At 40.6% G+C, this 58,493-nt stretch overlaps 2 protein-coding genes, 1 long non-coding RNA gene and 1 pseudogene across 4 annotated transcripts; 1 reads left to right on the forward strand and 3 right to left on the reverse strand.

The window, feature by feature from the left end:
- Positions 1 to 2,360: 2,360 nt before the first annotated feature.
- On the forward strand, positions 2,361 to 8,729 carry LOC139435784 (uncharacterized; annotated as a pseudogene).
- LOC117464040 (uncharacterized) lies at positions 8,473 to 41,269 on the reverse strand. Its single transcript, XM_071206642.1, has 32 exons — positions 41,053 to 41,269; positions 40,669 to 40,735; positions 40,518 to 40,550; positions 40,088 to 40,348; positions 39,028 to 39,246; positions 38,418 to 38,672; positions 38,042 to 38,302; positions 37,105 to 37,407; positions 36,500 to 36,763; positions 30,797 to 31,048; positions 30,541 to 30,660; positions 30,434 to 30,449; positions 30,243 to 30,331; positions 30,042 to 30,092; positions 29,903 to 29,959; positions 29,643 to 29,721; positions 23,592 to 23,770; positions 23,444 to 23,476; positions 23,013 to 23,273; positions 22,155 to 22,457; positions 21,612 to 21,875; positions 21,202 to 21,507; positions 20,300 to 20,563; positions 10,387 to 10,641; positions 10,108 to 10,218; positions 9,975 to 9,990; positions 9,787 to 9,875; positions 9,579 to 9,641; positions 9,439 to 9,495; positions 9,259 to 9,318; positions 8,820 to 8,891; positions 8,473 to 8,690 (listed from the first exon to the last, which is right to left on the reverse strand). The coding sequence occupies exons 1-31, from the start codon at positions 41,062 to 41,064 to the stop codon at positions 8,866 to 8,868; spliced, it is 4,626 nt and encodes a 1,541-aa protein (XP_071062743.1). The 5' UTR covers positions 41,065 to 41,269; the 3' UTR covers positions 8,473 to 8,690; positions 8,820 to 8,865.
- Positions 34,065 to 36,488, reverse strand: LOC117463827 (uncharacterized). Of its 2 annotated transcripts, XR_004553973.2 has the most exons (4): positions 35,613 to 36,488; positions 35,447 to 35,511; positions 34,978 to 35,045; positions 34,065 to 34,873 (listed from the first exon to the last, which is right to left on the reverse strand). It is a non-coding gene; the product is annotated as an uncharacterized lncRNA (long non-coding RNA). The 2 variants fall into 2 exon arrangements; XR_004553972.2 differs by having other exon boundaries at positions 35,447 to 36,488.
- A 735-nt stretch (positions 41,270 to 42,004) lies between the features above and the next one.
- LOC117463803 (uncharacterized) lies at positions 42,005 to 57,932 on the reverse strand. Its single transcript, XM_034106266.2, has 7 exons — positions 57,916 to 57,932; positions 57,145 to 57,216; positions 49,062 to 49,094; positions 45,637 to 45,927; positions 43,769 to 44,026; positions 43,459 to 43,604; positions 42,005 to 43,063 (listed from the first exon to the last, which is right to left on the reverse strand). Exons 4-7 carry the CDS (start codon positions 45,899 to 45,901, stop codon positions 42,710 to 42,712), a joined length of 1,023 nt encoding a protein of 340 aa, XP_033962157.1. The 5' UTR covers positions 45,902 to 45,927; positions 49,062 to 49,094; positions 57,145 to 57,216; positions 57,916 to 57,932; the 3' UTR covers positions 42,005 to 42,709.
- Between the last annotated feature and the right edge of the window lie 561 nt (positions 57,933 to 58,493).

Genomic DNA, 58,493 nt, shown 5'->3' on the forward strand with positions numbered 1-58,493 from the left:
TTAGACTCAACAAATTCTAATTAAAAATGCTTATTTAATGCGTCATACCAACTTAATGGGAAGAAACTCAGCTATCAGACATTATTAACAATTTTTAGCAAAATGAAACATAAGGGTAATAACAAACGCTCTGAATTAGCCCTGAGCGAAAAAATGCTAACACACTTAGCACAGAACTCGTTAAAATACCCTTATTACTTATCGTATCTGCACAAACAAGATATCGATTAGCAAGCTGAGATTCCACAAATTCTACAGGTATTAGTATAATTACTGACCGATCCAAACTTGCGACATGAGAAGCTAACACAGACATCACACCATGTAGCATTAGGTAGCCAACACAGCAATATGTCTTACCTTTGTTGTTTTCTGATCAAAAGTTGTCTTCAATGGCATTAAAATGATAAAAACGCTGCTGAAGGTTAATCCATAGGTTAATCCAATGTGTCTGTGTCACTTTGAAATGATTTCTGATAATCCATCAGCAATAAACCTAGTTTTCAGTTTTCAGATTTCAGAGCGTAAGATTTGGGCAAACTGCGTGCGCAAAGCTCTCACTTCTCAATGGTAACGTGTGTGTGTGTATGTGGAAATTTCCCTTCGATTCTATTGGCTCTAACGGTTCAAAAGAGATGTCAATCATCAAAATCGACCAATGGGTTCCAGAGAAACGGAAAATACCCATTTCCACCCAAATGACCGCAGAGGTGATTTTTTTGGTGCTAAACCTCTCTAAAAAGGTCAAATGTCACTTGTTTTGCATCAATCTTGATACAGGGTACTTATTATATGTTATAGTTTGGATTCCTAAAGCTGTTAGTCTACTATCCCATCATTCAATGGTTGCTTTCACAATAAGTAATGGTTTATTTTTGGACGGACACTATAATTTACATTTTTTAACTATGTTCAATCTGAATTTACTTTAGAATAAAAAAACTCTATATTGATTCTGTCTTTTCTACATCCAACTCACAGGTTTATAATTACTTTGAGAAAAAAGATTATAAATGTACCCCTTTTAGAAGAGAAGTTATTGTCATTTGTTCTGGGAATGTCATTTTCGAGACTGAGACCTGAAAAACAGGCTTGGGGCTTAACAGGTTAAGACATATTCCCAACGGAAGAGAATAAAGAGATAAAAGCATTCAACAGTTAAAGGTGGGGTAGGTGATTTTGGAGAAACCAGCTCGAGTGCGCTAGAATTTGAAAATACACAGCCGGAAAAAATCTGCCACTTCCTTACAGAGCCCCTCCTCCAACACACACGAACGCGCACATGACCAATGAGGGCACGAGATAAGTTTGTGCACAGATGGAAGGCTGACAGGCAGGTAGGCCATCCAGTTACTTTAGCCGGGCCGGCTAAAATGATTGGTCGTGCTTTTTACAGTACTACGGCTTCCACAGATGACATTTTGTAATGGATTTTTTGTCAAAGCACTTCAGATATTCATTGCTATCGGGATGTTAAGAGCATTCCATGGAATATAACAAAAAGTGTATCTCGAGCCGGTTTCTCAAACTTACCTACCCCACCTTTAAGGTAAGGTCGAATAATGGAAAGGTCAAAACAAACTTAATTCAAACTCTGTTCAATTTAAATGGCTATGATATTTGGTCAAAAATAAATAAATAGAGAAATAATCAAAGGAACCACATACTGACCTCCAGACCAGACAAACGCAGGTTTGCTGTACGAACTGTAAAACACTCAATCTTCTCTTGCAGCTCACACATCCTGCTGTGTGTGTTTGTCCATCAATGATGAAGAGATGCTGTTCAGTCCCATTCTCGCTGCCAGCTAGAAGCTCAAAGCGGTAGGAGTCGTCTGACTTTTGGGGAACAGCCTTATACCAGTAGAAGCTCCAGCCAGCAAAAGGATGATCAACCCTGCAGTTCAGAGTTACCGAGGCTCCAGGACTCGGCCATGATGGAGACACAGTGACGACAGGCAGAGGTGTGTCTGTTGGAAAGTGATTTAATGATAAAGTTATGATGTATAATTGGTGGGTTACATGCACTCCTCACAGGTTATAAAGTAACAAACAAGTTTTGTTGGTAAAGTATTATCTTTATGTAAATGCTTTGATGTAAGAAGTTGATCCCTGTCTGTCTTTAGGTCCTTATTTTGAATACTCTTGATTTTGTGATAACCTAAAAGCACAGGATTGTACAGCATACATCACCTGCCTTTACAGCATCAGTGGAGCTGTTCAAACGTTAACAAATTAATATAATTTACTGATTATATACAGTGGTGGAAATAAGTATTTGATCCCTTGCCGATTTGGTAAGTGTACCCACTTAAAAATAAATGAACAGTCTATAATTGTAATGGTAGGTTTATTTTAACAATGAGAGTAAGAATATCAACAAGAAAATCCAGAAATTGACATTATATAAAAGATAAAAATGTATTTGCATTTAACTGTGGGAAATAAGTATTTGATCCCCTTGCAGCCAACAAGAATTCTGGCTCTCACAGACCGGTTACATCAGTCTTCTTACTTTAAAAAAGTACTCCTAATATCAACTTGTTATCTGTATAAAAGACACCTGTCCACAGAATCAATCAATCAGATTCTAACCTCTCCACCGTGGGCAAGACCAAAGAGCTGTCTAAGGACCTCAAGGTGTTAGGATTTGTCTGTGTTAGTATTTTTCGTGTCCTTTTCTATCTTTGGGTTTCCTATTTTATTTTGTAAAGTGTTCACCCCCGTTTCCTGCCTGTTTGCTTTCTGTCGGTTTCCCTCTCTGATTACCCAATTGTGTTCACCTGGTACCTATGTGTTTTCTCCTCCCTCCTCACCTGTCTCGTGTTTATGTGATTAGTTCTGGGTGTATTTAAGTTGTGTGTTTTCTGTCTCTCTTTGTCGGGTTGTCTTGTGTATTGGCTTGTCCTCGGTGAGTGTTCTGTTCTGTATTTGTCAGCATAGCCTTGAAATAAAGGAATTATTTGTACGTTAATCTGCATTTGGGTCCTACCTGCTTCACACACCGTAACATTACAACCCGACCTTAAATATGGGCCCAGCAGATCCTTTTGAGCAGGAATTATTGGATTTTACGTTTTCTTTGGCTACCTGCTCTCATCAATGGATAGGAGCGGTCAGGGTTCAGCAGCGAGATGCTGCTCTGGCAGAAGCAGTCCACCTTACACTGAGGAATCAAAGTTTGGTGAAATTCTTACCTGCCAGGCTTTTGGATTACCTCACAATTTGTTTTCCTGATCCTGACAGACCCAGGTCTCCCAACTCCTGTTTTGATACCACACGCATTGGTGTGGTCCGTCTGGCGTCAGCCCCTGCTTCTCACCCAGTGTTTGCTACTGTCCAGGAGCCATTCGCTGGTACTCATCTGGCCTTTGGAGGTCCACGGAGCCTCCAAACGGCTCCTAAAGGAAGGGGTCGCAAGGCCAGGTTGGCAGCACGAGCCCAAAGAGCCAGGGTTCCAGAACCAGTTCAGCCCCCAGCAGCCATGGTTACGGACCCAGTTCTGGCCCCAGCAGCCATGGTTCCGTGCCCCAGTACCATCCCACATAGCCATGGTACCGTGCTCCAGTACCACCCCACACAGCCATGGATCCGTGTTCCGGTTCCCTGCCCTGCAGCTATGGTTCCGGCTCCAGTGCCGGTCCCAGCAGCCACGGTCCCTGCTCCGGAACCGGACTTTACAGCCATGTTTCCGGCTCCAGAACCGGACCTTTCAGCCAGGATTCTGGCTTCAATTCCGGCCCCAGTCCCGGTCCCAGCAGCCTTGGTGCCAGACCCAGATGTTGCCCCAGCTGCCACAGTCCCATCTCCAGTTCCCCCTCAAGTTCCCTCTCGAGTTCCCTCCTTTAGTCCCTCCTCTGGTCCCTCCTTTAGTCCCTCCTCTGGTCCCTCCTTTAGTCCCTCCTCGAGTCCCCTCTCTAGTTCGCCTCTCGAGTCCCTTCTCTAGTCCCTCCTCTAGTCCCCTCTGGAGTCCCCTCTCCAGTTCCCTCCTTTAGTCCCTCCACTGGTCCCTCCTCTAGTCCCCTCACTAGTTCGCCTCTCGAGTCCCCTCTCAAGTTCCCTTCTCTCGTCCCTCCTCTAGTCCCCTCTGGAGTCCCCTCTCCAGTTCCCTCCTTTAGTCCCTCCTCGAGTCCCCTCTCTAGTTCGCCTCTCGAGTCCCCTCTCAAGATCCCTTCTCTAGTCCCCTCTGGAGTCCCCTCTCCAGGTCCCTCCTCTAGTCCCTTCTCTAGTCCCTCCTCAAGTCCCCTCTCTATTTCCCCTCTCGAGTCTCCTCTCGAGTTTCGTTCTCTAGTTCCTCCTCTGGTCCCTTCTCTAGTCCCCTCTGTAGTCCCTTCTCTAGTCACTTTCCTAGTCCCTCCTCAGGTCACTTTCCTAGTCCCTTCTCTAGTCCCATCTAAAGTCCCTACTGAAGTGCTGTTGGAGGTCCCGCAGACTACTCTTCTGCCGGGGGTCCTGCCAACCCCAGGTCCTGTGCTGTTGGAGGTCCCGCAGACTACTCTTCTGCCGGGGGTCCTGCCAACCCCATGTCCTGTGCCGTTGGAGGTCCCGCCGACTGCTCTCCTGCCGGGGGTCCTGCCAACCCTGTGTCCTGTCCCGTTGGAGGTCCCGCCGCCTACTCTCCTGCCGGGGGTCCTGCCAACTCTTAGTCCTGTGCCGTTGGGGGTCCTGCCAACCCTTTGTCCTGTCCCGTTGGGGGTCCTGCCGTCTACTCTCCTGCCGGGGGTCCTGCCAGCTCCTTGTCCTGTCTCGTTGGAGGTCCCGCCGACTACTCTCCTGCCGGGGGTCCTGCCAACCCTTTGTCCTGTGCCGTTGGAGGCCCCGCCGACTGCTCTCCTGCCGGGGGTCCTGCCGGCCCTTTGTCCTGTCCCGTTGGGGGTCCCGCCGTCTGCTCTCCTGCCGGGGGTCCTGCCAACCCTTTGTCCTGTCCCGTTGGGGGTCCCGCCAACTACTCTCCTGCCGGGGGTCCTGCCAACCCTTTGTCCTGTCCCGTTGGGGGTCCCGCCGTCTACTCTCCTGCCGGGGGTCCTGCCAGCTCCTTGTCCTGTCTCGTTGGAGGTCCCGCCGACTACTCTCCTGCCGGGGGTCCTGCCAACCCTTTGTCCTGTGCCGTTGGAGGCCCCACCGACTCCTCTCCTGCCGGGGGTCCTGCCAACTCTTAGTCCTGTGCCGTTGGAGGCCCCGCCGACTACTCTCCTGCCGGGGGTCCTGCCAACCCTTTGTCCTGTCCCGTTGGGGGTCCCACCGTCTGCTCTCCTGCCGGGGGTCCTGCCAACCCTTTGTCCTGTGCTGTTGGAAGCCCCGCCGACTGCTCTCCTGCCGGGGGTCCTGCCAATCCCGTGTCCTGGTCCTCTTCCGTGGGGGATCCTGCCGAGGCCTGTCCCACCAGCTCTGACACCGGGTCCTGCCCGGCCTCCGGCACTGTCCCGTCAGCGCCTTCCTGCCCGGCCTGCGGAGCTGTCTGGTCTTCGCCCTCGAGCCCGGCCCCCTGAGTGCAGCGGTCCTCGCCCTCGGGCCCGGCCCCCTGACTCTTCCTGCCGCTGCCTTCGCCCCTCCATGGTCCCCACCTTGGACTCTGTCTTGCCCCCGGGCCGTCCGCCCGAGTCCCCCTTTTTGGACTCCGCCTTACCCCCGGGCCGTCCGCCCGAGTCCCCCTTTTTGGACTCCGCCTTACCCCCGGGCCGTCCGCCCGAGACCCCTTCCTGGTCCTCTGCCTTGCCCCCGGGCCGTCCGCCCGAATCCCCCTTTTTGGACTCTGCCTTACCCCCGGGCCGTCCGTCCGAGACCCCTTCCTGGTCCTCTGCCTTGCCCCCGGGCCGTCCGCCCGAGACCCCTTCCTGGTCCTCTGCCTTGCCCCTGGGCGGTCAGTTCAGTCCCGTCCTCCTGACCCCCTCCTCCCACCCTGGTGGCTTAGTGATGCGTCCCTCCTTCGGACCCCCTCCACCCACCCTGCTTGAGATTTTTGTTTTTTGTTTTGGGACGTCTGGGATCCGTCCCTTGAGGGGGGGGGTACTGTTAGGATTTGTCTGTGTTAGTATTTTTCGTGTCCTTTTCTATCTTTGGGTTTCCTATTTTATTTTGTAAAGTGTTCACCCCCGTTTCCTGCCTGTTTGCTTTCTGTCGGTTTCCCTCTCTGATTACCCAATTGTGTTCACCTGGTACCTATGTGTTTTCTCCTCCCTCCTCACCTGTCTCGTGTTTATGTGATTAGTTCTGGGTGTATTTAAGTTGTGTGTTTTCTGTCTCTCTTTGTCGGGTTGTCTTGTGTATTGGCTTGTCCTCGGTGAGTGTTCTGTATTTGTCAGCATAGCCTTGAAATAAAGGAATTATTTGTACGTTAATCTGCATTTGGGTCCTACCTGCTTCACACACCGTAACACAGGGACATGATTGTAGACCTGCACAAGGCTGGGATTGGCTACAAGACCATCAGAAAGCAGCTTGGTGAGGAGACAACTGTTGGTGCGATTATTCGGAAATAGAAGAAAAAGAAAATGGGCATCAATCGCCATCGGTCTGGAGCTCCACACAAGATCTCACCCTGTGGGGTATTGATGATCATGAGAAAGGTGAGGGATCAGCCAAGAACTACACGGGAGGAACTTGTCAATGATCTCAAGGCAGCTGGGACCACAGTCACCAAGAAAACTATTGGTAACACACTACACCATAATGGATCAAATCCTGCAGCGCCTGTGAGGTCCCCTGCTCAAGCAGAACATGAAAGGCCCGTCTGAAGTTCGACAATGAACATCTGAATCATTAAAAAAAGGCTTGGGAGAAGATGATGTGGTCAGATGAGACCAAAATTGCAATATTTTGCATCAACTCGACACGCCGTGTTTGGAGGAAGAGAGATACTGACTATACCCCCCCCCCCTGTCAAGTATGGAGGTGGAAATATGCTTTGGCGGTGTTTTCTCTGCTAAGGGGACAGGACGACTTCCCTGCATCGAGGACAGGATGTACGGGGCCATGTACCGTGAAATATTGGCTGATAGCCTCCTTCCCTCAGCCAGGACACTGAAAATGGGTGGGTCTTCCAGGTCTTCCAGCACGAGAGTACACCTTAACATACGGCCAAAAAGCACACTTACTGTAGGTGATGGAGGGGCCTAGCCAGTCTCCGGACCATAATCCCATAGAAAATCGGTGGAGGGAGCTGAAGCTTCGAGACGCCAAGCATCAGCCTCAAAACCTTAAGGATTTGGAGAGGATCTTCAGAGAGGAGTGGACCAGAATCCTTCCGGAGATGTTCACAAACCTGGAGACCAACTACAAGAAGCGTCTGACCTCTGTGTGTCCAACAAGGTTTCTCCATCAAGTACTAAGACATGTTTTGCAAGGGGATCAAATACTTATTTCCCACAGTTAAATACAAATCAATGTTTATCTTTTATAAAATGTCAATTTCTGGATTTTCTTTTTGATATTCTTACTCAAATTGTTCAAATAAACCTACCATCAAAATGATAGACTGTTCATTTATTTATAAGTGGGCAAACTTACAAAATCTGCAAAGGATCAAATACTTATTTCCTCCACTGTATATAAAGTAAAATGTGCTTTCTTTTTGTCAAAAAATGTATTATACATTGACCAAACCGATGTTTGTAGGTTATTTGTCTTGAGTAAGTATACAAAAAGAAAGACAATTGTATAATTACCTTGAGCTTGTCCACGGTAAAGTAAATTGAGCACTGAAATACATTTAAAACTACATCAGACATTATCAAACGGACAAATATATCATAACCTCAGGCATTTAAAAAGTTGTATCAATGGTAATTAAAACTGGAAAAGTACTGACAGAATAACCCCAGCGCGCAGAGCAAAGTGTGTCCCATCTTCACATCGAACACTGACTCTGTCTCTTACACATACGTCCACTTTAACACTTGAAGAAAATTGAGGAAGACTAACAGAGCACTGTGGGAGAAAATCAGATCTGATGTCAACATCAGCTCATTGGTATTTTACACATTTCCTAAGAATAACTAGTCTCTCTTTCCTTCCTGTTTTACGTTAGCACGACTACTTCATGCTCATGCCATGCAAATACATTTTAACTTCACTCTCAATATACCACTTTAAAAAGGCAGAGTAAATAATCATTTTTGCTCAACTCATATCTCAGTAAAAATGCATGGCAGTATTATACTCGTGTTTCAAAGGCAGATTTAACGCCAACAGTTAGATGGTTCATCGAGACAACTGCAGAACGATTTAACCTCTTCGTCATTCTTCACCTGACCTTTATTGAAATTGTAATTCTGATCATTTATCATGCATTAGTCTAGAAACACAAGACAAATGTCAGGATGTTTTTGGTCACATCTCAACTCTTGCACCTCTAAATTCCTTCGGTCTCCTCAAAGCATGACTGTACTGGATCCCCAAAATAATAAGGAGGATGATGAAACAAATTAAACACCTTGTGTAAAGAATAATCATGTAGAAACAATTAAGTAAATAAAGTTTATTGATGCAAAACAAAGCTTACTTTTTTTTTTAAATACACCTATATTAAAGCCATATGATGCATTTCCTTTCAATGATTTGCTATTACATTAACTGTACAAAATACTGTCTGATAAATGGAGAGCAAAGCTGCAAATAAAGTTTAATAAACAAAGGTTTAGTTTTGGTATGTTGCTTCCATTCGTCTTGTCCTTACAGAAGACATTGTTTGATCTAGAAGAAACCAAAGACGAAAGAGATTACACTTTTTAAAGAATTAGGGTGTTTCATGACAGATTAATCCCATTTACAACATATTTAACAAAATATGAAATATATAAAGAGATTGATCTGAATACTTACATGATGTCACGCTGCATTTTTACCAAGAGCTGTTCCTGGTTTGAGTTCAGAATGGTGCAGGACTTGACTTCCCTATGAATTAAGAGATTATTATTATTTATTTCCTTACAGTATGCCCCCAGTTAAAAATGAAAATGTACTGGTGTACATTTTCCTCACAAGAGGGTAAAGTGATAGTTTGATAGAAGGAATTGCTCATGAGGATTCAAAACAGTTAAACATGTATGGATACAGATGAATGAAATGTCACATGCCCTGATGTTTATTTCATGAATGCATAGAATTGTCAGAAAATAAACTTAACAACATTGACAAAGTTATGTGTAGGATTTGAACAATGCTGACTTTGGAAACACCTTGTGGTCATTTTTTGAATGACACCATAGCACGCAGCATGTAACCATATTAAAAGCTTAAAGCAGGTAGTATTTCATCAGACCTGCAGCGGATGCCATCTGCACATGTGAGGAAACACAATCCTCTGGTTCATTTGTCATCCCTGTTAGACGGATCAGGAGAAAGCGTGAAAAGAAAATACTTTACTTAATTTAGGCACTGCTGGCCTACAAAAGCACCTTAATTATTTTATGTTATGACGACATATAAATCAAATACTCACCCTTCTTAGAAATGTTTTTGAGCTCGATCACAGAATATGTTGCATCCGTGGATTCATCTGAAATATACAATTTATTTTATATTTAAAAAGAGTGAACCTTGAATTGTCGTATTCCAGTATTTATATTGACTATACTGTACCATTTGCAGGTTCTTCTGAGTCTCTGATTGTTTCATAGAGACAGGCATTATCTGAAGAGAAATCTAAATCAAACCAAATTCAAATTCATATTAAAATCCCTCTATATGAACTCCTACATTTTTTTGGAATAACCAATGAGAAATGGAAATGCTACTCGGTTTATAACGTTAACAATAAATTCAAAACGTATTAAGGATTCAGGCTGACCCTGGACAACAGAAGCATATTCTCTTTGGTTAGTTTCGTCCTGGTTGATCATGTGGTCTGTAGCAGCGCACTGATTGGTCCTCTGAGATCTGGTGGGCAAAACACATGTAGTAAATTAAGTGGATTTATTAAGGAACATATGACTGCTGTCCTGTTCATAATAAAATAAAATAGAGTGTTGTACCAACCTGCTATAGCATGAATCTGTAAAAAAGAAGAAAGTACTACTTTATTATTTTGCATTGTGAAAGTGTCCTACTGTCAAAACAGTACATGTTATTACAACATAGTCAGTCTTATATCAGAAGAAAATTATCTCACCTTTTGACTTTCTGTATAAATACAGGAACAGCAGCAGGAGAATAATCAGTGAAACTCCACAAAGCAGCCCAATGATCAGCAGGACGGGAAATGTTCCTGGCCCGTACTCTGCTATTATAAGTAATTTTAATTAATATTATATCTCTTTCCTGTAATAAATTAGCTTTATAAAACATTTATATTAAACAAACACAGTTTAATTCAGAAGAAACTAAGCTTCCTTTATCTCAGGCTGTAACACAGCTTACAAAAAAGGAAGGGTTTTTAAATCATACTTACATTTGACTGAGAACCAACTCTCTGGTGACGTCAAACCATCTGCTGAATCTCTCTGTTTACATTTATAAAAGCCTTCGTCTGACTTTGACACTGCAGAGATGGTCAGCTCACTTCTGGTATCATTCTGGATGAGTTTGTCATTTTTATAGAAATCCACATTATAAAGAACAGTTTCTGTCTTGAACTTGCAGCTAAGAGTGACAGCATGTCCCTCAGCCACAGGACGGACAGGACTCACCAGGATAATTTCACCATCTGAAAACAAATCAAAGAATATAAAGGCTTTGACAGAGACACCAGCTTTTGCAGATTTAACAAGTTCAAGGTCTAGTCTGGCAGAAGCTGAAATGTCAGGTAGATGTTTGAGAACAATAAAACACATAGAATATTATCGTCGATCTTTGAGAGAAGTAACCTGGAAATGACTTCACAAATTGGACTTTTTTTATAAAGTGTTACTAATTTGAAGAGACATTTCAAAAGAACATAATACATTTTAAATAATTAAAACTCACCATCTTTAGTGATGTTGACTGCATTACTGAACTGTCCTATTTCAGACTCACACCAGAACACTCCACTGACCCAGCTTCTGGTTATTGTGCATGTGGATCCAGTCATTGTCCCCCAGGAAGAACAACGATAAAGGTTGTCAGATTTCGAAAACCTCCTTACTCTCCACTCAGTGGAGTTTCCCTCACAGCTCAGTGACACAGGCGTTTTGGGGAAATGCTGCACACTGTCTGGACTCGCTGTGAGAGACGTTGCTGAATTCAAATCTGAAACACACAAAGAGGGGACTTAAAAACAGGCAAACGACCATGCATGCAAAAAGAGATTAAACAAGCCTAAAAAAGGAACGTTTAATCCATGCATATATTGCATTTGTTGAAAGTAAAACAATTATTGTTGGTTAATTGGTGTTTTATGTTATATGTAAAAAAACAGTGATTCCGATTGACACAATATCAAAATAAAGTTGTCCATTTAAAAGTTGGGAGGGGGCAAATCTACTAAAGTAGGAGGAAAGACAACTGTCAGAAAATTATTTTATCTTAAAATGCAGTCCAGTCCAGGAGCTGAATCAGTCATTATTCTGTTTTAGAGAAAAAGATTGAAAACTTAACTATGACCTGATGCTGGTGTAAAAGAAAGTTCCCAAAATAAGTGACTTTATTCCATTTTGCAATAATGGAAAAGTAAAAACAACAGGCCTCCAGACCAGACAAACTTTGATAAAGAAATGTTTTGGCCTAATAGTGATGCAAACTACAGAAAGGAAGAAAAAGGAAGAACATACTGACCTCCAGACCAGACAAACTTAGGTTTGCTATGCCAACAGTAAAACACTGGATCTCCTCTTCCTGCTCTGCACACATATCCTGCTGTGTGTGTTCGTCCATCAATGATGAAGAGATGCTGTTCAGTCCCATTCTCGCTGCCAGCTAGAAGCTCAAAGCTGTAGGAGTAGTCTGACTTTTGGGGAACAGCCTTATACCAGTAGAAGCTCCAGCCAGCAAAAGGATGATCAACCCTGCAGTTCAGAGTTACTGAGGCTCCAGGACTCGGCCATGATGGAGACAGAGTGAGGACAGCCTGAGGTCTTTCAGCTGGAAAGTGATTTAATTATAAGGTTATGATGTATAATTGGTGCATTACATGCACTCATTGGATCCTCCATATTTCTTGAAAACAGTATTAAAAAAAATGTAAGTGTGAACTGTACTTAAAGGTGGGGTAGGTCAGTTTGAGAAACCGGCTCGAGATACACTTTTTGTTATATTCCATGGAATGCTCTTAACATCCCGATAGCAATGAATATCTTAAGTGCTTTGACAATACATCCATAAAAAATGTCATCTGTGGAAGCCGTAATACTGTAAAAAGCACGACCAATCATTTTAGCCGGCCCGGCTAAAATAACTGGACGGCCTACCTGCCTGTCAGCCTTCCATCTGGGCACAAACTTATCTCGTGCCCTCATTGGTCATGTGCGCGTTCGTGTGTGTTGGAGGAGGGGCTCTGTGAGGAAGTGGCAGTTTTTTTCCGGTTGTGTATTTTCAAATTCTAGTGCACTCGAGCTGGTTTCTCCAAAATCACCAACCCACCTTTAAATATAACAACCAAAATGGTAGTTATATTTATATAATACTAGATATAATTGTTTTGTTTATATACAGTAAAAAAAGTCAACTGATGATAAATGACTTACTGTCAATGTGAAAACGATCCATGTGTCACAGGTAATAAAGTATAACAAGGTTTGTTGGTGAAGTATTATCTTCATGTAAACGATTTGATATAAGAAGCTGATCCGTCAGTCTTTCTGTTCTTATTTTAATAATGATGACACAAAGCACAGGATGGTATACATCACCTGCCTATACAGCATCAGTGGAGCTGTTCTCATAAATAAATAAAAAATGCTTTTATTGAACTTGGTCATGGTGGTATTACTTTGATCACTTACCTGATACATTTAGATAGATTGCATTGCTTATTTTTGTTGATCCTCCGTGCAGAAAAAAACATTGGTATTCACCACTGTAGCCTGAAGCTAGAGAGGGTAATTTAAAGCTCTCATGTGTCTGGTAAGAGATGAATTCTCGACCATCCCTTTGGATTGAGTAAAACCAGTCGCTGTCTTTGCCTCCTGTAATGTCACACTTGAAGGTAACAGACTCTTCAGTAAAAAAAACAGCCCAGTTTGGCTCAATGGTCAGCACAGCATCTAGAAACCATCACAAGATACATAAAGTAAAATGTGTTTTCTTTTTCTCAAAACATTTATAATAAATTGACAAAACAAAAAAGAGGATGTTGTTTGGAGTGTTATATAGGTAGATTTTCACTTTACTTTACATTAGTAAACAACAAGAAAGAAAATGTTATAATTACCTTGAGCTTGTCCACGGTAAAGTAAATTCAGCACTGAAACAAGTTTGAAACTAAATCAGACATTATTAAACTGACAGAAATCAAACGTATCATAACATCAGGCATTTAAAAAGATGAATTAATGGAAATTAAAACATTAAAAGTACTCACAGAGAAACCCCAGTAGAGAGAGCCAAGTGTGTCCCATCTTCACATCCAACACTGATAATCTGCTCTTCTGTTTATGAGGAAATCTTTAACTTTGTGTAAATAGAAAGATCGAAACTGCAGCATGAAGAGAAATCAGGAACTACAGAGAAACAAATGTAATGTAATATTGGACAATTAAGTTGTTTTCTAACTTCTTTACACGGTCTGGACTTCCTTCCCGTTTACACAAAGCTCACACTGAACAGATTTTAACACAGCACATTTTAGTGCACCTTGGTTTAGGTATCCTGTAATAATGAACAGAGATAAGGTATTCAATTATCCTTCCTAACATAGATCATCCTGTGGGCTCGTGCTTCTGCACAAATGGTCAGTAATTATTGATGCTTCTCTAAAGACTGCTGTATAAAGTATTTCTAGAAAAAATAGTACATACAGTTTTAAGAAGGAGATACAATTGCATGCGTCATACTCACTTTATAATCCATGGGCCTACTCACCAATATTTCATATGAAAATGTGTGTAACAGCTTTACCCAAATAGTTGAAATGCAGAGCTGGAGGTTTCTGGAGGAATTCAACTTTAAGTTTAGAAACAACCTCACCCACAGGAAGTCTCTCATAGTCTCTTTACCAGAAGTGAATCTGAAGAGAGACAAAGTCCTGCCCCCTCCTCGAGATAGACTCGATCTACTTTAAGAGGGCATAATTCCATATCATTAGTAATACAGCAATCATTTGAATACAGAAAATATGTTATGGCTTGGCGCAACATTGTATCACAACAGTTGTACATAGATGACTTCATTCAATAATGATCGATTGTTGCACTGTTGTAGCTTCAGTGGTTCTCAGGTTACAGTTACATAGTAGTGAATATAAACAGACTGATTAATGTGAATATTACTGTAAACTAACCTGTGTAAAAGTAAAAGAAGCATGTATGATTTTTTTACGCTGCCCCTCAAATAATCGGAATTGAGAACCGTTAAGAACCGGAATGGAAAAGTAGAATCGGAATCGGAATCAGAATCGTGGAAATTCAAACGATAGCCAACCCTAATTATAACTGCTCATTGACTGGAGAAAAAGTAAAATAAATATCCTCAGTAAAATATACTTACATAAATTGGAAACATTTATGATGGCTGTAGTTCGTCAGTAGATTCCCTTCTTCTATCTCTTTACATAGAGAATACTGTATGTTTATCCATGGACAATGTAGGAACACAGTACCATATATTCACAGTTTGAAATCATACAAGATTAAAAAGTGTAAGTACTAGCAGTAAACATATTATATATTAAGTGCAAAAAGGGTTTTGGTTACCATTTTTTTATTTTAATGCCAATAATATGTTTGAAAATTATAAAATGTTCTGCCTTGTTTTCCTCCTGGACAGGCTTTACTGCTTTGATTGAATTGAAAGCATGAAATAAAGATAATACTTGTGGGTTGTTGTTTTTCTATTAGTGAGAAATTCCATCATGTTTTAATTATATTGGATAATCTGCATCATATAATACAGAATGTTTGTATTATTAAAGATCAGACCAAATAATCCAAGTTATTTTTATTAATACAAAACAAAAACGTGCCCCAACAATCTGAAAGGAAACAAATACAGTGTACAAAAGGTGTGGGTTTCAGTTCCTTTGAACCTGAACATCTTGTTTGACCTATTGGTGGCGCTGTGACTGCAGATGTTTTGGCTTTTGCAAGAGACTACTTCTGCAGGTAAATTAAAGGCATTAGATCATGTGTTGGCACCCTGTGGTAGCATCTAGTAAGAATCATTCACTGAACAGTACATGCAGGTATAATTGCATTTGGGTTTTATTAATAATATATATGTGTGTGTCCACTGCGTGCATCTACAGTGCTAAAGCATGTGTCCATACTGCATATATTAGTATCTCGCTCTAATATCACTAAATGTACAACAAGGTTAGAGCCACGTGATGTGAATCAGACATGTAACAAATAAGGTTGTAGTACAATGTTTTACACTAAATATAAGTACACATAAAGTAAGTATACAGTTGAATTGCAAAGCATTCAGCATGTTCCTAGAAAGGCCGTTATTAAAAAAGGAACTGCGCTATTTACACAAAAGCAGCAAATACACTCAATTGCTGAAACAAGGATGTTGCTTTTCATGTTTTTATCTGCTCCATTGGTTCTGTCCATGAGGATGTCTTTATTGACCTGGAAGAAAACCAAAATGAGTTATTATCATTACTTTCTGCTCATGGTACTGTTTTTGAATAAAACAATGTATGTTAATGCCAATTATAACTAATTTGTGTGTAAACATATTTAAATTTGCCATTTATTAGTTACAATGTTTTAAGTAATGTTCCATTAAACCAAAACATGTCTGGAAAACAACATGCTGTATTTAAGAAAGACATGAAAATGTACAAAAAGTATAATACTGACAAGCAGCACAGCACATAATAAAAGCTTTTAGTACATTTATATGTATTAAAGTGTTTTGTACTTGACTTTACCTTCAGCCACGTTTAAGTAAAGGCTCTCTTCTGGTTCATTACTGGCACCTGTTAGAAGGATTAAAATAATGTATTAAAGGACAATTCCTGTACTTTATTTAGACACTGCTGGCCTACAAAAGCATCTCAACCATTGCATGTAGTCATTTCATTTCATTTCAAACCTTTATTTAACCAGATTGGTCCCATTGAGATCATAGATCTCTTTTTCAAGGGAGACCTGCATTGTATTTGTATTACTCCATGTTAAACACAAATGAAATACTTTACAATTTCCAGCTTCTTCAGGCCCTCCGATTGTTTCATAGAGACAATGATCACCTACAGAGAAGTGAAAATCAACCATGGTTACACCAATCATTTTAATCACAATTAAGGCTAAGAGTTCAAATAAATCATATTATTAAACCGGAGAAGGGCTGACCATGGAGGAGAGTAGAATATTCTGGCATGTTTTGAATTTCATCCTGGTTGATCATGTGGTCTGTAGCAGGGCCCTGATTGGTGCTCTGAGATCTTGTGGGCCATACACATGAAGATAATGAAGACGATTGACTTTAACATATAACAGCTGTAAAGTTCAAAATGAGATACAAGAGGGTTGTACCGACCTGATGAAGACTAAATCTGTTGAATACAAGAAAAATTCAGTTACATTGTTTTTGAATTGCAAATATTTACGGTACATGTAATGTATGATTTTGAGTAATTGTAGTTTAATTCATTTGATATCAGATGAAAAGGTTCTTACCTTTTGATTTTCTGTAGCGATACAGGAACAGCAGCGGGAGAATTATCAGTAAAACTCCACAAAGCAGCCCAACAGTCAACAGGACTGGGAAATTGAGAGGCTTTTCCAGGCCGAGACGCTGCTAATATAAATAACCTTAATTATTATTTTTGTATACAACACTTTCCTCAAAGCACTTCACAGGAACAGAGCTTCAAGGTCCGACCAAGCCTCAGAAATCTCTAAGATTAATAAACAATGACAATCAAAACATGTTTTAAAAACAAAACCTATATTCACTGGTATAAATCAAATCAGGTTTTATTTATATAGCACATTTTAAAAACGATTTTTGGTCAAGTCAAATGCTCGAACATGCAAATAACACATTACTACAATCGCAAACAGAAGACAATAAATTACAACAGCAAATATAAAAATCAAACACAGGGAAATATCATGAGTCGTGCTCCGCTCTGACTAGAAGGCCAGGGAGAAGAAGTGAGTTTTTAGTGTTGGTTTAAAAAACCCTAGGGTCTGGGCCGACCTCACATGAAGGGGCAGAGTGTTCCAGAGCCTGGGGCCAGCTGCTGCGAAGGCTCGGTACCCTCGGGTTTTGAGTCTGGTCTTGGGCACTATCAGCAGCAGCTGGTCAGCCGACCTTAATGCTCTGGCTGGGGTGTAGCGCTGGAGGAGTTCGGCTACACAGGCCGGAGCCCGCCCATTTAGGGTTTTGAAAACAACTAAAAGGATTTTAAAATCAATACGGAACCTAATTGGAAGCCAGTGCAATGAGGCCAGAATTGGGGTGACGTGCAGCTGCGTTCTGCACTAGCTGCAGGTGTCTAATTGACGCCTGGTCCATACTCACGTATAGAGCTTTGCAATAATCCAACCTTGTTGTTACAAAGGCGTTAATAACCCTTTCCAGGTCTTTAAAAGATAAAAAAACGACTTGGTCTTGGCCAATAGTCATATTTAAAAAAAAAAGCAGGTCTTGACTACAGTGCTGACCTGCTTATCAAATTTAAAAGCGCTATTGAAGGTCACTCCAAGGTTCATGACAGAGGGGAGGATGTTTTTATTGAGGGAGCCCAGAATATCAACCGGAGAGGCTGGAGGTTGGGGTCCAAAAAATATGACCTTGGTCTTGTTCTCGTTGAGGTTGAGGAAATGTTTGCTCAGCCAGGATTTGATCTCTGTCAAGCAGTCCATCAATAGCTGTAACGAGTAGACATTAGAATTGAAAGGCAGATCTGTACATCATCGGCGTAACAATGGAAGGGGATGTTGTGTTTTGTGAGAATTGAACTTAGGGGCAGTATGTACAGTAGAAAAAGGATGGGGCCCAGAATCGAGCCTTGGGGAACCCCACAGGTAAGAGGCTTTTCACGAATGCCATGCATGGTTAAAAAAGACTGCAGCTGGGCGTAAACTACTCTATAGTGTATATATATACACACTATAAACCCCTGTTCACATATCTTATATTTTCAATGCTGCTCATGTAATCATGGTCATATGAATGTTTTAAGAATGAATACAGAACTGGAAAAATATATTTCTCTTACAAAAACTAAATTGTATAATTCAGAGGAAACTAAGACAACTTTGAATTCAGTAATAACTGTCTTTTTTAGCTCTGACTCAGCAACACATCTCAAAAAGAGGAAACTGTTTTTATCATACTCACATTTGACTGAGAACCAACTCTCTGATGAGGTCCTACCATGTGCTGAATCTCTCTGTTTACATTTATAAAAGCCTTCGTCTGACTTTGACACTGCAGAGATGGTCAGCTCCCTTCTGTTATAATTCTGGATGAGTTTGTCATTTTTATAGAAATCCACATCATAAAGAGCAGTTCCCGTCTTTAACTTGCAGCTAAGAGTGACGGGAAGTCCCTCAGCCACAGGACGGACAGGGCTCACCAGGATAATATCATCATCTGAAAAAAAATCAAAGAATATGAAGGCTTTATCAGAGATATCAGCTTTTGCAGATTTAAAGGTCACCTATCATGCTATTTTTAGGCAATAGCATAGGTCTCAGATATATAAAAATATATTAAAAACATGTCTATGAAGTGTTTTGCACAAAATACCACAGATCACCCATTCTAGCCATGCCTCATATCCCTCTATTTCACTTCCTGTTTCAAAAGTGCTGATTTTATGCATAAAGCTTAAAAAAAAAAGAATTGATAAAAAAAGGAGGGGCCTGAGTTCATGCAGGACCCGGCAGCTACTGTCTAAACTAAATACTGCCGTGATGAAACGCCATGGATTATCAAGGATTATCTCTGAAACAGTATGGAGTTCAAAGGCTTTCTCTCTTGCCGGTTATACCACAAGGTGAGTTCCTTTTTATTTCCTGCTTCTTCACACACATGCTCTGTGCAGTAGGCTACAGGTTAGCTCTGAGTGTTTACGATGCTAATGTAAACATGCACCAACTATATTACGTCCAAAGCAGTCGGGCATTGTTTCCGATAGGGCAGTGGGTGTAAAGCCAGCCTACATTTCCGCTATTACGTCATATCGGACACAAATCTGGATCAGCTCCGTTGTAGCCCCGTTTTTATAGATTTGAGTACGGAGGAAAAGAGAGAGGGCTTTATTTTCTGATGCTGCGTGAGCTCCCAGACACACTGGGGACACATATTTATGTATAAAAGACATCAAAAAGTGCATTTTGCATGATAGGTCACCTTTAACCTGTTAAGCACTGAGCCTGTTTTTCAGGTCTCAGGCTCGAAAATGACATTCCCAGAACAAATGACCATATCTTCCCTTCTAAAAGGGTTAATTAATATTCTTTTATCTCAAAGTAATGATAAACCTGTGAGTTGGATGTAGAAAAGTCAGAATCAATATAGATGTTTTTTTATTTTAAAGAAAATTCAGATTGCACTAGTAAAAAACTATAAATTATAGTGTCCGTCCAAAAATTATTTTTTACTTAGTGAAAACTACCCTTGGATGATGGTAAGGTAGACTGAAAGCTTTAGGACTCAAAAGTACAACATATAGAGTTCAGATCGCTCAGTGATGATTCTTATATTTCTATAATCTGTGGACTCTCAGGATATTATCTAAGCTTGTGCACATCCAATAAGTATATCGATCAGTGTAGCTAGAGTTCTATGCTAACGGCCTTAAGATTGTTTCGCTCGTAGCTAATTCAGAGGCTCGGCGCTAGCTTTGTGGGTTTTAAAGAAAGAAAAAATGTATCAGTTAGCTGAGTTTCTTCCCGTTACATGGATATAAAACATTCATAGTTTATTGAATATTAAGATGCCCTCAGACGCTGTTTCCTGCAGATGACGCGTTTTTCCCCCCGGTATCGGGGGTGCGGTGTAGAAGAGGTTAATACATTCATACACGACTGGTCTACTCTGGCAGAAGCTGAAATGTCAGGTAGATGTATGAGAACAATAAAACACATAGAATATTATCTTTGATCATTGAGAGAAGTAACCTGGAAATCACTTTCCAGCAAATTAGCCTTTTTTATAAAGTGTACTCACTTTGAAGAGACATTTGGCTAATGCTTGTCACCTTCACATTTCCAAACAATGTAATAATTCAGAAACAAATATTTTAAATAAATAAAACTCACACTTCATTGTGATGTTGACTGCATTACTGAACTGTCCTGTTTCAGACTCACACCAGTACACTCCACTAAGCCAGCTTCTGCTAATTGTGCATGTGGATCCATTCATTGTCCCCCAGGAAGAACAACTATAAAGGTTGTTAGATTTCGAAAACCTCCTTACTCTCCACTCAGTGGAGGTTCCCTCACAGCTCAGTGACACAGGCGTTTTGGTGAAGTGCTGCACACTGTCAGGACTCACTGTGAGAGACGCTGCTGAGTTAATATCTGAAACACACAAAGAGGGGACATTTAAACCATGCAAACTGAAAAAGACAATGCATTGGCACAGCAAAACTTCTACTTAATTTACCCTGAAAAAACAAAACAGGAACAAACTAAAGTAGGAGGAAAACAAAAGTGAATGTCACAGTGTCTCAATCCCACACACATCTTTTTAATCATATGTATTGTTTATGTCTTAAACCATTTAACCAGCAGATAAATATCTTAAAACATATTCCCAACTAAAAAAATAAAGAAAACACTTACCAGTTATATCTAATTACAATGTATTGTAGAAGTACTTATATTATTAGGTTTTGGATTAACAAAGTCTAAGGTTTGAACCATGGTGAACAACAACTCATGTGTCAGGATGAAAAGAGGGTCAGGAGATTAACTCGTGTTCAAATTCAGTCCAGAAGCTGAATAAATTCATCATCATTCTGTTTTAAAGAATAGTTTTGAAAACTGAACTATGACCTGATGCTGGTGTAAAAGAAAAGTTCCCAAAATAAGTGACTTTATTCAATTTTGCAATAATGGAAAAGTCAAAGCAAAAAGGACTCCAGAGTAGACAAACTTTGATCAATACATTTGTTGTGCTAACTAAAGAAAGAAAGAAAAAGGAACCACACACTGACCTCCAGACCAGACAAACTTGCGTTTGCTGTACGAACTGTAAAACACTGGATCTCCTGTTCCTGCTCTACAGTAATATCCTGCTGTGTGTGTTTGTCCATCAATGATGAAGAGATGCTGTTCAGTCCCATTCTCGCTGCCAGGTAGCAGCTCATAGCGGTAGGAGTTGCCTGATAGTTTGGGAACAGCCTTATACCAGTAGAAGCTCCAGCCAGCAGAAGGATGATCAACCCTGCAGTTCATAGTTACTGAGGCTCCAGGACTCAGCCATGATGGAGACACAGTGAGGACAGGCAGAGGTCTTTCAGCTGGAAAGTGATTTAATGATAACGTTTGGCTAATGCAAGTCACCTTCACATTTCCAAACAATATAATAATTCAGAAACAAACATTTTAAATAATTAAAACTCACACTCGATAGTGATGTTTACTGCATTACTGAACTGTCCTGTTTCAGACTCACACCAGAACACTCCACTGAACGAGGTTCTGGTTATTGTGCATGTGGATCCAGTCATTGTCCCCCAGAAAGAACAGGGAAGAAGGTAGTCGGGTTTAGAAAACCTCCTCACTCTCCACTCAGTGGAGTTTCCCTCACAGATCAGTGACACAGGCGTTTTGGTGAAGTGCTGCACACTGTCAGGACTCACTGTGAGAGACGTTGCTGAATTCAAATCTGAAAAATATTTTGAGAGAATTGCTGAATGTGAAGAATTTGGAGTTGTTTGTAACATTTGGGAACTTGTATGTAGAACATGACCAAAAGGCATATCCAAAATATCCCAACACTCAAAATAAATGGAGCCCTCCATTTAAAGGTTTAGGGGACATAGAACAAGATAACAGGATCAAAGAAAGTACATAATAAAAGCTAATACACAAAATAAGAACAAAGCTATGGAGAGAATGAGAAGAATGGATGGATGTAAAGAAGGAAAAGTCAAATCATACTGACCTCCAGACCAAACAAACACAGGTTTGCTGTACGAAGTGTAAAACACTGGATCTCCTCTTCCTGCTCTGCACACATATCCTGCTGTGTGTGTTTGTCCATCAATGATGAAGAGATGCTGTTCAGTCCCATTCTCGCTGCCAGCTAGAAGCTCATAGCTGTAGGAGTAGTCTGACTTTTGGGGAACAGCCTTATACCAGTAGAAGCTCCAGCCAGCAGAAGGATGATCAACATTGCAGTTCAGAGTTACTGAGGCTCCAGGACTCGGCCATGATGGAGACACAGTGAGGACAGGCTGAGGTGTGTCTGTTGGAAAGTGATTTAATGATAAAGTTATGATGTATAATTGGTGGGTTACATGCACTCCTTGGATTCTACATATTTTCTACAAACGTACAAAACAAATGTAAGGGTGAACTATCCTTATAAATAAAAAACTAAAAAATTATTTTTATTTTATTTTATATCGAGCAAAAAAAGTCAACTGATGATAAATGACTTGGTCAGATACTGTCAATTTGGAACAAAATCTATTTGTCACCTTGTTATGTAATAAAGTATAACATGGTTTGTTGGTAAAGTATTATCTTTATGTAAATGCTTTGATGTATGAAACTGATCCCTGTCAGTCTTGTTGTTCTTATTTTAATACTCGTGATTTTGTGATAACACAAAGCACAGGATTGTACAGTATACTTCACCTGCCTATACAGCATCAGTGGAGCTGTTCAAACATTAAAATAATTTGCAGATTATATATTACAACTTATCAAACTGCGTGTTCATATCAATATGGCTCATAAATAAATAAAAAATGCTTTTATTGAACTTGGTCATGGTGGTATTACTTTGAACACTTACCTGATACATTTAGATAGATTGTATTGCTTCTTTTTGTTGAGCCCCCGTGCTGGAAAAGACATTGGTATTCACCACTGCAGTCTGTAGTTAGATGGGGTAATTTATAGCTCTCATGTTGGCCGTAAGGGAGAAATCCTTGACCATCCTTGTACATTGAGTAAAACCAGCCGCTGTCTTTGCCTCCTGTAATGTCACACTTGAAGGTAACAGACCCTCCAGAAAAAAAAGTTGTCCAGTTTGGCTCAATGGTCAGCACAGCATCTAGAAACCATCACAAGATACATGAAGTAAAATGTGTTTTCTTTTTGTCAAAACATAAATAATAAATTGACAAAACGGTACACACAAAAAAGAGGATGTTGTTTGGAGAGTTAAATAGGTATATTTTTGCTTTACTTAGTAAACAACAAGAAAGAAAATGGTATAATCACCTTGAGCTTGTCCACGATAAAGTAAATTCAGCACTGAAATAAGTTTGAAACTACATCAGACATTATTAAAATTAAAGAAATGACATATCATAATCTCAGGCATTTATAAAGATGTAACAATGGAAATTAAAACAGGAATAGTACTCACATAAAAACCCCAGTAGACAGAGCAAAGTGTGTCCCATCTTCACATCCAACACTGATAAACTGTTCCTCTGTTTATGAGAAATTCTTCCAGTGTAATATTGGAAAAGGAAGTTGTTTGTTATCTTCTTTACACGGCCTGGACTTCCTTCCCTTTTAGACAAAGCTAACAAAACAGAGCAGCTTTTAACACAGCGCCTTTTTTTGCACCTCGGTTTAGGTATCCTCTAATGATGAAGAGAGATAAGGTATTAAAATATCCTTCCTGGCGTAGATAAGATCATCCTCTCGGCTCGTGCTTCTTCACAAATAGTCAGTAATTATTGATGCTGCTATAAAGACTGCTGCCTGAAGTCAAAAAGTGTTCTTTCTAGAACAAATTAAGTGATAAAATTGCATGGATCGTAGTCACTTTATAATCCATGGGGCTTCTCACCAATATTTCATGTGAAACTGAGTGTAACAGCTTTAACCAAATAGTTGAAATGCAGTGCTGGAGTGTTATGGAGGAATGTGAAGAGAGACAAAGTCCTGCCCCCTCCTCGAGATCGACTCTACTTTAAGGGGGCAACATTTCATATCTTCATCATTCATAATAAAGCAATCATTTGAATACAGAAAATATGTTTTGTCTAGGAGCAAAATTGTATCACAACAATTGTACAAAAATTACTTAATGCATAATAATGATCGAAATAAATAAATACCACAACACTTCAGTAGCTGTGAAGTTTTAAATGTGGTGGGGAGTCACAATTGGAAGCTTCCACTTCCATGCATGAGTGCAAAGCTAAGAAAGTGAACCTTAAGCAGTCATTTGTTTAATTATTAGTTAGGAGTTACATTTACATGACATCAGACCCTGCTGCCAGACTTCAGAAGGACTATTTGTAGGTAAGTATCAGATTAAGTAGTTTAACACCACCTTGTGGTCATATATCGAAATAAATATTCTAATATAACTGCACAGTGAGTGGAAAAAAAATAAAATAGAATATTCTCAGTAAAACATACTTACATAAATTGGAAAAATTAATGTTGGCTGTAGTGCGTCAGTAGATTCCCTTCTTCTTTCTCTCTACATAGAAAATACTGTATGTTTACCCATGGACAATGTAGGAACCAGGGGCGCACCTTGCGAACAGGCCAGGCAACTGCTTGGGGACCCGGACCAGAAGGGGGCCCCCAAAGAAAGTAGATTAAGAAGGTACACAGCAACGACAACATGAAAGACCCTCTAATTTACTGCAACGACATGTCGGGAAAACCCTCAAGGCGGTCCCATGCATAGCGTGCCGTAAAATGCTGCATCCTATCTTAAAGGTCCCATGTCATGCTTTTCTGGTTATTACCCGTCCCCTTGTGTGTTATGTAGCTTTTTCTGCATGTAAACGGTCTGCAGAGTCACAAACCCTCAAAGTACACCCTGTAGCGAGTAAAACTCTAACACAGAAAATACATGTTGCCCCAGAACGCCTCGTTGGAGATTTCTCTTTTTCTTCCAGGAACCAAGTGACGTAACGACGACCCAATGGACCAATACGTGGAGCTCCTCACACACACACACACTCTCTCTCACCGGCAAAACTTTGATGCGTTGGTAGGGGGGGTGGGGGGGGTGCGGGTGCTAGTGGAGCCTCGGAACTCGTGATGTTCTGCTGTAACGGTGGTGGACTCATCATAACAGAGTGGGCGAGCTGACCAACAATGGGCTCATAGGGAGGGGGGGGGCAGGAACATGCCGTTTAGGACAGAGTGATTATATACTATACAGAGATGCTGTATGAGAAACCAATGTGATTTTGGAACATTGAACAATGCACCTTCACAATGGAATTATGATCAGTAGAAATGGCCATGTCATGGTAACTTTAAGTTTTGTTGCCTTGCTCCGCTCCGAGGGGGTGCTGTCGGCTGTGCGTGGTGATGGAAAGCTGGTTCGAGGGGCCCCCAGTGAATGTTTGCCTAGGGCCCCCACCGACTCTAGGATCGCCACTGGTAGGATCACAGTACTGTATATTCAAATGTTGAGATCATACAAGATAATAAAGTGACTTGCAAAATTATCTTTTAAATTGAAAAACATCATACTGTATGTGTAATTCGTGGGACAATTCAAACAGGATCGAAAGATAATCTTTCTCTCGCCAGTGCCATCAATACATACGAAGGGAGGGACTTTGCCTCTCTATAAAGCAAATGTAAGGGTGAACTACTGTATCCTTATAAATAAAAAACAAAATACTAGTTTTATTTTATTTTATATAGAGCAAAAAAAGTCAACTGATGATAAATGACTTACTGTCAGACACTGTCAATGTGAAAACAATCCATTTGTCACAGGTAATAAAGTATAACAAGGTTTGTTGGTAAAGTATTATCTTTATGTAAATGCTCTGATGTAAGAAGTTGATCCCTGTCTGTCTTTAGGTCCTTATTTTTAATACTCTTGATTTTGTGATAACCTAAAAGCACAGGATTGTACAGCATACATCACCTGCCTTTACAGCATCAGTGGAGCTGTTCAAACGTTAAAAAATAAAAATAATTTACTGATTATATACAGTGGAGAAAGGAAATTTGATTCCTTGCCGATTTTGTAAGTTTACCCACTTAAAAATAAATGAACAGTTTATCATTTTAATGGTAGGTTTATTTTAACAATGAGAGTAAGAATATCAACAAGAAAATCCAGAAATTTACATTATATAAAAGATAATAATGTATTTGCATTTAACTGTGGGAAATACGTATTTGATCCCCTTGCAACCAACAAGAATTCTGGCTCTCACAGACCGGTTACATCAGTCTTCTTACTTTAAAAAAGTACTCCTAATATCAACTTGTTATCTGTATAAAAGACTCCTGTCCACAGAATCAATCAATCAGATTCCAACCTCTCCACCGTGGGCAAGACCAAAGAGCTGTTTAAGGACCTCAGGGACAAGATTGTAGACCTGCATGCACAAAGCTGGAATTGGCTAAAAGACCATCAGACAGCAGCTTGGTGAGAAGGAGACAACTGTTGGTGCGATTATTAGGAAATAGAAGAAAATGGGCATCAATCGCCGTCGGTCTGGAGCTCCACACAAGATCTCTCCTTGTGTGGTATAGATGATCTTGAGAAAGGTGAGGGATCAGCAAAGAGCTACTGTACACGGGTAACCCATAACTCAGATCAGCTCCAAGTACATTGGTGTCCATCTAGATAATACACTCAGCTGGAAGGTGCATGTTCAAGGTCTGTGCTCTAGACTTTAACAGCGATAATACTTTCTGCGTCGACTCCGGGATTTCGGAAGTTTCATGTTCCTGTTCTATCATGCAGTGTTGGAGAGCATCATGAGGTATGGTATTACTGCCTGGTATGGTAACTTGACAGTGCAGTCAAAGTCACAGATCGCTCGCCTGGTACAGACTGCTATGAAAATTATGGGGGTTAAAAAACACCCATCTCTCCGAAACATATATGAGCAGTCCATTATCAGACAGGCAGAAAAAATGTTGTCACCACCATAATGGATCAAATCCTGCAGCGCCTGCGAGGTCCCCTGCTCAAGAAGAACATGAAAAGCCCGTCTGAAGTTTGGCAATGAACATCTGAATCATTAAAAAAAAGGCTTGGGAGAAGGTTATGTGGTCCAATGAGACCAAAATCGCGATCTTTGGCATCAACTCGACACGCCGTGTTTGGAGGAAGAGAGATACTGACTATAACCCGAAGAACACCATCTCCCCCGTCAAGCATGGAGGTAGAAACATTATGCTTTGGGGGTGTTTCTCTGCTAAGGGGACAGAACGACTTCCCTGCATCGAGGACAGGATGTACGGGGCCATGTACCGTGAAATATTGGCCGATAGCCTCCTTCCCTCAGCCAGGACACTGAAAATGGGTCATGGATATGTTTTTCAGCACAACAATAAACCTTAACATACGGCCAAGGCAACAAAGGAGTGGCTAAAGAAGAAGCACACTTAGGTGATGGAGGGGCCTAGCCAGTCTCATAGAAAATCTGTGGAGGGAGCTGAAGCTTCGAGACGCCAAGCATCAGCCTCAAAACCTTAAGGATTTTGACAGGATCTTCAGAGAGGAGTGGACCAGAATCCTTACGGAGATGTTCACAAACCTGGAGACCAACTACAAGAAGCGTCTGACCTCTGTGTGTCCAACAAGGGTTTCTCCACCAAGTACTAAGACGTGTTTTGCAAGGGGATCAAATACTTATTTCCCACAGTTAAATACAAATCAATGTTTATCTTTTATAAAATGTCAATTTCTGGATTTTTTTATTTGATAGTCTTACTCTCAATGTTAAAATAAACCTTCCATTAAAATTATAGACTGTTAATTTCTTTATAGGTGGGCAAACTTACTAAATATGCAAGGGATCAAATACTTATTTCCTCCACAGTACATAAAGTAAAATGTGTTTTCTTTTTGTCAAAAAATGTATTATACATTGACCAAACCGATGTTGTTTGGAGGGCATTATCAAACTGACAAATATATCATAACCTCAGGCATTTAAAAAGTTGTATCAATGGTAATTAAAACTGGAAAAGAGCAAAGTGTGTCCCATCTTCACACCGAACACTGACTCTCTATCTCTTACACATACGTCCACTTTAACACTTGAAGAAAATTGAGGAAGACTAACAGAGCACTGTGGGAGGAAATCTGATCTGATGTCAACATCAGCTCATTGGTATTTTACACATTTCCTAAGAATAACTAGTCTCTCTTTCCTTCCTGTTTTACATTGGCACGACTACTTCATGCTCATGCCATGCAAATACATTTTAACTTCACTCTCAAGATCCCACTTTAAAAATGTATTTTAGAGTAAATAGTCATTTTTGCTCAACTCATATCTCAGTAAAAATTGATGGCAGTATTATACTCGTGTTTGAAAGGCAGATATATGTAACGCCAACAGGTTCATCGAGACAACTGCAGAATGATTTAACCTCTTCGTCATTCTTTAACTGACCTTTATTGGATTTGTAATTCTGATCATTTATCATGCATTAGTCTCTAGAAACACAAGACAAATATCAGGATTCTTTGGTAAAATAGGCATCTTGTAAACCTCTAATATTAGATGTTTCCACTGCTTAAACACTATAGTAATAACAAGGGCAGATGATTCAAAGTGACACATTTTTGGTCACATCTCAGCTCTTGCACCTCTAAATTCCTTCTGTCGCCTCAAAGCATGACTGTACTGGATCATAAAAGGGAGGATGATGAAACCCATCAAACACCTTGTGAAAATAAAAATAAAGTAGAAGCATTAAGTAAATCAAGTTTATTGATGCAAAACAAATCATGCATTTTTTTTTTTTTAAATACACCTAGATTAAAGCCATAGCATTTCCTTTCAATGATTTGCTATTACATTCAAGGTGGGGTAGGTAAGTTTGAGAAACCGGCTCGAGATACATATATTTGTTATATTCCATGGAATGCTCTTAACATCCCGATAGCAATGCATATATTAAGTGCTTTGACAAAAAACCATAAACAAATTTCATCTGTGGAAGCCGTAGTACTGTAAAAAGCACGACCAATCATCTGAGCCGGCCCGGCTAAAATAACTGGATGGCCTACCTGCCTGTCAGCCTTCCATCTGGGCACAAACTTACCTCGTGCCCTCATTGGTCATGTGCGCGTTTGTTGTGTTGGAGGAGGGGCTCTGTAAGGAACTCTAAAGGAAGGGGCAGATTTCGGCTGTGTATTTTCAAATTCTAGCGCACTCGAGCTGATTTCTCCAAAATTACCTACCCCACCTTTAACTGTACAAAATACTGTCTGATAAATGGAGAGCAAAGCTGCAAATAAGGTTTAATAAACAAAGGTTTAGTTTTGGTATGTTGTTTCCATTCGTCTTGTCCTTACAGAAGACATTGTTCGATCTGTAAGAAACCAAAGAAGAAAGAGATTACACTTTTTAAAGAATTAGGGTGTTTCATGACAGATTACTCCTATTTACAACATATTTAACAATATATGAAATATATAGAGAGATTGATCTGAATACTTACATGATGTCACGCTGCATTTTTACCAAGAGCTGTTCCTGGTTTGAGCTCAGAATAAACAGTTTCATCTGCTGGTGCAGGACTTGACTTCCCTATGAATTAAGAGATTATTATTATTTATTTTTTTACAGTATTCCCCCAGTTAACAATGAAAATGTACTGGTATACACAATCCTCCGGTTCATTTGTCTTCCCTGTTAGACGGATCAGGAGAAAGCATAAAAAGACAATACTTATTGCATGTTTTTGTTAGAACATAATTCAAATACTCACCCTTCTTAGAAATGTGTTTGAGCTTGAGCACAGAATATGTGACATCCGTGGATTCATCTGAAATGTACAATTTATTTTATATTTAAAAGAGTGATCCTTGAATTGTCATATTCCAGTATTTATATGTACTATACTGTACCATTTGCGGGTTCTTCAGGGCATTTGACTGTTTCATAGAGACAAGCATTATCTGAAGAGAAATCAAAATCAAACCAAATATATAGTAAAATCCCTTTATATGAACTCTTACATTTTTTAAAACAAGTAATGAGAAATGGATATGCTACTCGGTTAATAACGTTAACAGTAAATTCAAAAAATATTAAGGATTCAGGCTGACCCTGGAGAACAGAAGCATATTCTCTTTGGTTAGTTTCGTCTTGGTTGATCATGTGGTCTGTAGCAGGGCCCTGATTGGTCTTCTGAGATCTGGTGGGAAAAACACATGTAGTAAATGAAGTGGATTTATCAAAGGAACATATGACTGCTGTCCTGTTCAAAATTAAAAAAAAAGTAGAGTTTTGTACCAACCTGCTATAGCATGAATCTGTAAAAAAGAGAAGACATTTGCTGCTTTTTTATTTATGTGTATGTGATTACATTAAAGTCAATCTTATATCAGAAGAAAATGATCTTACCTTTTGACTTTCTGTATAAATACAGTAACAGCAGCAGGAGAATAATCAGTAAAACTCCACAAAGCAGCCCAACGATCGGAAGAATGGGAAATTGAGAGTCTTTTCCTGGTCCGGACGCTGCTAATTTAAGTAATCTTTATTAATATTATATCTCTAACACTTTCCTGTAATAGTTTAATTCAAATGAAACTAAGCTTTCTATATCTCAGGCTGTAACACAGCTTACAAAAAAGGAAGGGTTTTAAATCATACTCACATTTTACTGAGAACCAACTCTCTGGTGACGTCCAACCATCTGCTGAATCTCTCTGTTTACATTTATAAAAGCCTTCATCTGACTTTGACACTGCAGAGATGGTCAGCTCGCTTCTGGTATCGTTCTGGATGAGTTTGTCATTTTTATAGAAATCCACATTATAAACGGTTTCTGTCTTTAACTTGCAGCTAAGAGTGACAGGACGTCCCTCAGCCACAGGACGGACAGGACTCACCAGGATAATTTCACCATCTGAAAAAAAAATCAAAGAATATAAAGGCTTTATCAGAGACATCAGCTTTTGCAGGTTTAATATGTTTATGCACAACTGGGCTAGTCTGGCGGAAGCTGAAATGTCAGGTAGATGTTTGAGGATATTAAATCACATAGAATATTATCTTTGATCTTTCAGAGAAGTGACCCTGGACTTCACTTCGCATATTAGCCTTTTTTATTCATTTTGAAGAGACGTTGTACGGTGGCCGGCAGGTGCAAACGCGGAACAACGGCCCAAAACGCATACATAAGCAGGAAACACCTGCAAATAATGAAATGAAAAACAAACAAACCCTGAAAACAAATACAACAGAAAAACGCCGCATTTACAGGAATGATGCAAACTAAGTACAACAAACAAACCCCGAAAACAAATGCAACAAAAAAACGCTGCAAATACAAAAACGATATGCAAAGTCCAAAGCAGGTACAAATCCCAAAACACATAAAAAAAAACATTCCGGAAGTGCTCCAGGCCTCTAGGGGGCGCGCTACGTGGAACAGATTGATGTCTGACCAGACATAGAAGAGGCTTCTCAATACTCAAATTTCCCCTCCTCGACTCCTCGGTCCTCCGGTAGTGACCCGGAAATGAATTTCAGCGTGCCATTTTGAAGGACATCTCATTTCTCTAAATGCACACCGAGGACCGAGCGTCGAGGAGGCTCTCTGGAGGAGCTATAACCGAGGATACACTGATGGTTCCTCCACGGCTCCTCCGCGGATGCATTTCCGGGAACGGTGGAGGCGTGACGGACGGCCGGACTTATCTCAGCCAATGACAGCTCTGCATGCATTCCGTGGATATTATTTTAGTAACTGCTCTCATGGCGATGCGATGTTTCCAGAGAGAACAGCTGTGAGGTCCGTGCAGAAAGCAGAGCAGTGTGTAAAATATATATCACTCAGTATAACAGGCCTACTCTCTTTATTTGCTTTAGTTTAGTAGATAACTACAAACAAAGAGTCGATATTTTTCTAAGACCATTTAGTGCTTCACATAATAAAATACACAACGGCTGTAGCCTGATTATGCTTTAGGAGCTGTAGGTGTGTGTGGTACAGTGTGTAGGTGTGTTTTACAGTGCGTAGATGCGGTGGACAGACGGGTCTCAGTTGGTTTGGTGTCCTCTGCTTACTTTTAATACTTGTAAATACAACTTTTGGTAATTTCAATTCCCCATTTCAGCGACCAGAGAGAGGGGGGGGGGGATATATCCAGTCTCTGATTGTGTTACGTTATTATGAGAGTGCTCTCATACTTTAAATTGTATATATTTATATAAATATATTTGTGTTTGTCCGCATCTGTAGCCTGTTATTGTCTCATTATACCGCACTGTGAATGAATTCAAAGTAAATATATCATGAACACATCTGTCCATCAGACAGAGGGCTGCTGTGCCTCCTGTCATCATTAATGGACGTCTCTTTAAAATGACCTCTCAGAGGAGAGGAGTTCTCATTTCTCTAACCGCCTGCTGCTTCCCCTCCTCTCTCCTCGGTTCCCCTCCTCAGTCCTCCGCTCGCATCTCCTGTGGGAGAAACGTCCACACCATCACGTTTTGTAATGTGTGATGTTTAACGTTTAACGTGATCACAAACTCATCCAGAGCGATACCAGAAGCGAGCTGACCATCTCTGCAGTGTCAAAGTCAGATGAAGGCTTTTATAAATGTAAACAGAGAGATTCAGCAGATGGTTGGACGTCACCAGAGAGTTGGTTGTCAGTAAAATGTAAATATGATTTAAAAAAAACTCCTTTTTTGTAAGCTGTGTTACAGTCTGAGATATAGAAAGTTTAGAAAAGTTAATCATTAACATTCATTAAGATCACGTTAAACGTCCACACAGCCGCGTTAAAAAAATCTTGGAGGTGGGCGTGTGTGAAGCTTGAAGATTTTTTGCGAGCAACGCGACCAACAACCAATCACATGAATCTCCCACCCCCGACATACAAAGCAATAGCAATGTTAAAACGAAGTCAACTGGATATAAAATCCCCAAACAGGCCAAAACCTACCAGTTTCACCCACTGTCTTTGCCACCTCCCTCCATGCCTGGTTCCTCCGGTTTGTATCCCGGTAAGTTAATAGGGACTGGTCATAAAGAACCGGGTGACTTGTTACCGCAATAACTAATTTCTCCTCCATTTTTAGGAATATAGATGAGCCCCTATGTCACTCCCAGCTTGCACGCGGTTTGATTGGCTAGCGCTTGTACTGTCAGATTTGCATAAACGGGATTTGATTGGCTGACGCTTCCACCTCAGCTTCAAAAGTTGAACATTGCTCAACTTTTGAATCCTGAAAATCCTGGAAATCGTCGCTTTGCTTCCCACAATGCAGTTTGGCGAATGGGCAGAAGCGTTGGAAGATTTTTTAACGCTGCTGTGTGGACGGGCCATAAGTCTCGAGGAGGGGAGTCGAGGAGAGGAGTCGAGGAGGGGAAATTTAAGAATTGAGAAGCCTCTAGAGAGAATGAAAAAGAGTGATGGAAATCGGGAGGAAAGAAAGTTCATTTAAGTGGAGAAAGATATAAGAAGGTAAGTTTTGTTTTGATACATAGAGCGTCATATTTATATAGCTAGCGTTAGCGTGCCTAACTACTACACCAGCTGAGGAGAGCTTCACGTGAAGAGAAGACAAAGTGAGGGAAGAACATTGTTAAAAGAGATGACAAATCAAGTGCAGGCAAATAACACGGGAGATAGTGAGTACCGCGGAAAAAGGACATTTGAATTCTTAGCAGTTTGTTTATATGTATGTATTTGTGTATGTTGCAACTATACAGAGCTTTAGCAATTGCCTGTAACTATGGTCATGCTAATAAAGCTATTTAATTGAATTGAGAGAGAAAGAGAGAGAGAAGTGACAAAATGTGAAGAGGGACAAAGTAATGACAGGAGAGTAGTGTGCATTAGACATGCTCAAGAACAAATATAGAGAACACATTCAAGGAGAGAGAGAGACAAAACACAGATTCAACGGTATAACATGATGTATCTTTCTATTTATTTAGTTAACCACTATTTAGACTAGGTGTTTTTGATTGACTTGATTAAATGGATTTACTACATCAATGTATGTCTTTTCAGGCCGCCATGTTTTGTCCTTTCTGTGGCCAGCATCTGGGGACAGTTCAAGTGTTCTGTGGCTCCTGTGGCAAACATGTACAGTTTTTGGCAGAAGTTGAACACAACAGTAAGTTCACTTTTTTGTATTGCATCTGTTTCAAATGCAAGAAATAAGGATTCAACACACTACTCTGTTTAGAATACTAATTGGCAGATGCATACACTATTATCAGCATGAAGGACACATTTTCTCATTGTCTGTTTATGTGAAATATGTAGAAGCCACCATTAAATTGTCGACCAATGCATGATTAAATACACAAAACAGCTTATGTTATACATTCATAATCGTGCATTAGTTCTATCTTTATAGAGAACATTATACATTTAGAATCAGATTTTGAGACAGTGAGCGGCTGGGAAAGTCACACCGCCATGGGGCACAAACAGTTGCTGACGTGATGTTTTCTTCATTCTCAGGCTGTCCATAAGGAGGGTCAGGAACTCACGCTTGGGATCACCAGTGTCCACTCCATCCTCAGTCTGTCCCTCATCATCAGTGAACTTAACTGACATCTCATGAGAGGGATCGAATGAGGCACCTTTGAAGCCGCGGATTGCTCCATCCCACATATTGGCTCTATTAATATTGAACCTGCTGCAAGATGTATGTTATTTTTGCAGAGAGTTCTGCAACAATGTCCTCCGCAGTCAGGTATTCTGTGCTGGGAAAGACAAAGTGATGTATTGGAATATTAAATGATGAAGCTAGTAAGAAGATTTACAGTATAAAATAGAACAATTAAGTGGTAATAGTAACAATTAATACCTTTGCTCCATTTTGTCTTCTGGCTCAGACTGGCTATCAATAATGATGCATACACATTTGTGTAGTTGCTGCAGTGAGAAGACAGTTGAATAATTATTTTCAAATACATAATATATGCATGACAGTCATATTTACAAAAGGATGTCGATCCTCTTCCCGTTTTCTTTTCAATACATTGGGTTATAAACTGACAACAGTACTTTTGGCATACTCCTGCACAATCCTTGTAAACATTTGAAAGAGATGCAACAAACAATATCTGATCTTCGAAAAATATTTGTGGGTGTTTTTTGTATCGTCTTCACTAAGATGTCAGATGTTGTGGGTGTCATTTGGAAATGTATGAAAGTATAATTGTTCTGCTTCCTGGCAATGTTACCCACTGTGATTGGAGGCTATACAAACAAACGTAAAAATAAAGATACACACCAAACAACTGTGTCACGATGCAACTGTCAACATCGTTTACCTATAGAAGTGGTTCTGACCCGGGGCAGACTGGACCTCTTCCTGGAATGGGGTTGGTGCTCCGTCCTATTTTTACCCAGGAAATAAGTACACACCAAGGTATTTATTGATTTCATTTTCACAAATTCAAACCTACATGGTATAATTACATTTTTAATTAGTCTTACCCGATCAGACGTTGTGGTGCCTGAGAGGTCTGATAAAGGTAAACAACAAATATATTCAAACTACTGTACTGTTAAAACATTCTGCTTCTTGTGGCACAAAATAATATGTTGACAATGTTTTATTTTATTCGTGGAGTGCTCACTTTTGGAACATTTGGAATGTCCCACACCTGCATACACACAAATGACTGACTGAAATAAAATAAATTCACTTTAATTAAGAATAAAAGCCACGATAAATCCAAACTGACCAAGGTACATTATATTGTTGACCGTCCTTTAACTCTCACATTAGGATTTACATTGGGGCACAATAATCAAACTCCTCTCTGCACCTATAATATATCTATATGATGTCAAGAGTTACATTTATGTGCACAGTGCTGTCTCTTGACTTGTAAGCTCTTTCACCAAACAAACTAACGCTAGCTGGGTAAATATGACGCTCTTTGTATCAAAACAAAACGTACCTTCTTATATATCGACTTTTTCCACTTCGATCAATTTTGTTTCCTCCGGCTTCAATTTGCAGCACTCTTGTTCGCTTTCTCTATGTCTGGTCAGACATCAATCTGTTCCACGTAACGCGCCCCCTAGAGGCCTGGAGCACTTCCGGAATGTTTTTTTTATGTGTTTTGGGATTTGTATGTGCTTTGGACTTTGCATATCGTTTTGGTATTTGCAGCGTTTTTTTGTTGCGTTTGTTTTCGGGGTTTGTTGTTTTTCATTTCAGGATTTGCAGCTGTTTCCTGCTAATGTATGCGTTTTTGGGCGTTGTTCCGCTTTGCACCTGCCGGCCACCGTACATTTGGCTAATGCTTGTCACCTTCACATTTCAAAACAACACATTTCTTCAGAAACAAACATTTTAAATAATTAAAACTCACCATCTTTAGTGATGTTGACTGCATTACTAAACTGTCCTGTTTCAGACTCACACCAGAACACTCCACTAAACCGGCTTCTGGTTATTGTGCATGTGGATCCAGTCATTGTCCCCCAGGAAGAACAGTGACGAAGGTTGTTATATTTCGAAAACCTCCTCACTCTCCACTCAGTGGAGTTTCCCTCGCAGTTCAGCGACACAGGCGTTTTGGTGAAATGCTGCACACTGTCAGGACTCACTGTGAGAGACGCTGCTGAGTTAATATCTGAAACACAAAAAAGTGACAAACAAAGCATTTATGTATATTGAAGGCAACTTGAACATTAAAAAAACAAGAAGCATTTAATCAACAATAAAGAGTGAGTGTCTAATTAATTCATGTAATGCATTTTTTAGAGAATTGCTGAATGTAAAGAATTTGGAGTTGTTTGTAACATTGGTGAACTTTTATGTAAAACATGACCAAAAGGCATACAAAATATCCCAAAACTCACAAAAGAGTTCAGGGCTTCAAACCTGTACCACAGCTTACAATTGACCTGGTCCTTGTGTGAAGGAAAGCTTACCAAAATAAGGGAACAAAAAAAAAAGTCAAATTATACTGACCTCCAGAGCAGACGAACACAAGTTTGCTGTACCAACTGTAAAACACTGGGTCTCCTCTTCCTGCTCTGCACACATATCCTGCTGTGTGTGTTTGTCCAACAATGATGAAGAGATGCTGTTCAGTCCCATTCTCGCTGCCAGGTAGCAGCTCATAGCGGTAGGAGTTGCCTGATAGTCTGGGAACAGCCTTATACCAGTAGAAGCTCCAGCCAGCAGAAGGATGATCAACCCTGCAGTTCAGAGTTACTGAGGCTCCAGGACTCAGCCATGATGGAGACACAGAGAGGACAGGCAGAGGTCTTTCTGTTGGAAAGTGATTTAATGATAACGTTATTATTTATAATGGTATGGGTATCATACACTCCTTGCATCCTACATATTTTCTACAAACCTGTAAATCACATTCAAGGGTTAACTCTGTCCTTACTATAATAACAAAATAAAATCATATTTGTATTTACTGTTATGATTCCGTTTTGTTTTGTTTTTGTTGTGTGCTTTTTTGTGTTTTTTCCTGTCTCCCCCCCCTCCCTTCTCTGTTTTCCTCTGCAGGGCTGGTTTGTGACAGGGAGTTGGCTGGCTCCTCCCAGTAGCAGACGAGGCACACCTGTTTCCACTCACCTCTTCACCTGTAGATAAAAAAGCCCGGTCCTCATGCCACTTCCCTGCCAGATAATTCCCTTGTGTTTCGACTCTCCGGTGTGTCTCGCTGCTCTCCTCGTCTTTTGGATTTATTGTGTGGATTTTTGCCTCCTGTGCCTGACGACTCAGTGCCAGCCAACTTCCTGACTCCACTGCCGTATTTTTCTGTTCTTCTGCTTGAATAAAGCTTTTTGTTTTTTACCATCTCTCTCCAGTCGTTTGCTTTAGGGTCCAATATTCTATAGGCCTTAACATTTACAGCAAAACAAAAGTAAACTGATGATGTATGACTTACCGTTAGATACTGTCAATGTGAAAACATCACTCCACAGCGTTTCAGACATTTCACCTTTCAGTCTGCCCACACACTGGTATTTCCCACTTCTTGATGAAGGAGCAAGGTGAGATTTCTGAGATGTGTTTGACCCAGGTGGCCTCCAACAAACTTCCCACTCATAGTCTCCTCCATCCTCAATTTCACATGTAAGAGTGATCGGTTCTCCAGAATATATTTCAGGCCATTTGGGTTGCAGGGTCACAACGGCCCTGTTTGTGACTGTTAACCATCAATGAGCACCGAAAACAAAGGCAATGTTAAACATAAAACATAGAATTGTTTGTGTAAAATACATCATTTGCTTTCTGTATGACATATTAGGTGTTTTAATTACCGACTGCATCGCTGTACTCTGTGTAGTAAACAGGGTTTCCTCTTCTTCCTCTGCACCAGTAGACGCCTCCTCGTGAGACACTGATTCGGTCATTTGTGAGGAAAACAACATCTTGTGTCTTCAGGGGTTCAGAGGTTTTCCCTTTTTTGTACCAGAAGTATCTCCAACCAGAAGCTGATGATAGTCCTACAGAGCAAGTTAGAGTCGCATTGCCCCCTCCTGGAAATATGTCTCTCAGCTGGGCCTTTGGTTTTGCTGTTTAATGTAGAATAAAGGTACAAATGTTTACAAAATGTTAGTTATTGTCCCGGTAAATAAGCCTAGCTTGACAAATAATACAAATGTATAATATATCTTATCCAGCACTCTTAGTAATATTAAATCACTGTATGTTATAGTGAAAATATAGAGAAATAAATATGCTTATATTTCTATTTATAACCACTGAAGTAGTTGGTTAACCTCGAGTAGAAACGGCCATAAAACGGGGTGAAAATGTAAAAAGCCTTTTTTTTCTTTGTCCAGTGTTTCTAAGATTAGGCAGATAGTATAATTATGTTTCATTTTGGGTTTACTAAATGTCTGAAGCTTTTAGGTTTAAACTACTTACTTTCAGTTCTCAGTGTTATTGGTTCAGATTCTTCATCGCCAAATCTACAACTGTAAGAGCTCCCGTCTGACATTACTTGAACGGTGTTTTTTGCCATTAATGATCCGTCTCTGTAGAAGGCAGCATTCTCCTCTCTCTGAGTACGATGCCGACAGCGCAGAGTAACTGATTCTCCTTCAAACAAAGTGGACGCAGGACTTTCCAGGATCACGTTTTTATCTGTGTAACACAAATGATTCATTATAATAGTATAACAATTCAATTAATAACACATTAGTACAAACAAATACTTCCAGTTATGAAGAATACATTTTCACATTTCATGAAAAAGGAATACATTTTTACCTGCACTGTTTGAATAGTTACTGTTAAGCACATTAAGGTGGATTAATTTCTGGAATATATTGGTCTTTCTTCATAATTTGTCACAATTAACAAAAGTATAACGAGGTTTGTTGGTAAAGTATTATCTTAATGTAAATGCTTTGATGTAAGAAGCTGAGTTTTGTAAGAGGTATTTTTCTTCTTATTTGAATACTCTTTAATTTGCGATAACACAAAGCACAGGATTTTATAGTATACTTCACCTGCCTATACAGCGTCAGTGGAGCTTTTCAAACGTTAAAACATTAAAATAATTTACAGATTATATATTAGAACTTGTCCAAACTGCGTGTTCATATCAACATGTCCGGCAGTGGCCAGTTCAAGTCCCCGACCAGACCTAAAATCTGGAGTGTGGACTGCTACTTGGAGAGGTCCCAGTTCCCCTCCTGCCCTGCCATGGTGCCCTTGAGCAAGACAACGGACACCCCCCTTCCACCCTCACTCCCATTGCTCCCCGGGCGCTGTGCAAAAGCTGCCCACTGCTCCTAGTGCTAGACTCCTGGTACTAGGATGGGTTAAATGCAGAGGCCAAATTCCACTGTGTGTGCTCTGCATGTGTGACCATTAAAAGATGGTTTCATCCCTCCCAATTCTAACTATTAACATGGCTCCTTAATTAAAATAAATTGCTTTTATTGAACTTGGTCATGGTGGTATGACTTTGATCACTTACCCGATACAGTTAGATAGATTGTATTGCTTCTTTTTGTTGATCCCCCATGCTGAAACAAGCACTGGTATTCACTACTGTAGCCTGAAGTTAGAGGTTGTAATGTTCTGAATTTTTGATTGCTGGGAGAGAAAACTTCTCCATGTCGGTTGTGGATTGAGTAAAACCAGTCGCTGTCTTTGCCGCCTGTAATGTCACACTTGAAGGTAACAGACTCTCCGGTAAAACAAGTTGTCCAGTGTGGCTCAATGGTCAGCACAGCATCTAGAAACCATCACAAGATACATGAAGTAAAATGTGTTTTCTTTTTGTCAAAACATTTATAATTCATTGACAAAACGGAACACACAAAAAAGAGGATGTTGTTTGGAGAGTTACATAGGTAGATTTTACTTTATTTGGTAAACAAAAAGAAAGAAAATGGTATAATTACCTTGAGCTTGTCCACGGTAAAGTAAACTCAGCACTAAAATAAGTTTGAAACTACATCAGACATTATTAAAAATTAAAGAAATCAAACATATCATAACCTCAGGCATTTATAAAGATGTAACAATGGAAATTAAAACATTCAAAGTACTCACAGAGAAACCCCAGTAGGCAGAGCCAAGTGTGTCCCATCTTCACATCCAACACTGATAATCTGCTGCTCTGTTTATGAGAAAGTCTTCTACTTTGTTTAAATAGAAAGATTGAAACTGCATATGAAGAGGAATCAGGAACTACAGAGAAACAAATGCAATGACATTTTGGAAAAGGAAGTTGTTTTTTATCTTCTTTACACAGCCTGGGCTTCCTTCCCTTTTAGACAAAGCTAACAAAACAGAGCGGCTCTAATATCACCAAATGTACAACAAGTTCGAGCCACATGATCTGAATCAGACATGTAACAAATAATGTTGTAGTACAATGTTTTACACTAAATAGAAGTACACAGAAAGTAAGCATACATACATTGTCATACTCACTTTATAATCCATGGGCTCTCACACCAAAACAGAACATTTCATATGAAAATGGGTGTGTGTTCAACAGCCTGTATCACAAAGTTAGACAGCGTCACCCACATGAAGTGTCTCATTGTGTCTTTCCAGATGTGAGTGTAAAGAGCCAATGTCCTGCCCCCTCCTCTAGAGATAGATCTACACTGAACAAAAATATAAACGCAACACTTTTGTTTTTGCTCCCATTTTTCATGAGATGAACTCAAAGATCTAAAACATTTTCTATATACACAAAATAACCATTTCTCTCAAATATTGTTCACAAATCTGAAAAAAATCTGTGATAGTGAGCACTTCTCCTTTGCCGAGATAATCCATCCCACCTCACAGGTGTGGCATATCAAGATGCTGATTAGACAGCATGATTATTGCACAGGTGTGCCTTAGGCTGGCCACAATAAAAGGCCACTCTGAAACATGCAGTTTTGCATTATTGGGGGGGTCTGGGGGGGGTCCGAAAACCAGTCAGTATGGGGTAGGGTTAGGGGTAGGGGTAGGGTAATGTTGTGAATCGAGTGGCCTGTGTTCGTCGTCCATTACATACGCCTGCCCATACCATAACCCCACCACCACCATGGGCCACTCGATTCACAACATTACCCTAACCCTACCCCTACCCCTCACACCAGATACTGACTGGTTTTCGGACCCCCCGAATAAAGCAAAACTGCACGTTTCAGAGTGGCCTTTTATTGTGGCCAGCCTAAGGCACACCTGTGCAATAATCATGCTGTCTAATCAGCATCTTTATATGCCACACCTGTGAGGTGGGATAGATTATCTCGGCAAAGGAGAAGTGCTCACTATCACAGATTTTTTCCGATTTGTGAACAATATTTCAGATAAATGGTTATTTTGTGTATATAAAAAAAATCTAATGAAAAATGGGAGCAAAAACAAAAGTGTTGCATTTATATTTTTGTTCAGTGTACTTTAAGGGGTCATAAGTAATAAAGCCATAATTTGGATATGGAAAATATTTGAATTCTAGGTGCGAATTGGATCACAACAGTTTTACAAAGCCGACGAAAATGATCAAATTCAATAAATCCCAAAAGACTAGTTGTGCATTAGATGTTGTCATCCAGGGATTAATGTAGCCAAAAATAGTGAGAAGTCAAAATGTAAAGCTTTAGTATTTAACTTAATTGAATGTCTTCACCCCACTACCAGGCAGCAGTGCAAAGCTAAGGAGGTGGACAGTATCAGTCAATTGTGCGTTCACTACTTGTCAAATGAACAATGTAGGATCCCTGTACTGTGTATTCAACTTCTGAAATTACTTAACATGCTCAAATGTAAGTCCTAAGAGAAAATACATAACATTTCAAATCAAAATAGGGATTTAGTTACCATTTTTCACTTATAATACCCAAAGAGCTACGGTTCACTGCTTTGTATTGAGGTCCCTTTGAAGTGGGTTCGAAATCAAATATTTGCTGTTTTTTTTATTTATCAGGATTTAATGCTTTGTTTAAACTACAAGCATGTTACAAAGATACTACTTATGCATGTGTAAATATGTGTGACAAGCACATGAGAAATTCCAGTATGTTTTCAGTTAAAGGTGGGGTATGTAATTTTGGAGAAACCACCAATCTTGTCTGACCTATTGGTGGTGCTATGACTTCACATTTTTTTTTTTCTGCAACAGACTATACACCGTGTCGACTTGCGAAGGTTGCTCCTGTGAAGTTGTTGCCTCATGTTTTGCCTGATGTCCTATAGTTTCTTCACTGCTTTTGCCTTGATGGGATGTTGTATTGTGTCTCTCTAAAACACTGTAGACTGTATCCACTTCCCGCTTAGATCCCAGCTCCTCTCTTGGGCTGATGTTTGGACTGCTCGTCTGACAGGGCAATTCATCATCCACGTTTTCATACCAGGCTTGACTGGAAGTAGAGGAAGAGACTCTCGGCACAGAGTTTGACTGTTCCTCCGCTGGCTGGCTTTGTATTATCCGAGCAGGAGATGTCTGTGACAAAAAGAAAATGCAGTAAAATGTGTTTTTTTTTTATTGCAAAATCAATATGTAGCATACATTACATGTCACTTGTTAGACGCTTTTATCCAAAGCGACTTACATACTCAGTACTGTGGGCAATACCCATAGGAGCAATTTGGGGTGAAGTGTCTTGCCCAGGGACACAACGACATGCTGACTGCAGCGGGGTTTGAACCTGTGACCCCCTGATCCGAACAACCCACTACGCCACACGCCTCCCATACTAAGATAAACACCTCCTAGCGTCTCAAAACTCTATATCTTGAGGAATCTAGAGAAAGATTTTAATGGCATTGACCTGAAAACATTGATTCAAATGGAATAAACCATATTCTTACATCCCCAGATAAATAAGTAAATCTTACCTGTTTTTGATTACATTCTGTTTGAAAGAGCCTTTTAGGCACACAGACAGCAAAGGCACAGAGGGATACACACAATGCAATACATATAAGTATTACAATGTGTAGTTTTAATGTTACTTCAGGTTCAGGATTAGATTTTCCAAAGCCTGGAAAGACATAGAAACACATTTGAACAGATAATACCTGCAACGACTGAGGTATTAAATGGATGAGGTGGTGGTTAAAAAATATCATAGAAAGAAAGACCTGCATACATATTTTCTGGATTCAAAGTGTGTGATTAACAAATAAAGAATCACAAAATACTTACACATTCCCTCCATGCTTTCAGAAACATTGCTCTTGGTGACGTTGTTGTTGCCACTGCAGACAATAACTCTGTTGTGGAGGAAGATGGTGATGTTGACCTTGCTGAATAATGATCTCTGAGATATTGTGCAACTGTTGTTGTCACACACAGAACACACCCAGTCACCCTGGACGGAGCAGTTGACTGTGATGTTGCAGGGGTCAGCAGACAGGTTAAAGTGCAGCGGGGAACTCCTAATGAAAGGCGTGGGAACAGTTTCTGGAAAAAATGTATAGGCATTAGATCAGTTGTTGGTAGTAAGAATCGCAACACAATGTTCACAATATGAAGTGCATATTTACTAAAGAGAATATCGATATATAATTGCATTGTTTTTTTTTGACATAATGTATAAATGTAATACCTGTCCACTCTATTTATCTACAATGCTCCAGCATTTTCTAGTGCTGATATTGGCAAGCTTTCGTGACCCAAGCTTTCCATCAGACATTTTAAAGATAAGACCGAAAACCTTAAATAAGGGGGGACAATACAACTCCTTATAGCAGTGACCACCAACTGGCGGCCCGCGGGCCACATCCGGCCCGCCAGACATTCACATCCGGCCCGCACGACAGGGGTGACTGTGGCGTTAGCTGAGTGGTTACTGCGGTTTTTTTTACAACGTCGTGAGTAAGGTGCAGTACCGGAGTCCAACAGAGAGGCAGCAGCTGCGGGACAGTAGACTGCGTACTGCGAAACCTTCCCTGCCTTCAAGAAGAAGTGACACTTCGTTGTGAAGAGTCTGCTTTGTGCACTCCGAGCAGCAGTAGCCCCGCTGCGACGGAATCCAACAGAGAGGCAGGAGCTGCGGGACAGTAGCCTAGAAGCAGGGTTGGGTTGTAACCTAGACTGGTTGTAACGGAATACATGTAACGGCGTTACGCAGAATATAAAAATCAAGTAGGCTAACTGTATTCAGCTGGCGTTACATTTCAAAAACGAGTAATCTGATTACAGTTACTTTCATAAACCTGAAGTGAATACATTTTGGAATACTTATTGGAATTATTGGTGGAAAATTCTCCTCACAAAATGTAATATTCATTACCGGCAGAACTGTGTGCACACTGCACGGCACTGCAGCATGTCTGTGAGCGCGAGAGAGATGCAGCGTGTCTGTGAGGCCCCGCCCCCGCACGCAGTGAGAGAGAGATCTCTTTTAAAATATATTGAAAGTTAGAAACGGAGATGGTTGGATAAAATGTGCAAGATAACGTTTATGTAGCATTTCTTTATTGTCGAAATGATGACATTTCATAACGATCAAATCAAAGTGAATGGCCTGCTGCTGCTGCTGAATGCATGGGGCAAGTAACTGGAACAAGTTTTAAAAGTTATTACATCGTTTCAGATAATAAATTAAAGGTCCGCAGTACCTGAGCGTGCTCCACTAGCATTGTGGACTATATAAAAATCACTGGCCCGCGATTGTGTCTATTGGATATATTTTGGCCCTTGGACAAATGTAGTTGGTGATCCCTGCCTTATAGAGTATGTGAAATTATTCTTTTACAATAAACTGGGATGTACAAAGGCAACAGGATGCAAAAATGGTCAAAGTCATATAGATAGTTTTACTTGGATCTTCATTTGATATTTATTTGTTAACTGGACTGTAGACTTTTTTTAAACCACAAAGACAAAAAGGTAAATGTATTTTAAAAAGGGGTGGGTGATAAAAAGATTTTGTCGTAGATGGTTAAAAAATGTTCTTAAAGCCAGTCTTGAAGACACAAATGTATCCTTAAGAGGCGTATTGTAAGGTTAAATAATGAAATGTAAAGCCCATATAACCAACTAAAGTCAACAAAATATTAAGAACTTACCTTCAACAATCAGTTTGTGGGTCTCACTTACTCTTTCATCATTTGAATTAATGAAAGAAAGGGAATAGGTGCCGCTGTCTGTCTCATTGAGCTTGGTGATACACAAGGAGCCGTTTTTTGGATTATAGTACACTTTGTCCTTGTACTTTGTTGTGATGTTTTTACTATGAACAATAAGATCCTTTTCAAAAAGCCACTCATATTCTTGGTATCCTGGTGGTTTTATGTGTAGACATAAAGAGCTGTTTTTCACGCGGTAGTGCATCGCTGGCGGGATCTCCGCTGTAATCCCTGAAAGGAAACATTAAATAAAATCATAAATTGTCTTAAATGTCATTAGAGCCAAATACCTAAAAAAAGATTTTATGCAGCAATAATGTGACCTAAAATAAACATAGATACATAAGCATAAAGTAAAATAAAATCTGATCATGTACCATGGTGAGACTTTATTTTGCATGAGAAATACTAATGTTAAAGCAATTATGATTGATTTAAATGTTAAATCAAATATGAACTAAATATTTCTTTAACTGAGCTTAGAGACTAATAAAGATGCTGTTGTTAATCAACTTTGCTTTCAAGATACCAAACCATTTACAGTTCAGGAAGGGCCATTATCTACAATACTCTGGTGGACACTTTAGGCTGTAAAATGCCAGCAGAAGTGAATTTCTAAAGAATAAATGTATCTTTAAAATCCTATAGAAAATGGCAGAGCTTTAATTTAAATAACCTCAGAAACAGAAGCTTTATGAACTGTCAAAATGTAATATATTTCCTACATTAATTAAAAAATACACTAAAGTCTGCATATGTTAAATAAGATGTTACGCTTTTTAACACGGCGTTAAAGCGTGTTTCATGATAAAATCCCATTCACATTGTTAAAATGTGTAACGCTAACATGCAAATAGTAAAAAAAAAAAAATGTTATTTGTCTTACCTGCAATAATCCAGGTAAAACTCAGAAGCAGAAACATTTTAATCTTCTCGACAGGAAATGTTAACGTTAGCGAAACCTTTGACGGTTACAGACAGAGTGCACAGACCATGAACGCAGCAGAGCAATGTTGGCAGAAGAACAGCAGGAAATGGAACCTACTTTGAATACATGTGATTGAAGCAGATGAGGCAAAATAACTTAAAAACCTTAATTCAGGCCTAGTAATTTATTATCCTTTAAATAAACGAACCCAGAGACAGCATTATTATAACTCAAACATATCAATAAACCTCACCAAAAGGCAAAACAAATTAACCTCACTATCAACACACATCAAAAATGTGAAATAGTCAAAACCTTATTGTGCCAAAACGTGTGTGGGTTTATAGACAACAAATAATGAAACCTAACAATCTAGCAAAGGTGGAAAAGGTGCTCAGATGTTGTATGTTGTTGTTGTTGTTGTTGTTGTTGTTGTTGAGTGTAAGCATACTCTGTTACAAGTACAAGTTGGGTATTGAAAATGTTGGTCAAGTAAAAGTATAAATCAAAATATACTTAAAGTCCCAAAAGTATAAGTACTCATTATGCAGATCGGCTCATTTCAGAATAAGAATATATAATATGTTTTGATAATAATTATATATGCATTAATCTGTTTATCAAAGCTGGAAAATGTGTAGCTAGTTTTAATTACTTTGTACACTGCAGGGTAGCTTGTGAATTTAGTGTATCAAAACCAGTGTTGGGACTAACGCGTTACAAGTAACGCGTTACTGTAACGCCGTTATTTTTGGCAGTAACTAGTACTCTAACGCATTACTTTTTAAATTCAGTAACTCAGTTACCGTTACTACATGGTGCGTTACTCCGTTAGTTTTTTTTATATAGTCAACAGCCAGGTGAACAGAGATGAGAACTGTACTTAAGTACAGTACTTGAGTAAATGTACTTAGATACTTCCTGTGTCACATGCGGAGACGGGCTGTGGGCGTGTTTGTGTTGTTTACTAACAAGACTATCATGGCGGCGGCGGAGCTCAAGTCTAGTTTCTCCACCTGGAGATATTCTCACTATTTCACTTTTGTCGAGCACAAAGAAAAGAACGTTTTAGTTAAATGTAAGTTGTGTCCTGGCGGGTCAAAGAGCCTATCTACTGCCCAAACCAGTCATTCAAATCTCTTAAAACATCTGCAGAAACAACATGCTGGGACGAAGCTAGCAGCTAAGACCACAGAGACTCAGCCGACGCCACTCCACCTCCACCTGCACCGAAGCAACAGCGGCTGGATTTTAACCGAGGGACTGCTAGCCAGGGAAAAGTGGATAAAGCCATTGCACGGTACGTTGTAGAACACATGCAGGCTATTGCTACAGTGGAGTCACCCGCTTTCAGGGAGCTAGTTAGCATGATAGCATGTCCGGGCGGCACACGGCATATGGGACGGAAAACTTTTTCCAACTACCTGGAGAAAGAATATACAAAAATATAAAGCCAGCTAATATCGATGCTATCCAGATTGCATATAATGCATGTCAAGTTGATCAACAGATTGTATTATTCTCCAATGCAATAACAGAACTGACATGAAGGCTATAAGGGCATTAATATAATGGGAGCCTTTTTTTAAAGTAACTAAAATGTTACTTTTCACAGTAACGCATTACTTTTTGGTGTAAGTAATCAGTAAAGTAACTGAGTTACTTTTGAAATGAAGTAACTAGTAATGGTAACTAGTTACTGGTTTTCAGTAACTAGCACAACACTGATCAAAACACTGAAATACTCAAGTACAGTACAAGTCCCTTGAAATTGTACTTAGGTACAGTAATTGAGTAAATATACTTAGTCACTTTAAACCACTGCAGTCTGGCATACAAAATCAAACAACCAAATGTTAGATTATTTTGTGGGTCCGGAATTTACTTTTTTCTTAAATGTTTTTGCTACATCTAATTGTTTTACTTTAGGCCTGGAACCAATGTAAAGTTCAACTACTTACAATTATTATTTTTACAAAAATATGTTTGCGTTTAATACAACTTTTAGCAATAAATTCAGTTTCACTTAACAACGAAGCTCACTTCATCAAATAAAATACTCTTTAGCATTTTATAGTATCATTTGTTTTTGCCGGCAATTCAGACAGGAACTAGATTTGTTTTAATACAATGAATATTTGTTTTATATTCTAAACTGTTGAAGGTCTTCCCAAATAAAAAGAAAGGTGTAGAATAAAATGTATTTTCATCTGAAAACGTGTCAAAGGCCAAAACATTTGCTGTGGTTTCAGACCTTGAATAAAGAAATCAAGAAAATTAGCTAATAATAATGTTTTAACCCCGATTGTAAATCCAACGAGAACTTACTGAAATAAGTCTGGAAACTGAGGAACACATTTTCTTCATGTCTTAAAACAGTTAACCACAGTGTAGTGATGTGCTCTTGTTCATTTCCGTTAAGATTGTCTTTACTCACCAATCAAGCACAGATTCTTGGTGTTCTTCTTGTCTATAAGAGGAAACAAGATGTTAGTCTTACATCTTTTTATTTCTGTAATGTGTTGAACAGCATATACAACTCCCTGTATTTAGCCTTAACTGTCAATAATGTACATAAGCTATTTAATATGTAATTCTGCACACTTGAGCGAAATGTGTTAATCAATAATACAAATATTTATCATGTTTATGTAACAGTTTTACATTAAGCTTGTATCTGTCAAGAAAACCTAAATTAATTGCAAATAAAATATGTATCCTTATCTAGTTTATTGCTGGCTAGCAGCTGCAACGGTACTCGTTGCGTACAATCAACTTGCAGAGACTGCAAGAATTATAATAGGTCCGCAGTAATTAATATGAAGCTTAGCGCAAGTTCAGACAGGAAGACCTAACACTCCTTATTGCTCGTCATGGCAATACTTGCTCCCTGCATCTAAATGACAGGGAGCGCCACTCCTCAGCTAACCTATCACGCCCCTCCATTTACAAGCCTAATGATCGCACCTGTTAATCCCTCTATATATGCTCTCCCCTGTTCTATCAGCTGTCTTCCAGGTGTCAACGCGCAACCAGCAGCAGAGCTTCGTCCCAGCTCCAGGCATTATTCATCAGCTCCGCAGTCTGGCGGATTAAGCTACAGGCGGCGTTCCCCAGTCGGCTAGCGGTTCCAGCCGGCCGCCCCGCAAACCCGGACGCGGGAGGAAAAGACAAGGAAATCGGGCTCCACGGAAGTTCCTCCGGCTTAATGGAAACGGGCTACTTCACCCAAACAATTGACGTACGCCTTCAGTCTCTCAAGAGGGCATCACTGGCTCAAATGCGGCGCTTCCGGCTTCACGCGAAACGGGTCCTCATCGCATGCGAAGCTTTACCCATTCTGGCTTCAAACCACAACCCCTCCTGCAGGCAGGCAGGGCTCAAGCTACTTCCCATTGAAGCTACTTCCTCCTGCGCCTCACTCTAAAATAGGCGTCAGAGTAGCGCTGGCAAGAGGGGTAAGGTGAGTTCCAGGCAGTGTTGGGTGTAACGCGTTACAGTATGGAGTTTCAGTAACGTATTACTTGCATTACTAATGCAGTCGGGTAATTACTACCCATTACAATGCTCAGTAACTAACGCAGTTTCAAGCTTCAACACAGCGTTACCTGAAATGAATGGCGCCAACTCATTTCTAATATGCAAAAGACAAACAAATGCGTCTATGATGTATTTTCGATCAGACGAGATCTCTCTCCCCGGTCTGCGTGCGAGGGGCCGGGGCAGTTTACACACACGCAGCTGCTACATGCAGCGGAGCACTCTGCGGAGGTGGCGGAGAGAACGCGCTCCGAGGTGTGGTTAAACTTTACCCGTCTCGACGTGGAGAATGCTCGTTGCCAAAAGTGCAATAAGAGTTTAGCTTTTGTCTAAACATTTATCAAGTGCAGCACATTCAGACAGAGGAATGCACCGTTTTTGACTGTCTAGCAGCTCTGTAGCCCCTTCCACGAGTAACATTTCCACGTCAGGTGTCATGTATGCTGGCAGCAACACACAGAGTTCACTAAATTATACAAACATGGGTTAACGATAGAGGTAACTGAGTGTTTTATTTTGTTGGGCTAGAGTCTTTCCCATGCTGTTTTCCGGGAATAATAGTCAAAGCCGTCAGGTGCAGCATAGGCAAGACGAGAAGATTTGTCATAACTTTAAAGGAATGGTATGCTCATGACACTCATTTTTTAAAAATTATCATCCGATAAAACAGACCAGTCTCTGCCAGTCTCTCTTTTTTTTTTTTTAATCCGATGACATTATCAGTGATTTTAAACTGATTATATACCAAAATAACATCAACACTGTGGGCGCCGCCATTTCCCGGACGTGACGTAATCCATGCGTTTGGTTTTCGAAGACACGTTGATCTCCATGTTATTTACTGTAGTTTCTCTATTCAAATATGCCTCACTGTATCGCGAAATATTGCCATAATTCGGATAGGAACAATCCACGGAATGCTCGGTTCCATCTGTTGCCAAAAGGTAAGCATAAGAAGTACATTCGGAGGCAGTGGCTAGCGAAATGTGGCCGGCCCGAACCGAGAGATTTACAGGCTCATGTATGCAGCGAACATTTCACATTTCCGGACGACTACTCTGAGTATGATAAAACATAACATGGGATTTATGGAACAACCATTACTTAATGGAGATGCAGTACCATCGGTCTTTCTGGTGTCATCACCGACCAGGACACCAGTTCGGCCAGTAGAGAAATCGCCCTCTGCAAGTGTGAAGCGACGGAGGAGCAGAAGTAGTGCTCGAAGTAAGAATAAGGTATGTTATAGCGCATTTCCATTGCAGCGGCTAGCCCCGTTTTAACGTCCAGGCCAGGACAGTTTTTGGTGGCCTTTCCATATAGCGTAGTACCGGCTAGTGTGTATTTCCCCCCAGTTTTTCCGGCTCCATAAAATCGTGATTCTATGGCCAGGGACAACGAAGCTGAGTATGCTAAACTAGAGAGGGAATCGCTAGCAAGGGTGGTACTACATGCATACATATAGTATCTTATATAATCTTCCCATTATACACACATGCATTTCCAAACATTTGGACTACCTATGTTGCAAATGTATTATCTTTTCAATTTACACACGGCATCTATTGCACGTCTGTCCGTCCTGGGAGAGGGATCCCTCCTCTGTTGCTCTCCCTGAGGTTTCTCCCATGTTCCCTTTAAACTGGGGGTTTTCTTCGGAAGTTTTTCCTTGTACGATGTGAGGGTCTACGGACAGAGGGTGTCGTATTGTCATACTGATATGTATGGCTGAATTCCCCCATCCAATCTCTTCACATTGGTCAAAACTTGTTCCTCTGCTGATGAGTTCGAACTGAAATACTCCGTGTGTTGACAAAGTGAACGCATGGATGACGTCACGACCATCACGTGACTACTGAAAATGGCAAACATGGCGGCGGCCAGACGGAATATACAGGTCTTGATAAAAAAGAGCTATAAAATCATTATTTACCGGGGAATATCGCTGATTTCTTCAGGGTATGGTTTAAACATAACGTTTCACTAAATACTGAAGTTTTGATTAATTATCTAATGAGTGGACCATTCCTTTAACGAAAACGTCTGCTACCACCCATATCGTACATTCCTCCACATCTGCAGTCCTGCAAGGACGCTCATCCGAGGTCTGTATGCCCCAGGCGCAACGCAGCTTTGCCAGTACCTCGCGCCAGGAACCACATGGAAAATAATCTTTCAAACCCCCCCCCCTACCCCCATTAACGCCACACATTAGCAGCGGCCGTATCTACTCACTCAGACACTCAATGAGTCTTCGTTTTTATTCACGGATGCTGCCCATCCGTGGGGTTTTTGGGGAGTTTCTTCAGGGAGAAAGAGAAGTTCACGTAAGATGATAGAAGACAGTCTAATCACCCAATCAAGTGCATCTATGTCTCACCGTGGCGTAATTAAACTGCTAATTAAGCTAGTCCCATATCATGGGTCATGTTTCAGTATTTACCTAAGCATACATCAATTTATGCTGCGCATATTGTCTCATTTATATTGGTTCATGCTCACATGGCTTACGATTAGCCAGGGTATAACATTCATTTATCATTGTACTCAAGCCAACAGCTGCATTACATTGTCTACATCTCCCTCTTCCCCCGGACATCGACTCGTGCCGGCAATCCTAGATCTCTCAGTTTACCTATGGTAAACATGCATATAACTGGTGGTGGTGTCTTAATAGCATTTCAGGGCTTCGTCCAGGATAGGTGCAGCAACCCTGCCGCAATCAAGGTAATTATTCCTCATCCCTACAACAACCAGACGGCCATCCAAGATCTCTCTTTCCTGGTATCTATACATTTAGTGGTAGTGTTCATCTGTGCATGTTTAACCCTGCATCGCAGGTCATCGACCATCGTGTCGGCAAGGTTTAGTGGTAGTGTTCACGTAAGCCCGGCGCTGATTCCGGCCGTCGACTTCCGAATCAGCATCCTATGATGTACAGTAAGCCCGGCAGCGATTCCGGCCGTTGTTTAGTGGTAGTACGTAAGCCCGGCCTGATTCCGGCCGGTGGCTCTCGGGTCAAGCATCTTATGATGTACAGTAAGCCCAGCAGAGAACAGTAAGCCCGGCAGCGATTCCGGCCGTTGTTTAGTGGTAGTGTTCTCTTAAGTCCGGCGCTGATTCCGGCCGTCGACCTTCGGGTCAGCATCTTATGATGTACAGTAAGCCCGGCAGTGATTCCGGCCGATTGTTTAATCCACATGTTAATCTCTCATTTCATCCATAGATCACCGCAGTCAGCCCACAAGACGTTCCGGAACCTCTGCCCAGGAGCCAGCGCTCAACCCGTCAGGATTCCTCCCCTGCATCTCCTCTCTCTCTCTTAAATAGAAGCCCCCTAGAAAGGCACCTCGAATCAGCAGGTTTATGAGGAAGGGCTTAGCGCGTCCACCCTCAAAACTTATGATTCGCTTGGAGAACGTTTGCGACGTTTTGCTTTTCCGTAGGCATCACACTTAAACCTGTTCTCATCTCCACCGTGTGTGCCTTCATGTGCTACTGCGCCACTGATCGCCACCTCAAACCCCAATACATCCGGGGCCTCTTAGCAGGAGTTCAGTTTAACGTTCGCGTTCCGATCCCGGCTTTCCCAGCCTGTTCGCAAACCAGTCAGTCAAACTCATCCTCAAAGGTCTCATTAAAACGTTTCCCCCGTCTTAGACCGGAGACGCCCTATTACACTCTCCACTTTACGCCTCATGCTCTCCAAACTTAGAAGTGGGTTATTCTCCCCTTATATCGATGCACTACTCGATGCTCTATTTCTCCTAGCTTTTTATGCCTTTCTCAGACCAGGCGAATTTACCACAGCTTCCCTTACTTTCGATTCCAATCGAGACGTCAGCTTTCTGACATATCCTTTCACGCTAGCCACTTTAGTTTATATCTTTAACACTCCAAATGCGGCGGCGCCTGCTCCGTCATCGCCGCCCGCATCGACTCCCAGTTCTGCCCTTATAAGGCCATGATCAAGTTCCTGCGGCTTAGACCTACCTCTAATCCTCTCTCACCATTATTCCTTATCTCAGGGAATTTTCCTTTAACGCAACGACAGTTCAATGTCTATTTAAAACAAGTCCTCATTAAATCCGGGTTATCACCTCTTCTATACACGGGGCACTCCTTTAGAATAGGCGCAGCTACTTCCGCTGCTAATCAAGGTGTCTCATCCTCATCCCTGCAATGCCGTGCTGGCTATCCAAAGGTCTCTCCAAACCTTAACAAATTGGTACGTATGCATATAACTGGTGGTGGTTCTTAGCATGTCAGCACGTATGTCGCCCTCATGTTTATTTCTGCATATCTAAACCTGTATGTCCAGGCTGTAAAACCTTCGGGTCTGTATAACGTGTCCCTGCTAAAGCAGGTTGCCCCGCAAGAGAAAAGGTTCGGGAAGCCTTGCACGTTCCGGGCGCCCCGGGGTGCTGGTCGGGTCGCTCGGTGCGTCCGGGTAGTCCCTGCTCACCCGGGATGCCCCGTACGTCCGGGACGCCCTGTACGGCCAGGATGCCCCCTCCGGGATGCCCCGTACGTCCGGGACGCCCTGTACGTCCAGGATGCCCTGTATGTCCAGGATGCCCTGTACGGCCAGGATGCCCCGTATGTCCGGGTTGCCCTGTACGTCCAGGATGCCCCGTACGTCCGGGAAGCCCCGTATGTCCGGGTCGTGAAACCTCCGGTCCGTATAATGTTTCCCTGCTAAAGTCAGGTTACCCCGCACATTCGGGAAGCCTCGCACGTTCCGGGTGCCCCGGGGCACTGGTCGGGTCGCTCGGTGCGTCCGGGTAGTCCCCGCTCACCCGGGATGCCCCGTACGTCCGGGACGCCCTGTACGGCCAGGATGCCCCCTCCGGGATGCCCCGTACGTCCGGGACGCCCTGTACGTCCAGGATGCCCCATCCGGGATGCCCCCATCCGGGATGCCCCGTACGTCGCCTCCTGCTTTCAACTCCATGCATGCACACACATGCATTTCCAAACATTCGGACTACCTATGTTGCAAATGTATTATCTTTTCAATTTACACACGGCATCTATTGCACGTCTGTCCGTCCCGGGAGAGGGATCCCTCCTCTGTTGCTCTCCCTGAGGTTTCTCCCATTTTTCCCTTTAAATTGGGTTTTCTTCGGAAGTTTTTCCTTGTACGATGTGAGGGTCTAAGGACAGAGGGTGTCGTATTGTCATACTGATATTCTGTACACACCGTGAAGACCACTGAGACAAATGTAACATTCGTGATATTGGGCTATATGACTAAACATTGATTGATCGATTGATTGAACTCAGGACCAAGCTTAACCTTCTCCCTTCCAACCGGACCTAACCACTTATCACCACCACCAGTGTCTAGACCCAGGGGGGTTCATCGGAAACGGTTCTTCCCTTCCCGATTGATATCCTACAAAAACCTGGGCCTAATCGCCAAAACAACATTTCATTCATTTGTGATGAACTGTCATCATTATGTTTCATTGATATAATGTGACCGATAATAAATATGTATTCCATACATCATGTCTCTCCTGATTGAAATAGTATATCCTACTGCTTTGGCACTAACGGTTGATAACCGTTTATGAAAAATAAAACCAATTGAACTGTACTGAAATAATGACAAGTTGTATAATTGTATTGGGCTCCTGCTGTGTTTTTAAAGCCTTTGGAAATTATCCATGCTATTTTCTATTTCGAACGAAGACTTCAGAATCTTAAAATCCCTTCACGTTTGTATGCAATTGTGCTAAATTCAACTCTGGAATCAAGCAAATATTAATATGTTTGCATGACATTAGTTATTTATATTTTGATATCACTTAACTATACGTTTAATACATTTAAGTCAAGCTAAGGTACATGTGATGGTAGATAGTTAGTACTCTTACCTGTGATGCCTCCTCCAAACAGCATAATAACCAGACTGTATCATTAAAACTAAGTACCAGTTCTAGATCCTTGACTTTAGACATACAATTCAAAAGACAAAATGTATTTAAAGACCAATCTTTATTTGAATGTGCCTCTTAACCGGATATATTAGTTATACAGTAATAGTATTGATAATCTAAAAAAACTGAGTAACTCAACAGTTAACTTTATATTTCTTATTGTCTAAAGCATTTATTATTTTCATTTTCCCCCTCTCATATTCAGTGTGGACGGATTGAGACAGCGTGGTGTCCAGAGAGCTGCAGAGACTTCAGGGAGAAACCTCCGTGTGATGGACATCCTGTCTGTTGGTTTGGAGAGGACTGAGGGTCTTTCCTCAGCGAGGAGGACCAGGGCTGATGGATGAGCCCATGCTGGGCAAAGCTGATACCAACTGCACAGGCCTAGTCTGTATCTTTATTTGACTACATCTGTTTACTTATACATTTAATAGGTTTACACCTTCTGTCCATATGTGCTTTTTATTTAAAACATGTTTGATTAACTTTTGGTTCACATTTCAATAAATTGTATTTGTACTCCTTTCGTCCATTATTCTTACTGAAAATGTTAGATTACACATTCACATCTGACAGAAGATTGGCCCCATTTATTTGTGATGTTGCAAACTCTGCGGTACAAGGCGCAAGTGATGTGAAGCTCATAAAGTGAGGCAAATAGAAATAATCAGCTGATGGAGTGTAGATGTGAAAAATAAATAGATGCATCCCATCAGCTGATATAAGCCTGACTATAACCACCCCTTCTCTGAGGTTTTTACAGACAATATTGAGAGATAAATAGTAGCAGTTCTCACTATGTGTTAAATAGCTTTGCCTTCAATACATTAAATTAGAAAGCTGACAAAGTCCTATTGCTTGTTAACATCTAAATGTAACTTTTTGCATGGAAAAAACCCTTAACTTCACTGATGTGTAAGTGATCTAGTATTATTTAATGGAATGTATATCAGTGTATTCAAGTCAATACTTCATTCATTTAAACCAATATCTTTCTTGATTCTTTGTACAGTATGCAAAAAAGAGTATTTGTACCTGTGCTGAAGTTCACTGCTGTGAGGAGTCCAGTTCTGTCTCTCACTCTCTGGTCCAGCCTGTCTGCATCACCTGGACACCTTAAACAAACAGATATATATGTAAAGTACCATGTGTACAAACAATATAACTGATTATCTTCTGTTGAACTGAACATGTTGGATTGTGTATTGTCGGAGTCAGGGTCCTTTTTATTTTACTTTAACTTTGGAAGTTGGGTTACCAATGCTTACTGTTTATTTGATACCCATTTGGTAATACAATTAATAAAAACAACAAGGTTTGGGTTTGTTCTTCAGATGACTGTGACGTTAACGTGTAAGCTCAATAATGAACTCCAGCTCAACGAACCATATTGTAATATCTAAGTAATCATCTTGAAATATGACATTAATAATTGTAATATACACACATTTTATTGTGAGGTTGATTTCACATACACTACTTCGACGTTATCTAATAGAAAATAGCATGGATAATTTACAAAGGCTTTAAAAACACAGCAGGAGCCGAAGACAATTATAAAACGGTTATCAACCGTTAGTGCCAAAGCAGTAGGCTATAATATATTAATTACTGCTGTAGACTACAATCACTACTTGTTTAGCTAGCATAAACTCAACAAAGCTAGCGTTAGCTGGCTAACTGACGTTATTTTTGCCGCTAAACTGCACGATATAAAACGGTGGTCTTCAAAGCGGATTTAATCCTCAATCACAATAATAATATTCAAAGTAATAGCCTACTGGGCAAGTAATGGGCAAAACCTACCGTTGATTGACGCGCCATGTCAGCGATAGCGACACGAACCGTTAGCCCCGCAGTCATCCGGTTCGACCTGACTGTGGCTGTGACTGTGGGACTGTCCCGAGCCTCGTTGTTCTGATAGCTCCGCCCCTTCGCTCCAACCCCCCTCCCTCCCCCACATCTACAGGTGAAAATTACTTTTGCGACACATTTATCGCAAGAAGTGTAGCAAAAGTCAAGACCGCAGATTCGTCGATTTATACTGCCACAGAGCAGATTCGTCAAGTTGTAAAACATTTTTTTTCTTCTGTGACTTCAAATTTGGTTCACAGTTACGTGGATATTTTATACAAGTGTACATTTGGTTCACAGTTACGTGGATATTTTATACAAGTGTAAATGTATGCACACAAGCTCAGATTTTTTTTCTGCAAGTGCTCACATCAGGTTTTACACGCTCTCGCATTTTGCATATCTACCTTCATACAAAGGCTCAAATGTGTTGAACAACACATTTGTAACAGGTTTGTTAATTGACCAAAAAATATGAACAGTTGGAAGATTGACAATGGGATTATTTGTAGGTCATTGAAAAGTAGAAT

Source organism: Pseudochaenichthys georgianus, chromosome 18, assembly GCF_902827115.2.
Source record: "Pseudochaenichthys georgianus chromosome 18, fPseGeo1.2, whole genome shotgun sequence".
Taxonomy (NCBI): Eukaryota; Metazoa; Chordata; class Actinopteri; order Perciformes; family Channichthyidae; genus Pseudochaenichthys; species Pseudochaenichthys georgianus.

Coding starts and splice junctions, on each gene's coding strand:
- LOC117464040 (XM_071206642.1), bottom strand. Junction 23,274..23,443: donor TTATCGTGGACAAGCTCAAG/GTGATTATACCA, acceptor GATGGTTTCTAG/ATGCTGTGCTGACCATTGAG. Junction 22,458..23,012: donor AATCTATCTAAATGTATCAG/GTAAGTGTTCAA, acceptor ACTTTCCAACAG/ACACACCTCAGCCTGTCCTC.
- LOC117463803 (XM_034106266.2), bottom strand. CDS start 45,901: ATGCACTACCGCGTGAAAAACAGCTCTTTATGTCTACACATAAAACCA. Junction 44,027..45,636: donor CCACAAACTGATTGTTGAAG/GTAAGTTCTTAA, acceptor CATTTTTTCCAG/AAACTGTTCCCACGCCTTTC. Junction 43,064..43,458: donor CAGAATGTAATCAAAAACAG/GTAAGATTTACT, acceptor TTTTTGTCACAG/ACATCTCCTGCTCGGATAAT.